This window comes from Sphaerodactylus townsendi, linkage group LG10, assembly GCF_021028975.2.
Source record: "Sphaerodactylus townsendi isolate TG3544 linkage group LG10, MPM_Stown_v2.3, whole genome shotgun sequence".
In the NCBI taxonomy this organism is placed as follows: Eukaryota; Metazoa; Chordata; class Lepidosauria; order Squamata; family Sphaerodactylidae; genus Sphaerodactylus; species Sphaerodactylus townsendi.
In genome coordinates, this window is record NC_059434.1 from 33,246,525 (window position 1) to 33,318,613 (window position 72,089).

A 72,089-nucleotide genomic window follows, 5' to 3' on the forward strand; every position below is an offset into this window, starting at 1 on the left:
CTTATGGCTGTCAACCTTCAGGCGGGGCTGGGCAATTTCCTAGAATTACAGCTGATCTACAGACTACAGATATCAGCTCCCCTGGAGAAAATGGCTATTTTGGAGGGTGGACTGTATGCTATTTTATCTCACTGGGATCCCTGCCCTCCCCAGGCTCACCCTCCCCCCAAATATCCAGGAATTTCTCAACCTGTAACTGCAACACCACCCATTGTAACTCCTTAGACACTCAGCAGATCAGCAAGTTGCAAAATACAAAAGAATAATTATTAATTTTATTATTTTATTATTTATTAAATTTGTAAACCGCCCTCCCCCTAGGGCTCAGGGCGGTGAACAACAGTTTTTAAAACATACATTAAAACACAGTATAAAACATTTCAACATACTCAATAAAACCAGAACCATAAAATTAAAGCAGATGGCGTCATGCTTCTTTCCCTCCCTACCCCTGCACCCATGGGAGGCCAGATGGAATGGTGGATGTGTCTAACCAGGCTGGCCGAATGCCTGGCGGAACAGGTCCATCTTGCAGGCCCTGCAGAAACTTTGCATGTCTCACAAGGCCCTGATCTCCTTGGGGAGCTTATTCCACCAGGTAGGGGCCAGGGCTGAGAAAGCCTGGCCCTTGTAGAGGCCAGCCTGATCACTTTTGGGCCAGGGATCACTAACAGGGCCTCCTCTGAGGAGCGGAGGGGCCTAACAGGGCATTATGGGGAGAGGCAGTCCCTCAGGTATACAGGTCCAGGGCAGCGAATGGCTTTAAAGGTCAAAACCAACACTTTAAACATGATCTGGAACTTCATTGGCAGCCAGTGCAGGTAGCATAGGACCGGCGTAATCTGATCCCTGCTTGAGATGTCAGTAAGGAGCCTGGCCACCGTATTCTGAACGCGTTTCAGTTTCCAGATCATGGCTAAAGGCAAGCCTGTGTATAGGGAGTTATAGTAGTCTAACCTGAGGGTGACCGTTGAATGAATCACAGCGGCCAGATCAGGATGGGAGAGGTTCGGGGCCAGTTGCTATGCCTGCCGCAGATGGTAGAAGGCCATCTGGGCTGACTGGGTGACCTGCAATGCTGGATCCAGAATCACTCCTAGGCTTTTGGTGGATGAGGCAAGCTGAAAAGCCTCACCATGCAGTGTAAGCAGGCCAAAGGACACCGGACAGTCTCCCCAACCTAGCCACAGGACCTCCATCTTTGTAGGATTTAACTTCACCTGACTCACTCTCAACCAACCAGCAACAGCATCTAAACAACACTGGAGAGCATCTGGGACCAAAGACGGGTAGCCCTTCATCATGAACACAAGCTGCGCGTCATCCACATACTGATGACACTGCAGCTCCAGACCACAGCTGGCTCAGGCAGCTAACAAGATAGATGCTTTTCCTCAATTTCAGACCATCCCATTCTGGTCTTTGTCACCAAAGATAAATACAAAAACCTGTCAAAGCCTGTCAAAATGACAAGTGTAGATGGGCAAAATCTACATGACAGATGTGTTCACCCCTAGACAAGTGCTGAGTGCAAAATCAGGGTCGTTTGCAATGGTAGTAACGTGTGTATCACTGATAAGACCTGTGCACCTGATTGGTACTGTTTATATATAGTTGGCACAGAGAACACAGAGGAGTGTGGCTGAAAACACCTGTTGTCTGGTGAAGCACTTGGGTAGTTGTAGCAATAAATAGAACTTCTGCACCGTTGACTGTGTGTCTGTCAGTTGTTACTGCATTGCATTCTACAAAGTGGTCTACTCCTGAGTATCTGGTGCTTTAACAAAACCACTCACTATATGTTAGGATTCATGGAGCCTTAGGTAACAGAGATAACAGGCCTAAGATACTGGATTGGGAGGGATCGTCCACCCGTGCTATCTGTGCTAGGAACCTGTAGGATTGCGTATGTTATGTGCTAAGTCACTTCCAAATTATGGTGACACTCTGTGAATTAATGATCTCCAAAATGTACTATCTTTGCTTTGTCCACATCTTACAAGCTGAGCTCCATGGCTTCCTTTATTGAGTCAATTCATCTCATCCTGGGTACTCCTCTTTTCCTGATGCCTTCTACTTTTTCCAGCATTGTTGTTTTTTCCAGTGAGTCTTGTCCTTTCATAATATGATGAAACAACAATAGGTTTAGTCATTTTTGCTTCTAATGAGAGTTCAGGCTTGATTTCATTTAGAACCCAATTTTTTTGTGGGCAGTTCATGGTATCCATAAAACTTTCTTCCAATACCACATTTCAAATGTCAGTTTTTTCACTGTCCAATTGCCATACCTATACATAGTAATGTGGAATGCTAGAGTATGAATTATCTTGACCATGATTACCAGCAACGTATCATTGTGTTTTGGATTTTTTTTTCCTGGTTCCTTCATATTCCTTCCCAGTCTCAATCTCCTTTTCATTGATGATGGAGCTGAGAAAAAGAAAATCCTGAATAATTTCAATTTCTTCACTGACAATTTAAAAGTTGTATAATTCCTTTTCATTATTCCTTATGTTCAGCTGTAATCCTGCTTTGGCACTTTCTGGAGTCATTAAAAATTTTCACTATTTTTTTGCCTTTAATATCATGTCATCTGTGTAACTCAAATTGTTTATGTACCTTCCACAGATTTTCACTGCACCTTTTCAGGCAGCTAAAGAGATAGATTTTTGCCTCAATTTCAGATCATCACATTCTGGCCTTTCCTTATGATATGTTCTGCATATAGCTTGACCAGTTAGGGAGATAAAATAAATCCTTGTTTGACACCTTTGCCAACTTGAAACCATTCTGTTTTCTCATATTCTGTCCTAACAGGAACTTCTTTCCAGAGTTTAACTTGCTTGTCAAAACAATCTGATGCTGTGGCATACCCATTTCTTTTTAAACCAATCGTAGCTTTTCGTGATCCACACAATCAAAAGCTTTGCTATGTATGAAACACAAACTGAACTCTTCATAATTTTTTGGCTGAAAATGGTCTAATCCACTCCAGTTTCATTCATTCACTCCCAGGATTGCAATGTTCTTGGATTACAATTTTGAATTCACCTTGATTCATACTTTGTCATGTTCCAGATGAATATTTTATGTCTTTAACAGTTCTGGACTTTTAAAAAATCTATTAATCTACAGCTTCAGTCCAGTTGCATCATTAAGAATAGGGTATTTGTACCTGTCCTCTGTTCTTCCCAAGTAGCTAATTGAGTGTCATGTTTTCTAGCTCTATATCTTCTTTCACTTTAGACTGGCTTATCATAAAGTTCCCAAAGTATGAGTGATCAGAAGTGATTTACCATGCTTTCTTCTGTGTAGTACTAACCAGGGTTAGCTAAAGCGTCACTGCCGTTGTTTATGACAGATGCTCTGTCAGTGTCACCTTCCACTGCTGCTGCTGCTCAGTATTTAAACTTTGTTTTGGGGAATGGAATTGGGAAAGCTTCTCATTTACTTTCAAAATTTCTTTAATTCTCAGGGCTTTAGAACAGTTTGAAAAGTGGAGCCTAGTGTTATATTATACTATTGTGTTAATTTTATTTTTATTTATTTTATTTCATTTATACCCCATACTCTGCCAGTCAAGCTGGACTCAGGGTGGCTTCTAACAATAACTTACAATACAATTGCAATATAATATCAAATTAAATTAAAAATCATTATTTCTAATTTAACCTAATAAGAATTCTACCAACAAAATAAAGAGAAGAATACTCAATGGTGAGAATGGTCTAAGATAGACTTGGAGACCAGTGGTGACTCCCACGTCCCCCCGAGGTTAGAAACAGTTGGAATAAAAGAACAAAGCAGTAGAGGAGAAAGGAACTAGGGATGGAAGGAAAGGAAGAAAGGAACAAGGAAGTGGAGAAAGGAAGGGAGGGGAGGGGAGGGAGGCCAGTTGATCTATTTCACCATCAATGCCCTCAACCATACGCCCCGCAGAACTGGGTTAAATCCTGGGTTTCACTCCACAGAGTGTTCTACCAGGCTGGGGCCAGAGCCAAAAAGGCGTTAGCTCTGGGTGAGGAAAGTTGGATGATTTGGGAGCCAGGTACAACCAACAGGCTGTTTCCTGCAGAATGTAATGTTCTTTGGGGAGATTATAGGATGAGGGATATTAGGTCTTGATTTTAGTTGATATCCTTTACAGTAATGATAAGTGAACTAATAAAGAGATTTGGACATGCATGTTGGGTAGAAGATCTAATTTTACAGTAAGCAAAAATCCCAATTAGGATATGAGAAACAACAAGAGAGCAAAGGGGCAAGGACAAGAGGTGGTCTACTGCATAGGGAGGACAAATTTATGACCAATGGGATGCTAGTGTGTTAACTTTTTAAAATCATAATTGCTTTGGCTACTCATGGGAATGGAAGAAGAGATTCAAACAGTGGGCAAAAGGAGAGCAGGACAAGTGATATATATGACTCAACAAAGCAGTAGCAAATAGCATTGTGGAAAAATAAGCAAGTGATTCAGATGAAGGCGAAAGTTCTCAATAGCTCTTCATGCGGCAGATTACAGCTGAGAGCTTATTTTCCCCAGGAAAATGTGCATGTTGGACTTTAGTCATACTGTAATAGCGTGTGTGTACAATGTGTAAATGCTTTGCGTGCGTGTCGCGATGCGTGCGTGTGAGAACATGTATAATGCGATGTGTGTTTGTGTGTGTGGCACAATTTTTTAGCCCCACAATTAACAACGTACTTAAAAAACAGGATGGTAAAAACCTCAATAAACACACACAGAAATTACAATGTCTTAATGTGATCATAAATTTTCACAGACAAATGAGGGTAAAGATTGAGTTTTCCAAAATCTGTTTGTCTTTAAGCAGACTGGAGTGTTTAAAAATTTAGTTTATTGACTCCAGACCAAACTTTTAGAAGTCATTTTAATTGTGTTTATAAAAGAGGAAAAGATCAGTTGATTGTTTATGGGCTAATGAAAGAATGTTATGAATATTCAGTAAGAGTGACTATTTATAATGAAAACTGAAGACTGCATTATGGTTCTTTGAGGGAAAAAAGCCTTTATTAATCAAAGAAGACTGAATCATGGCAATTCAGGTTTTCAGCAACAAAAAGATGCAGACATTACTACTTACATGGTGAAGAGTACTAAAACTTTAATGACATCTTGACAGAAAAGTTTATTTTATACATAACACAGATAGTGGTTTTTTTGGGGGGGTATGACATGATATGTGTACCATATTTTAGTTAACAAGATCTGTGAGTGGCTATCACATTAAAAAATGAGGAGTCTAATATTTTATTTGCGATGCATTTTCAGTCTCATCCAAACCTGGAGACAGTGGGCAGTGGTGCCAAGGGCTTTTTGGTGGTGTAGGGAGCAAGGAAAAGCCCTGGACCTCATGAAAAGTCCCATGGGGCTTGAATGGACATAAGCTGCCAAAAGGAAGGCATATGTCCAAGAGCCGGTGCACTGCGCAACTGGCCTTACACCCCAGATGGGAGTCAACCAACATTAGTTCCACCCCCACGAAAGTCCTGATCCAACATCCACTATGTTGATGTCTAAGCAGAATGCCAGTGCAGCCCTGCCACGGCCCGAACTTCCAGGTTTCATGGCGGCAGGGCTGCCGGATGTGTGGGCACCAGTGATGTCACCCTCGGAAAAGGTGAATGCCACAGGAGAGGCCATAACAATGGTACAAGGTGTCTCTGCTGTTGGTGGGAGGGCAGGAGCTTCTATGGATTTTCAGTTTGCGAACATCATCAGATAGATTTATCCACAAGTAAAATCAACTGGTAAAACAGAGTTCTAATATGAGAATGCTTGTAAACACTGTTCCTTATAAATTTCAGGCAATTAGACCCATCATCTGACATTTGGCATACAAATCTACACTGAAAGTGCTAAAATCTGCCCAAATTTGGGGTAATCGGTTGAAAATGCCTGAGTAACATAAGTGTTTCTTTTTTAAAAAAAATTGGCTTAAATCCAGACTAAATTTTTAAAAAGTGGAATGGATCTTTCCTGCATGGACGTAGGTAAGGGGGGAGTTTCTCAGGTTTGAACCCCCCCATTCATGTCCAAAGCTCCACCCACCCGTTTGTGGGTTTTTAAAACCTTTTAGTGCTTGCAGTTTTTTTTTTTTGCAGCTCGCCAAGAGCCTTACATTGTGTTTGGGCTAACAGCACTTTTCACTTCCAAGAGTTGTTTAGGGGACTCTCCTGGAAGTGATGACCAGCCCTGCCTGGGTTTGGTGAGAGAGGTTTGTTTAAGGGGGTCTGGAACTCTGGACTCCCAAAGAGGGTGCCCCCCATCCTCCATTGTTTCCACAATGGGGAGCTAATAATAGAAGATGGGGGCCCCAAACTTCTGCTGAGGGTGCATAACTTTGGTCCCCCTGAACCAAACCTCACTTGACCTGGGATGAATTATCAGGAGAGCCTCTTCTACCGCCCACAGGTTTTTTTTTGTAAAGTTTGGTCCAGAGAGTGAGAGGGAATTGGCCTGGACCAGAAGAGAGGAACCCTGAACCAAACTTCCCCAAACCTGGGTGGTATCATTAGGAGAGACTCCTAAAGATACCTTGAAAGTTTGGTGCTTCTAGCTTAACCATTACACCCCTGACAGCAGGCACCCCCCAAATTTCCCCAGATTCTCCTTTTAAATCCACACCCTTTGACATAGATTTAAAGGGAGAATCTGAGGTCCTCAGTTTAGAAGAAGAAGAAGAGTTTGGGTTTATATCCCCCCTTTCTCTCCTGTAGGAGACTCAAAGGGGCTTACAATCTCCTTGCCCTTGCTCCCTCACAACAAACACCCTGTGAGGTGGGTGGGGCTGAGAGAGCTCCAAAAAGCTGTGACTAGCCCAAGGTCACCCAGCTGGCGTGTGTGGGAGTGCACAGGCTAATCTGAATTCCCCAGATCAGCCTTCCCAACTCAAGTGGCAGAGCAGGGAATCAAACCCAGTTCCTCCAGATTAGAATGCACCTGCTCTTAACCACTACGCCACATTGAAAGTGATGCTGTTTCAGGTGGGGGATAATCCACCCCAAAACACCATCACTTTCAATGTTGTTTAACTAGGGACCCCAGATTCTCCCTTTAAGGTGGATTTAAAAGGAGAATTTGGGCTCTCTAGTTTAAACACCATTGAAAGTGATGCTGTTTGGGGGTGGATTCCAGCATCACAGGGGCTGTCCGAAGGGGGGGGCGCAAAACTCAGATTTTTCACCAGGCTCCATTTTCCCTCTATGCCTCAGCCCAGAGGGGAGGGGCAGGGCAGGGCAGGGCAGGGGAGTCTGCCATCCCCAACCTTGGAGAGCTGCTTTTATAAGTGCTAGGCCAGGTGCGGGACTTGGGGAGGCGTGGCCATGCCCTAGGGGTGGGTGGGGGTGTGGCCCCACCCCTGAACCCCTTCCATAAAAAATCTATACCTACGTCCCTGCTTTCCTGCCATACTGTTCATATCATCTTTCTCTGATTTAAATTGTGTCAAAAATTTATAAATATTCTAAAAAGCATGTCCTTTCATATCTCTAGAATGTCTACTCCAAATAAAAATATATAACTTAAACACTAGATATGATAGAATTAGAACTTTTTTGCAATAATTTAATGACAATACACAACTGGTTTGGACTGCCTAACTAACGTATTAGGGTCATAAAGTGTTTTTTTAAAAAAGACTAGTTATTTTACAATGAAATAAAAATGTGATATTTAAAGACTTTAAATAATGTACTTCTTGCAGCTAAAGGTTGGCACAGTTAGACGGAAAAACAATTACATTGTGACAGATCCCATGAAAAAATGGAATCATTATTTTAAAAAGCTTTACATTTGCAATTTTAGCACAGTGATTATTTCTTGTCTTTTCCAGAAAAAAGGGTTTTTTTCCCTGCTGCCATGCCTCTCTATCAAAGTTTGCAGAAACTCTTAAGATTAGCTGCACCACAATTATACAGAAGACATTTTAGGATAGTTTGGTTAAGGTAACAGCAAATATTCTGGCCTCATGAAGAGGCTGGGCTGAGCTGGGCACTGGCTTATATAGCCTGCCCGGCTCCCTCCCGGCTGCCCGGCTCCTGATCGCTCTCCAGCAGCAGGAAGGGAGGCGAGCAGCCGTTCGGTCCTCCCCTGTCGCAATGGCGCCCCAGGAGAGTCCGGGTGCGCTTTTTCAGTTGTAACTGGACTGCTTGGAATTTGGGCACAGACCAAGAAAATACGTAGTGATCACACGATTCTCTGTGTACGAAAGTATATTTTCATCCTAATGAGCCTGTTCATGTAGATATATGTGAAACATCTACATCTGAGTGATCACTAAGTGTTTTATTCATCCATCAGAATAGCAATGTGTTAGACTGAACTGGCAGTGAGAAGATTGTCTCCCAAGCAAGGACTTGGCTGTATGCAAAAATAAAGGTTATTTAGGAACCTCGTGAAATGCTTTGCAACATGGATTAATTTAACTGTCACTTTGAGAAAGAGGAATAGCTGTTGTTCATCTCCCTGAAGCAGCCACTGAAGAGATAAATGACATTCCCTATTTTCACTGTCTATTGTACATTATTGGATAAGTTACAGTCGTTAGGGGTAAGGTGATAATACAGCTGCCACAAAAATTTTAAGGGAAGGCAAAAAAGGTTTCAATAAAACTACATAAATTTCTCAGGGAAGCTTTTTTCCTTTGTGTTCATAATTCCAAGAAAACCATACCTTGGGATACATATAGAAGTTTTCAATTAAGAATGATCTAGTTCATGACATACATTTTTAGCAACTAAATGATATCAACTCTAGACAAGTCAAGTCTGTCTTTACTGCATCAGCAAATAAGCCACAGCCATATTGATTCAATTAAAATAAAACCAGAGAATTTTCAAACATTTTAACAGGAAAGATAAAAGTACATGATGGTCATTTAAATTATCTCAATATAAAACTACCATATAATCCAAATGGCTAATGACCCAGAGTATAGGAGCTGGTAGAGCCAACGTGGTATAGTGGTTAAGACCAGGTGCATCTCCTTACAGAAGGGAAAGGGGGGATATAAATCCAAACTCTTCTTCTAAACCATACTTGCATTGGCATGCCTTATTGTCATCTTTATTTTTATGTTCATGGCAACAAACCTTGCCATTCAGAAAGTACTAAATGTATCCCTATATGCCAGTAGCAATACTAACTTATCCTGATCTGACCTTCCTAGAAAGGAAGATACAGTGGTCCTCAGAAATCTTTTATACTCAGTCTCAAATCTCAGGCATTGAAATATGATTTGGGACAATGGACCTACTTTCACAGGGACAAACTAACTACATGGAATACCACTGAAACTGACTTTCTAAAACTGTGTGTGGTAGTATATCTGGGTGTGCCTTAATGAAAGTCTTTCTGTAGGCCTAATTTACTATGTCAGGGGAGAAGGAAGTAAAGGTGAATTGGTCTCAAAGTTTCTACTAATCCACCATCGATTTGAGAACTCTGGTCTAACAATCTTTGTTTTGCTAATTGTTAGACATCATGAAATCCAAGGTTCCCCAGGTATTCTTCAGAAAATCCAAGCTTAACCACTAGCAAGGGGGGGGGGGGTGCGCAAAACTCAGATTTTGCACCAGGATCCATCTTCCCTAGCTATGCCTCTGCCCAGAGGGAAGGGCAGAGGGGGCTTTTGGCTGCTGGCTGGCAGCCCAGCTGGTGGGGGGGAGGGTGGGGCAAGGGAGTCTGCCGTCCCTGGCCTTGGAGAGATGTTTTTATAAGTACTGAGGCCAGGGCGGGGCTTGGGGAGGCATGGCCATGCCTCCAGAGGTGGGGGGCGTGGTGCCACCCCCGAACCTCCGCTATAAAAAACCTATGTCCCTGATTCTGTGCACTTCCAGTAAGAACTGCTGTTAAGTACTCAAGGCTTTAGTTTAAACATATAAATATATATATGCTGCCACTTCAAGAAGTGGCAGGTAATGGATCCTGAGCTAGGGGTTCTTCTGCTGCTCTTGGGAACTTGGCAGCCCTACCTACGTACTCATTTTCAACTCATCCCTAGTCATTCCAAGGAAAGCAATTCTTCTACTATAGGGATGAAAACAGCCAAGAATGAGTCTCCACTTCTCTGTGTTTTTGGAGAAGAGGTGGCTTTGGAGAACAGGTAGTTTTCTTCCTTCATTGCAGACATACCATTAACGTCATTTGGAGAACAGGTGGTTTTCTTCCTTCATTGCAGACATAACACTAATGTCACCAAGAGCCTAACACATTTCTGACTTCAACAAGGTCAAAACAAGCATACTGAACTGTGCTGGGATGGCTGTTTTCAGCCAGTGCAGAGTGCTCTGAAATGTAATGTCATATGAGTTGTGCCTTCTGACAATAGTTCATGATGTTCTTTTTCTTTTGTATTCACAATATCTGGGGGTTTTTTTTAAGTACATTGAGCAAATTAGATTAAAACTTTGATGGCACATATTTTTAAACATTTTATACTCAGGCAGAGCCTTAAAATTTCCATCCTTCATTTGAAAAAGAATAATAGTATAATAAAAGTAAATCTATAACTTCTTCCTGCAGTATAGCATACTTGCTGCATCTTTCCCCTTATAACTGCAGAATTAGAGACTTTAGGTTTCAGTAATCAGTAATGATTGGTTTCGGTAATCTGTAATAATCAATTTCAGTTTTGGTATCAGTAATATCGGTAATAATTGGTTTCAGTAATTGGTAAAAATCGGTAAAATTGGTAATATTTGGTTTTGGTAATTGGTAATCATCGGTAATCATCGGTTTCAGCAATTTGTAATAATCGGTAACGATCGGTAATAATCGGTTCTGGTAACCGGTAATAATCGGTAATATCAGTTTCAGTAATCGGTAATAATCGGTTTCAGTAATCGGTAATAATCAGTAATCATTGGTAATCATCAAGGCCAAAGACTGATATGTGGGGGAGCTGCAAATGGGTATAGGGAACCTCTTGGTAGATTTGTACACACCATTGTCTCCTACAAGAAGAAAGCAAATCTTACGGAGTTCTAGTCATAAGTATGTATCACTTTATTCAGGGTGATTTACTCCCAGGAAGGTCTGCAGCCAAAACCACCTTCCCTCCAGTCAATCTATCTAGAACCCAGGAGGCATGGTGATCCTAATGAGCAAATTAGAACTTCCCAGAAAGCTCCTTGCAGTTAAGCACTCAGAAGCACAGGAAACTGAATGTGCAAAATACAGTAAATGTGTGAACCAGGGTTCCCCAACATGATGTCAAATCCAACAGTACATCCTCTTGGTGCTCGCCAAGATTTTCAGGAACTAAATGGGGCCATTCTAAAACAGGACTTGTTATTGGCTTTCCTCTTTCAAATATTTCCACTGGAGAGTTAAGAGGAATAGTAAGCCGCTGGGTTTTCCTTAGCAAGTTTGTGGTTTCAGTCTCCTTCACGTTTTCCTTCTTCTTAGAAAGTGTAAAGCGGGAAGCATTCCTGTCAGCTCTGCCTCTTGGGGCCACCATTTTGGGTTCAGCTCCACCATCTGTAGCAGCCATTTTGGAGCAGTATTCACCATCCTCATAAAATTCCAAAGGGAACCACATGCTCACAAAGGTTCCCCCCATTTTGTAGACAAAACCCTCCAGCAATTTCTCACATGCTGCTTCCTTTACGACCCCCCCCCCCAATACCAGCTAGTTTCACTTCCATCTCTATGGCGGCAGTCTGCCGGGTGGCCCAGCTAGAATCCTGAGCATCTGAATTCCACAGCTCATATAGACAGTAAAGACGAAGGAAACAAAGCACAGTTGAGAGCCGGGAATCTTGGTAATACAAGGAGATTGGATAATATAAGATGATCAGCTACTCTGATCATTTCACCTTCTTTAGTGGTGGTTTTTTGAGTGGTGGTGGGGTTAATAAATTATGTGGTAGTGGTATGTTAATACATTAGAGAACCCTTACTGTATGTGTGACCTTCAATGTCTGTCCAGGTTGTCACTGTTTTACTATTGGATATACTAGTTACTCAGCAGCAACTGAGTGTTTCCAATCACATGCATCTTTGAAAGACTGGATCCATCATGAACTGCAGCTTTCACTGAACACAACCACAATTGGCAATAAGGCCATAACACTGCAATTGTTTTTAGTGGAACACTTTTCTGAAATATTTTGTTTTATTTATGAAGAAGGGTATACATGTATATACATAGTCTGCCACCTTCATGTATAAATGTGATATAATGAATATTATTTACTACAATAACAGAATCCATAGTTGTGTTCAATCAGCATGATGTTATCAGATTAGCATCTTCAGTCTAGGGTTACTTTATTACTAAACTACTAATGATATAATTCTGACGATGTGTAGGTAACACAAAATATGTTTCAAAGAAATATGTTTGCAATTGTTTAGGTAATAGGTGCAAAGGTGGATAAATTATTTATTGGACCAGGTGTTCTTAGCCACAGTACAATTTCTTAAAAAATAATTTTCTACCCAAAGGCAAGTTCAGACATAGGAGCCTTCAAGTCATTCTTTGCTTGTATTGTAATTTTGAAATTCACAGCATTTAGTAACCAGTGTCTCAAAGGAAAAAAACAACTTTCATTTTTGTCTCCCACAGCTATTCTGCCAGGAAGAGGTCTGGTTTCTGAAAATGCAGCTCATTAAAATGAAGAATTTTCCAGACTTTGATATATACAGTTCACTAGGGACCAACTACCTGTGCACTGAGCTGTTAGGACTAGTAGGAGGTAGCTGCACAGCAGACTACATCTTGATTACATCTTACATTTATAAAGCATGGTAAGTTGCATGTGACACTCATACAGCACTTCCTAAAATAGAAATGCTCTTTTAAAATTAATCTGGCCATGCAACAATCTATCTGACATCCCTTTTATCTGTTCCATTAGTACCCTTTGTAGATTGTACCTTTGTTGAGCTGTGCATATGAACCATGAGGCACGCTAGCAGCTTTTGAAGATATTTTTGAGACCATCTTCCTAGTTTCCTCCTCCCACCATGCTTTGTGAAGCCCTCCCTGCTCTGCAGTGGTATTGTAACATTGTGTTCTGTTATAATGTCTTGATCTGTGACCAAGTTCTTTGAGACAGGTGCCTGGAGATAGCATTGCACAAATGTATCAGTGCTCAATTTGGAAAGAAGGACTCTTTATTAACTACCCCAGTACCAGTGCCCTGTTCACTTACTAGCTTGTACAGACAATAATGATCACTGACATTCAGTTCAGAGTTTCTTTTCCTCTCTCTGTTGTTGCTGCCATCATTAAGTAGGTTCCCTACCTTCCCTCTCCCCTTCTAATCAGCCTGCCCAGGCCTACCACGGACTGGACCTTGTCTCATCAACAGGGGGTGCCTACATGTAAGCAACTTTCTGCCACAGGGCAACATTTCTTGACAATTTGCTCACAGCAAAGCTGTTTTCCAAAAAAAAAAAACCCTCACAAATTTATATTTGTGGCCTGACAGTCCAACCTGAGAGGCTGGAGAGGCGTGAAGTGACTGCTATCAGCCCAAATGGGAGGAAAAACAATCAGTCTGAAAGTGCTTCTCTGTTGCTGATGAGGAGGTGGAGGTGGGCTGGCCAGCAGAACACTTTTAAAATTGACACAAGGAGCAGCTGGAGGCTAATAGGAGGGGGAGATCTGGTAGAAGGAAGGAGCAATGGATGATAGCAGTGGAGGCAACAAGGTGGAAAGAAAAGAGGCAGAAGCAGCTGGTAGGAAGGGACAGCACTAGATGTAAAAAGGGTTGGGATCGAATGGATTATAAAGAGAACTGGTGTTGCATTGAGGTAGCTGTTAGGATCTTGGTAGAGCACTCTGCTGATTCAGCAAGGGTTTCCCTTGTCTGAGGCCATCAAGAGCACCACAATATTTTAACTACATTTTAATTACTTTAAAAATACAGTTTTCAAATGTGATCAAAACGTGCCCAGGTATCGCCCTGGCGGCACCGTTGCGACAGAGGAAGTTAGGAGCGTCATGCCTCCCTCATAGGCCGGCGGAGACCTGACAGGGGCCAGGCAAGCCTTTAAAAGGCTGAGCCCGCCGGGGGACATCCTCTTCGCAAGGCTGGGACATGAAAGGACCCTCCCACCCTTCCAAGGTTAGGGTTTAGGTTAAGCTTATTTCCATGTTTTGCTATGTTTTGTCGCAGGCCCCCAAGGGAACAGGAACAGGAAGTTACTAGATGCCACTTGGTCGCAAACTCAAATTGTGACACCCCTTCCTGCCGGGTAGCGAGCTCTTGGCGCTGTCCCAAGGCTTGCCCTATCAAGCTCTACCACTACCTGGGACCTCCTAAGGAGGTCCCCCAATGCGGGAAAGTCCAGCATGCAAGCTATTGCCTTCCCCAATAGGATGTGCTCTAATGCCCCAGCGAACTGCGACAAAACATAGCAAAACATCAAAATAAGCTTAACCTAAACAGTGTTATCTTTCAGAAGGGCCTGAGGGGTCAGCTGGGGCTGCCCTATAACCAGGTTCAGCGTTGCTGCCTGGGGGCCAGGATGTGCTCGGTTATGCTCGCCAAGCTTCATGGTTGTTATATTGTTAAAATAAATTTGGGCTGCGGCAGATTTTATTTCCAACAATAAATGGTTGTCCGTGTTAATGCAGCGAGTATCCACACCTCCACATGCAAATAAAAATCTGACAGTGGAGCCATCAAACCACCATGAAAATGGGAGAAATTACCAGGATTTTTTTTGTTTTTGATAAAAATGGTAATTACAGCCATCAAAATAGTTATAAAGGACTTTTGTTTTGCAGACCCTACAGAGGATCATTTGGATGGGTTCCTCCATTACAGTCTATAAGCAAGCTGCTGCACTCAGATTCAGAGTGGTTAAAAACTGGTCACAAGATGGATTGTCTCCATCCTTTCAAAGTATTCTTATAGGTGAAGTGAGGATTCCAAACCTCACTAGTGATTTTGAATATGAAACAAGAGGGTAGCAGCTATTTCAGATAATTAGCCCAGATCAGAATCCAGATAACCATGCAACTAGAAACGGGATGAATGCATGATCAGCGCTGGTGAAGTGGGGAGTTTTGGAACTGGATTTGTCAAATAGCAACAACCCCCCCCCCCCCCACATACACACACAAACAGATGGCAAACTGCTTTTAAAACTCACAGGAGATTATGCAGTAGTTTGTACTATAGCATGAAAGTTTGATTTTAAAACAGTCTGACATGGTATGGTGAAACTTTCACGTGTTACTAAAAATAGTTTCTGGAGTTTCAGTACAAGGCAGAAGTGTGCATTTTTGTGTCTGTGCGATTAAATTTCCTGAATTAATAAATGCAATAACCATAACAATTTTTTATATTCAACCACTGCCTCGGTGTTTTTTATTTTAATAATGAAAATTTTAACTGGTTCTCACTATGAATATTCAAATATCTACATAAATATTAAATGTATCAGTTTTAACAGAATAGTACCCAATTAGTTACAGTTCTGAAATGTCTGTATTTGGTATTTTAAAATCTAATCTATAAAGAACGTGGATTTTTGTTTGGTATACATTTGTATACTAAAGAGGTTGAACATGTGCTTTTATGGGAAAATGGAATTCCATATTAGCTACACACTAGTTTGTACTTATTAAATTATCTAAACGTTCAGCTGCAAACCTGCAGTCCAACCCCATCTGCTGACATTTTAGAAAATTGCAGTCTAATTAAGAGATCACAGTTTTACAACACCAACGAACACCTTGCATTTCCTTCACACTCAGTATGTATAACTGTGTTTTTAGACATCATTATAATCCACAGGTGAGAACAGACAAATAAATAAAGCATACAGATGTTATATTTTAAAAAGGAAAATCTTCCTTTGCTAGGATACTGGTTGTGGTTACAAAGCAGAACTATGTCATGCATTTTGAAGGACAGTAAAATGTCCCTTCTTTGGCATTTCCTGTGTTCTATTATGCATTTACAAAATCTGCTCTGAAATAATTTAATAACTTTTCTGCCCATGAGTATGTAAGCAAGGCAATGAGGACTAAACAACAATATTTCTGGGGCAAGCTCAAGGGCCCCAGCATGGATTAGTAAAATGGGACCACCCACTGACAAGATAGGGGACTCCACTGGTATGAAAAAATCGAGAAGAACCCTGGGCATATTCCTTGCTCATGAGAATGTTAAAAGTAATTGGTTGTGTTTTTTGAAAAGTGAAATGAGAAGGAAGGGAGAATTGAATGCTCAAGCTCCATTTATAAAAGGAAGACAGTTTTTATTAAGAGGACTAATTATGGCTGAAGATAAGCACAGATGTTATTTCCCTATCTCTAATTCACCCCAAGTCCAAGATTTTTTTTAAAAGGATCAGATTCCTTTGAAACTAAAAATCTCCTGAGCAGGATGGTGGTGAAATTTATCAGCAGCTAAGGAAAAACATTTCCTCAGATTCTAATTAATCAGTCCCCAAGATCAGGGGTCTGCAAACGTGGCTATCCAGATGTTCATGGACTACAATTCCTATCAGCACTGCACATTGGCCATGTTGGCAAAGGCTGATGGGAACTGTAGTCCATTAACATCTGCAGAGCCAAGTTTGCAGACCCCTACCCAAGATGCTTTAACTGGTAAATATGGCAGAGCCAATAGAAGTCTGTAACATGGATATATAAATATAAAATACATATAAATCTAAAAAAATAAATAAATCTACATCTAAAAAGACTCTCCATATCATATGCATATAATGAAGTGACCTTGGAATCTAAAAAATGTATACTGGAATAACCTTGTTAGCCTTCAAGGTGCCACTGCACTCCTGTTTCATTTAGATTAAAAAGATAATAAATACCTTGTGGAATTATTAGCCTGACAGGAGAGAAGCATAAGTGTCAGGAGATATGTTATGGGCGACCAGCTCTTTTTAATTGGTGTGGTATGATTTTAGTGGATTTTACTATTTTTTCTTTTTAGTGTTCTTGGTTTTATTGTTCTTATATTATTATATTTTATTGCATATTGCATAAGTGGCCTTTTATATGGCTATTGCATGCGGCCTTGTATAAGGTTATAGAAATAAATACATTTATAGAAATGAATTTATAAAAATAAATCAATAATAAATAAAGGTGGCAACCAGTGATATTATGACTTTGAGGCAGTACACTGTTGTTACTTCTGGTGTGACTGTCACTAATTGACGTGTCACTAATAAATCGCGCCCCAGGCTTCAGCCTGGAGGCGCCATTGCAAGGGGGGAGGGACGATTGGAGGCTTTTCTTCCCGCCGGCCGAATGAGGCGGTCACGTGGCCGGGTGCCGGCACGTGACAGGGGCCTCGGGCGGCCTTAAAAGGCTGCGTCGGCGGGGGCCGGGCCTCTTTCAAGGCCTGATCATCGAAAGGGAGACGGTTTTGGAGCTTCCTTTGCGGCCTTGGGGAGAGGAGTATCGGCCTTGCCGAGACTCCAGGCGTCGTTGCGGTTTATCCAGGGCAATTTACCCCCACCCCTCCCCACTCACGGGGCGAGCGCCCGTCCAAGCGGCCAAGAGCCGGGTCGTCCGGTTAGCGACTGCTGCCGCGGTCTTCGGCGGGGGCGGCTGCTTGCGCGTTCGGCCGAGTTCTCTCAAAGGAGCCGAAGCTGACTCCTCGCTTCCCCTTGCTTTTAAACAGCACTGGTCGCGGCTGGCTGAACCAGCAGACCTCGGCCGGTCGCTTGTTTCCCAGGGAGGGCACCGGCCACGTCTGGCTGTTCCAGCAGACTTCGGCCGGTCGCTTTAGCGGGGCGTCTGGCGTCCGCGGTGGGGACGGGCGGCAACGAGGCGTTCCCTTCAAAGGCGGACATCGCCTTTTGACCACCTTTTGACCACCCAGTCGGGTAGTTGACTGCTGGGGCGTCCGTCTGGTGCAGCGGATGACCAGCGGGCCATCCGCTTGCTCCTGAGGCGTCCGGGGTGGGGCATCCAAGGTTGAGCGTCTTGGCTGAACCTAAAGGAGGCTTGGTTGTCAGGCCTTGTGGCGCGGCCTAACTCGCTGCGGGAGAAGGGAACGGCGGCCATTTTGGCCTCCATTTTGTTTTTTCATTTTGCATTCCCCCCCCTTCCCACAGGCGGCGGCCATTTTAAAGTTTCTTAAGGCTCCACAAAGCGGCGGCCATTTAGCAAAGGTGTGGCGGGGACTTTGAAAGTTGTCACAAACCCAATTTCAAGGAGTAGAGCAGGTGGGATTTTAGAGACCACTGTAACTCTGCAAGAACTCTTCAATTTTATATACACTCTGCAGGAACACTGCAATTGTATATATATAAATAAATAATAGAGTTATTTGATGCAATGGCGTCAAAGCCAAAAAGTACAAAAAAGAAGGCACGGAAAGGTGGCCCGACAGTGCCTCCCAGGGTTTTGGAGCAGGGGCAGGTGGGGCCCACTCCTGGACCCCTTCAGGAGTTCGGGTCAGACGTGGCACACCCTCTTGCTCCGACAGGTGCAACTGCCTCCTCCTCTGGCACAGGGGTGCCTGGGTCACCTGCAGCACCCGTGTTAGTCAGACCGGAGCCCGTCAGGTTAGGGCAAGGACCTAGCATTGAGGTGCTGGGGCAACCGGGGCTGGGGAATTCAGGCCCGCCTCGGTCTCCCTCTAGTAGGAGCCGGGTGAATAGCCCCTCAGTGCTCATGCCTCCTCATGGCCAAAGCGGCCTGCCCATATCCGGGAACTCTGTTTTTATGCCATATACTTATCCATATTCTCCGTATATGGGCATGAATGTTAACCCTGGTATGGGTTGGCCAGGCCAGTTCAACCCCTCCCCTAGTTTTGGGCAGTGGCCAGGAGGTTTCATGGGGAACCAGCCTCCTTGCTTGTGGCCTCCTCAAGTTCAAAGTGCTTACAGTGGTCAGTCTAGGGGGACACAGGTCCAGCAGAACTTGGGTTCCCCTGTCGCCACTCTTGGGGGGACTCAGCTCCATCAGGGCTTGGGTTACCAAGCACCTTCGGGGGCCTGGCCTCCTTCGGTAACTGCCTTACCAACGGTGCCAGGACCAGAGTCGGCAGCGGGGAGTAGTACTCTGCCCGGGCCAACGGGCAGTGTTGAAGCGACAGCAGGCTCTTCCAGCCAGACTGCTGTGGCCAGAGCCAGGAGCAGACAGAGGGGGGAAAAGGCCTCTCGTCGTACTAGATCTTCTCGGCGGTCCCCTAGCTCATCCTCGTCTGGTGAGTCTACAGATGAGGATTCCGCCCAGGCAGCGGGAGATTACTGGGAGAGAGGGGAAAAGGTGCCAGCTCTCCCCCGCTGGATTACTCAAAGGAGAAAAAGGGAGCTCGCCGTAGGGGACTGTGCCGGAGATTTAGGGGCTTCAGCCTTCTGCTCGGCATGGGACCCTGGGGACCCCCCAGGCTCCCATTTGCCGAGGAAGTTAAGAGAACGTGCCCTGGATGGGTACTATGTGGATATCTTCACGGTTCTGCGGCCGGAAGAGGATCCAGAAGAGACAGGTTCCCGGTCAGCTAAGAAGAGAACGCCCAGAAAGAGCTGAGCGTTCCTTCAACAACTGGCTGAAAGGGTTCGCGGAATATATGGCTCTGATAGGAGCTGCTTACCCACTAAGGGCTTGGCATCTGTCTGCTCACTGGGCCAATGTTTTGAGGGCACGATCCCTATCAGGGGATGCGGCTGCTATCAAGTACAATGAGGCATTCCGCAAGAGTGCCTCACATCGTCCGGGGCGCAGGTGGGATCTAATACACGATCAGACGTGGATGACAAATGTAATTAAAACTGCGTCATCTGGTGCTACTGCATCAACTGGGGCTGATGGGCCGAGGAAAAAAGGGGTTGGTCAGCGGGACCCGCCCCGCTTAGCTTGCTGGGCCTTTAACCAAGGCTCCTGTAAGAGGGATAAATGCAGGTTCGAGCACAGCTGTTTCCGTTGTTTTGGGGCCCACACCAGGGTACAATGCCCGCAACTGGCTCGGCCTCCCTTTCGGCGTGGCTGGAACCCTGGCTCCGGCAACTTTAAGAAGGACGGTGGCGGCCAGGGAGGATCATTCCCCGCCCAGAAGGCCTGAAGTCCCGGAGGTTCTGCAGAGTCTCGCCCCTTCCCCGGTGCGTGTGCAACCTTTATGCCAATGGCTGGACAGGTATCCGTGTCAGGAAGACGCATTGTACTTAAAGGAGGGATTTCAATTTGGTTTTCACATCCCATTTTTAGGGAGCAGGGTGGCAACCTCAGCTCCCAACTTGAAATCAGCCAGGGAATTGCCTGCGGTAGTGGCTGCCAAAATTGCAAAGGAATGCTTGGCAGGCAGAATCGCAGGCCCCTTCGCACAGCCTCCGTTACCCAACCTCCGGGTTTCCCCTATTGGGGTGGTCCCCAAAAAGGCCCCTGGGGAGTATAGGATGATACAACATTTGTCCTACCCCGCAGGGGGGTCGGTGAACGACTTCATCGACCCAGGCATCTGCTCTGTTTGGTATGCCACTGTGGATGAGGCAGTGAGTCTCATCCGGGAGGTGGGAACTGCCTCGATGTTGGCAAAATGTGATATACAGTCAGCCTTTCGGCTGCTGCCCATACACCCCAGGGACTTCGAACTATTAGGTTTTCAATTTGAAGGAAATTGGTATGTCGATAAATGCATGCCCATGGGTTGCTCTATAGCTTGTGCAGCCTTTGAAAAATTTAGCACCTTTTTAGAATGGGCAATCAAGGATCACATGCCATCTGCAAAAGTTACTCATTATCTGGATGATTTTTTATTTGTAGGTGCAGCTGGCTCTGACGAATGTGCGATGATGTTGTCAGCATTTCAGGTCTTGGCGGCGGAGCTAGGGGTTCCTTTGGCGGCCGACAAGACTGAAGGGCCCGTGTCTTGTTTAACCTACTTGGGAATTCAGTTGGACACTGTGGCAGGAACATCTTCCCTGCCCCTTGATAAGCTGACAACATTACGCGCACTGATCGCAGACACCTGTGCAAAAAAGAAATGCAGGTTGCGGGAAATACAGTCCCTGCTCGGGCACCTAAATTTTGCCTGCAGGGTTGTCTCCCCGGGAAGGGCTTTCTGTTCCCGCCTCGCAAGGTCTTTGGCGGGCTATTCAGTTCCCCATCATCACATCAGGGTTACTTCTGGTCTTCGCCAAGACCTAGGGGTATGGTTACATTTTCTGGAGCGTTATAACAGAGTTTCCTTTTGGCAAGTTCCTTGGGAGCTGCAGGATAGTTTTCAAGTTCACACCGATGCGGCTGGCTCGATAGGCTTTGGTATTTATTTCAGGGGCCAGTGGTGTGCAGGGGAGTGGCCACCAGCGGGGTCTCAGACCGGAATTTTGAGGGACATGACTTTCCTGGAGTTGTTCCCTCTGGTGGCGGCGGTTCACATCTGGAAGGATGTGTTTCGCGACCATGCAGTTAAGTTCTGGTGTGACAACCAGGCTGTGGTCAGGGTGGTAAATCGGCAGTCCAGCCGGTCAGAGCGGGTGATGCGGCTAGTAAGGGAATTTGTAATGGTTTGCCTGATTAATAACATCTCCTTTAAAGCTGTTTTCTTGCCAGGTATAACTAACGATATAGCTGACGCTTTGTCTCGTCGTCAGGTCAGCCGCTTTCGCTCACTAGCTCCCGATGCCAGCCAATTTCCGGAGAGGTGTCCCAACCATCTGTGGCGTCTTGGAGGCAGTCAATAGCCGAAGGTGTCTTGCAGTCACTGGCTCCAGCTACCCGTCGCGCGTATGAAGGGGCCCTGAGCACCTTCTTGGCTTTTGCGGCTTCCGTCGGCGAGCCTGTTCGACAAGGGTTTGCTAAGGATTTGGTGCTCCGGTATTTGGTTGATTTGAGGGACCGTCAAATGGCTGCCAGGACTATTAAGGTCCATTTAGCGGCCATTTCCTTTTTCAGCCAGGCCCTGGGGATCACTGACCACTCCCGCTGCTTTGAAGCTAGAAGAGCAGTGGCCGGGTGGCAGCGTGCTTCCCCCAGACCGCAAGATAGTAGGCGTCCCATCACCAAGGAGCTCCTGGGAACTTTACTCAACGCCACAGACTCAGTTTGTGACTCTACCTATGAGTCTACACTGTTCCAAGCCTTGTTTATTTTGGCTTTCTATGGGGCCTTTCGGTGTAGCGAGCTAGTGGCCCCATCCACCACATCATTGGCTCCTAAGGCTTTGCAAAGGGCCGATGTGTCCATGGCCGATGGGAACTTACTCATATGGTTGGCGGGGTCCAAGACTGACCAGCGGCGTTGAGGAACGAGAGTGACATTGGCCCCCTCCCCACCAGGGGCACCCTGTCCGGAACGGCTCGCGCTTAGCTGGGGGCTTCTTAGCTGTCCGGCCCTGAAGGGCAGGGTCCCCTGTTTATCCACAGTGATGGGAGCATCCAGTGTCCAGATTTCAATTCACCGCGGCTGTGTTACGGCAATGGTGCACAATTTTTAGGACTCCCAGCAGAGCAGTTCGGGTTCCCCACTCGCTTTCTCGGATTGGGGCAGCTACCACGGCCTCTCAAGAGGGACACTCTGCAACTGAAATTCAGGCTTTAGGCCGCTGGAGATCTTTGGCTTATCGTGTCTATGTCCGGCCTCACCTTTCGTTGTAACTTTGTTCTTTTATAGTTCCGGTGGCCCGTCGTTACCTAGTTTGGATGGTTGGCCACAGTATTGTTTACTGGGCTGGGCGCTACGCGAAGAAGTCGGGCTGGGGACAACACCTTGGACTGGACAGCTCCCTGGACATTCACTGGCTGGCAAGGCGAGGCATGCGGTGGTCTTCTCTGCTCTTCGAGTTGCGGAACTCGGTGCTTCAGTATGGCTTCCCAGACGCAATAGTTCTTCAACTGGGGGAAAATGACATTCCGGCTTTCAAGGGAGTAGCATTGCAGAACGCCATGAGGGATGACTTAAAGTTACTTCGTCACAAGATGCCAAAGACCAAGCTGCTCTGGTCGTGCTTGCTAGAGCGGAGGACTTGGAGGAACGCTGTGGCTCCGGCCAGAGTTAACAAAGTCAGGTCCAAGGTTTGTCGGTCCGCAGCCCGGCTGGTATTGAGCATGGGAGGGGATGTTATTCCCCATGTTGATTTGTCCCATGCGCTGCCAGCATTGTTTTTGCCCGACGGAGTCCACTTATCGGATTGGGGCCAGGACATCTGGTTGCATGATGTCCGCCATGCTCTGCTGCAGTGGCTTCGCGGCCCGCACTGAGCTGGCTGGAATCCGTTCGCTCTGATGCAGTGACTTTGCGGCACGCACTGAGCTGTGAGACTCTGGGCTGCTGAAGCTGGGGCGGGAGCTGTTGGTTGACAGCTCGGTGGCGGTAGGGCATAAGAGCACATCCTATTTGGGGAAGGCAGAAGCTTGCATGCCGGACCTTCCCACCTCGGGGGCCTCCATATGAGGTCCGTGGTGGCGATAGAGCTCTCGAAAAGCCAAGCCTGGGGGCTGCGCTGAGAGCTCGCTGCCCGGCAGGGAGGGGTGTCACAAATTGGGTTTTCGTCCATGTGGCACCTAGTAACTTCCTGTTCCGTTCCCTCGGGGGATGTGCCGGACAGGGGTTCTGTCCGAAGGGCCTAAGGGGTCAGCTTGGGCTGCCCTATAACCAGGTTCAGCGGTTTGCTACCTGGGGGTCAGGATGTGCTCTGGTATGCTCGCCCAGCTTCTAGGTTTCTTGTTTATGTGTTAAAATAAATTTTGGGCTGCGGCCGATTTCTATTCCAACAAGTTGTGTTAGTATTCTTTTTGACGAAATGAGTCTCCACACATCCCCATGCAATGCTCTAAAATCCATAAATGAATGCTACAGTATTGCCAATAACATGCATTATTTTGGTTGTGACAAAAGTGATGGCAGAATATTGGGCTACTCACAATTGTTCCTCCCAGTCCTACCCCACCCCCTTTTTCTCCTACTGTCCAGGAGCTGAGGAAGGCCTGCTGGTGGTGGGGAATTCCCCACCCCAGGGCAAATTTGTCAAGCCTACATATGTCTCCAAGCCAGCCTCCAGTCCCCTCACTCACCTACTTCCAGCAGCACAGGAAGGAAGGAATAAAATGCCTTTCCTCATAATGAAACATTCAGAGCTGGATAACAAGGTTCCTCTAAAGTCTCAACTATAGATTGTGCTACAGCATGAGACTTTTGATTCATGGCTAGGGGAACAGAAAGCTACACATTTCATCCTGAGCTCAGCAGTTTTGCTACTTTACAACAGAAGAGTGAAATTTCACAATTGATTATTGTCCACTACCATTCCCAACTTGTTATATCTGGCATACTTGATGTTAAATGACAATGGTCAAACTTCCCAGCACTACTTTCAATTTCCACTTGCTTTTTGTAACTTTTCTTGTGAATGCATAACCCCACCCCTCACATTAATTGTTTTTACAATATTTGAAGGAACAACTTTTTTAAAATGCTAGTGTGTACCTCAATTCTTCACAATCCCTCTTTGTCTTATCCTGCCCTACTTTATTATGTGGCTGTTTAAGAACAGTAGCTTCAGTCAATTTCCATATTCTTTCTCCCCTCCCCTCTACATGATGTCCACCTAGCAAAGTACAGCAGTCTCTAGTGCAAGGAGTCTCTAGCAGTCTCTAGTGCAAGGAGCCCTGAGAAACCTTATTCCTGAGATGCTGCTAATGGAATGGTTTCCTAGGTGCCTCAATAAGGAACTGTTGAAGAAACAGGGCTTTGCTATCACTAGACTAGAGGATTATGCACAGCATATTTATAATGTTGCTGTCATAGTAAATGAACCTGTTTTCCTTTTTTTCCATTTGCATATGTGCCATTCACACATTCAGGAAGCAAGTTGAGCCCATGAAAACAATATGGGTTGTTTTCATGCCTTTGCACTTCCCTGCAATGGCCAGGCGATAATGAATGTGTTGCCATAGATCTATGAGTGAAATGGCAGTCATACTCACTGCCATGGGGAGAAAATGTGCTTGGGGGACTTGTGAAATGTTGGGCACTTAAGGAATCAGTCTACCACATGCTAGATGAACTCCACAAAGTGAAAGGGTGGCAGGGAGAAAAATAAAACGTCTCCTGCCTTCTGTGTTCATGCGGGAGCACCTTGAACCAGGATTTTACAAAAAGATAGCTGACTTAGCAATTTTTGTGAAACCAGCGTTGGGAGAAATAAGATGTGCCTGAGTCACTTTGGGGAGAAGACCTGTGGAAAGTTCTTCCCTAAAATACTATAGATAATAGTTCCTGAATACGTTATATTTATGCCATGCGGAATCCACCACTCCTACTGTTGCTGCCCCATCAGGTATGTTTGAAAGAAAGGGGGAAAGGAAATTGGGGAAAGATTGGAGGTCTCACAGTGAGAAAGGGCTTGTGGGAGGGATTCAAGGTAAACCTTACTACAAGCATGCTCAGGCCCCAGTTCAAAGGGGGCCTCACACTGTGAACAACAGGAGAGTGGCACACTAAATTTAATCTTTGTCAGCATCAATAATTTTAAGAACAGATAAAAATAATGATCACTCATGTTCAAAAGCATTCTGATTTTTCAAGCCCACATCCTTTAATATCACCTGTGTTCTCTCATTTGGCAGTTCTTGCTCTTTGAATTCTTCTCCATTCAAAAGGTTTTTCCAAACATTCACTCAACACAGAAAACCAGATTCTGCCTATTGTCTGACATAGTTTTCAGTTAATCTTCTTTGAATGGATAGGTATTCAGATGTGTGAGATCCTTCCTATATCCTGAAGCATGAAGCAGAATATCCCCAAGATAGCTTTTATGCTGTAAATTGCTTTGAGCAGGTGTCTACAGAGACAGTATAGAATGGTTTTAAATAAATACATTTACCACCTGTATGAAAAGGAAGCCATAGCATTATGATGAAACAGAACTAGGGGAAGTAGTGGCTAGCAAGGATCTCAAAGGTTTTAATGAAACCCCAAACAGCCAGTTGATCCAGGTCATGAAAGCCTTCAAACTAAAAACACTATAATCTGGGGAAGAGTCAAGAAATAACAAAAGCTGTTCCTCACTTTGGAAAATGGAAATCAGTAGGGGAAGTTCCCAGTTCTTAATGAAATGCAATTGATACATGAGCCCTCTCTGTGGAGGCCCAGATCATGAATGAACCTAGCCAGGCATTTTTCATCTATGCCAAGCAAGGCATCTGGTACCTTGCCTGTCTCACCCTGATCTAGCCACAGTGATCCATGCAATGGACACCTCTAGGTTAAACTTTTGTAATTAGTTCTATGCAGGGTTACCCTTGGAACTGCTTTGGAAACTTCAGCTGGTGCAGCTACCAGGTCCTGACTGGGATGCCGTGGAGACCCCAAATCTGCCTGGTATTCTACCATCTGCATTGACTCTAAGTGGAGTACTGTGTCAGGTTCATGGTTTTGGTACTAACTTTCAAAGCCCTAAATGGTCTGAAAATATTGTATGCCTCCAAGTTGGTGGTTCATACTGAAGCACTGCAACTAATACATTAACATTTTCCGCATGGTCCAAATATCCCAGGGCAGTGAATTATCTTGGTTTGTGCAAGATTTTAGCACAGTTCCCGGTCCTAATACAGGGCTGCCCCACGGCATTTCCCTTATCCTTGGATTTTCAAAACCTGCCAAATTGGTAGTTCTTTTCAATATCCTGTGCTGATCCCGATACCATGCAAATACTGCAGGAGCTGGGCTGGTTTATTTTTTCCACCTCTGTCGTCTGCTCTTCCCACCCCTGCGCCCATCTCCTTGGTCTCCCCTTCTGACATCACAGTCTTTTCCCCATGCACCAGCATCTTTATGTAAATATCCACAGTCATATTCTTCAAAATACAAAGACTGTTTGCCTGCCCACAATCTTGGAGAGCTGTAGGGCTCGCTGGTCATCCAGGTTCTTGCTGCTGCCCCCTCCTCCTCCTCCTCCTCCTCCTTCTCCCCTATTCCTCTCCATCTTGGTGAACAGCGAGCTGGGCATCATCCTGCTGGAGAGGCAGAATAGCACCCTCCTCCTCCTCTCCCTCCTGCACTCAGATCAGTGGTGGCAGCAGGGTGGGGTGGGGAGACAAGCAGACACAAGGGAAGAAGCTGAGACAGATGGCCAGGCAGTGGTAGCAGCGAATAGAGCACCCTGCCAACCACTGTAAATATAAATAAACCAGGCTCATGCAAAAGTAACTGGAGTACTTCATCCCAGTTTTAACTTGATTCCTGGAAAGCCATGCGAAGGGAGAAACTGGGATAAAATCGACCTAGTATGTATGATCCCGGGTCTACCCGAGTGTAATTATGCCATATGGAAAATGCCACTGTGGGGTTTAAAAAAGTTTCAGCAAGAGTAACGACATTGGCTGTTTGGGGTTTTCTGGAAGGTGCAGTCGTAATTTGGTAGTTTTTGTCCCTAACATTTTCACCTGCAGAAGCATGTCACAGTAAAATGTGTCTTACAATAACATGTGTCTTACCATGACATGCTTCTGAAAATGTCAACCATAGATGTGGTGAAATGTTAGAAGCAAAAACTACCAGACTAAGGCCACACAGATAAAAAAACCCCCAAACAGCCAGTTGATTCTGGCCATGAAAGCCTTCAACAATAACAAGTTTCCTCAGGGAGGTATATGAAGAAACTAGGATGCCTAATCCCAAATGCAGGCAAGGAGGGGTATTTATAGAAGATAATCTGCAAGCAGGAACATAAGAACATAAGAACTAGCCTGCTGGATCAGACCAGAGTCCATCTAGTCCAGCATTCTGCTACTCGCAGTGGCCCACCAGGTGCCTTTGGGAGCTCACATGCAGGATGTGAAAGCAATGGCCTTCTGCTGCTGCTGCTGCTCCTGAGCACCTGGTCTGCTAAGGCATTTGCAATCTGAGATCAAGGAGGATCAAGATTGGTAGCCATAGATTGACTTCTCCTCCATAAATCTGTCCAAGCCCTTTTTAAAGCTATTCAGGTTAGTGGCCATCACCACCTCCTGTGGCAGCATATTCCAAACACCAATCACACGTTGCGTGAAGAAGTGTTTCCTCTTATTAGTCCTAATTCTTCCCCCCAGCATTTTCAATGAATGCCCCCTGGTTCTAGTATTGTGAGAAAGAGAGAAAAATTTCTCTCTGTCAACATTTTCTACCCCATGCATAATCTTATAGACTTCAATCATATCCCCCCTCAGACGTCTCCTCTCCAAACTAAAGAGTCCCAAACGCTGCAGCCTCTCCTCATAAGGAAGGTGCTCCAATCCTTCAAATCATCCTTGTTGCCCTTCTCTGCACTTTTCTATCTCTTCGATATCCTTTTTTGGAGATGTGGCGACCAGAACTGAACACAGTACTCCAAGTGCGGTCGCACCACTGCTTTATATAAGGGCATGACAATCCTTGCAGTTTTATTATCAACTCCTTTCCTAATTATCCCCAGCATAGAGTTTGCTTTTTTTACAGCTGCCATGCATTGAGTTGACATTCCCATGGAACTATCAACTAAGACGCCCAAATCCCTTTCCTGGTTTGTGACTGATAGCACTGACCCCTGTAGCGTGTATGTGAAGTTTGGATTTTTTGCCCCTATGTGCATCACTTTACATTTAGCTACATTGAACTGCATTTGCCATTTCTTAGCCCACTTGGTATACAATGGTATACAATGGTATACAAAACTTTCACTACCCCTGATGTTACCCTGCAAGATTTTATTTATTTAGAAAATATATATGCGGACTCCTCAAGTGATCTGCTATCTGGGCTATTTCAACTGATTCTGCCCAACATCCAAGTTCCAGGTCAAAGTACAATAGAAGGAGAAAGATTTGGAAGACCCTTAAAAGGGAGGCACAGTAAAGATTAGACACTCCTTCCAACTCATCAGTTCCTACCTACAACTGAAATTTCCACTCATTTCTGTATGTTAGATGCTTGAAAAGTTAAAAGCAGTGGAAGTGTTAACATTTTCCACCACCTTCAGTAGTCAGGATAAAAGACTAAAAGCAAAATGAGAATTACTCTCTTCATTTGAAATATAGTATTTTTGTTATATTTTTATCGTTGAGGGCTGATCAAATGGGAAGCCACATAAATCTATTTATAGAAACATTTATAAAATCTGGGAAATATATAACTAATTAATAGCAATAGTGGAACTGAGGTGAATACTTCTTGGTCCCTGTTGGTGCCTCACAGACTAGTAGAGGAAAATGGCAAGGGGAACATGCTGGTGTTGTGCAGGAATGTGATGCAATTTCTGATAAAAATGGGAAGTGATATCATGACATCAGAGGGACACTCTTGGATAGAGTTTTCAGCTAATCCTAGAGCATTGCTCCTGGTGTTATGAGATCACTATCATTTTTATGCTGCAAGTGACATTGTGTATGGGCACAATGCCTATATACCCTGCCCCTGCCCCAAATTATTCTGTAGTTGTCACTTTAGGCCCTTCTGCACATGCAGAATAATGCACTTTCAATCCACTTTCACAATTGTTTGCAAGTGGATTTTGCTATTCTGCACCGTATAATCCAGCTGCAAAGTGCATTGAAAGTGGATTGAAAGTGCATTATTCTGCATGTGCGAAGGGACCTTTGAAGCCTTATCTGTGAGAATAAGAAACTCCAAGATACCAGGACAATAATATTCTTGGGGCATAACACCACATTGCAGTGGCACGTCCCACCCTGAATTTTTCGGAGGGGTAGAATTCAAATGAGATAGATGTGCACTTTACTCTGCCATTGTGGAATATCACAGATCAGCAGATACAACTATATTGCTTTAAAGGTTCATTTTATGTTGAAGCTATCTCAAAATCCTTAGGCTGAAAAGCAAGCCATAAGTAAAAAATAAACCTTGGTGACATGATCCTTCGCATGGTATCTCTCAACCACAAAATTATTTCTATCTTAGAAAGTTAAGCAGTTAGTTGTTTATTATTATTATTATTATTATTATTATTATTATTATTATTATTATTATTATTATTATTATTATTATTATTATTATTATTATTATTGATTTGATATACTGCCCTATCCCTGAAGGGCTCAGGGCGGTGTACAACATAAAAGCATCATATATAAAATCATCATAATACAATTATCATAAATACAGTTAAAACAGCAGTTATTTCCTAACATAGGCGTCCCACGAAACCCTTACTTGAACCCTCCCAAGAAAATGAGGGAGGGAGACAGTGGGTCCCGATGATGTTAGGGACCCATATGGAGCAGAGGGGCGGGTTGATAGTTGGGGGTGTTCCCTTCCCTCCGCCACACCTGTCTTCTCTTCCAAAAAAAAATTAATAATAATAGGTTAAATAAATTACAACGTTAAATAGCTTAGTTATAAAACCATGGTATAAAACCCATGCCGGGGGGGGGCGGGAGGGCGGGGTTGGGGGACTTTGCATGGATCCCACTCCTATCACACGATTCCGCCCCGCATTTCCCCCAACCCACGTTTTTCAAGTATTTCACTATTAGCGATTCTTCAGTGTTAACATGGATTGAAGCCGCTTGCGATTGAATGGTTGCCCCAGGAAGCAATTGCTTCCCGGTTTTTAAAGGTCCTTCCTGTGCAGCTACACAGCAAGGGAGATGATTTTTTTTAAAAAAAAAAGACGGACCTCCGTGCAAAGGTGCAACAGCAGCCTGAATTGCTTCTGTGGGCTCTGTTTACTGCCTGCATAGAGACATGCGAATGTGACAGGAGGAGAGCAGGTTATTTTATTCTGCCTGCCACCCACTCTCCTGTTGCTGTGCAGAAGGGGCAATAGATAAGCAATTTTGTTTCCTGTGTTTTTATTCTGGAAATATATGATCACAGTTTGTAATTGTTTTTTGTTACATAAATACTGTTTCTGTAGAATGTATTGTCGAAGGCTTTCACGGCGGGATTCAACTGGTTGTGGTGGGTTTTCTGGGCTGTGTGGCCATGGTCTGTGGATCTTGTTCCTAATGTTTCGCCTGCATCTGTGGCTGGCATCTTTAGAGGTTATCACAGAGGGAAGTCTGCATCTGTGGCTGGCATCTTTAGAGGTTATCACAGAGGGAAGTCTGTTACACACTGTGCAAGATTTACCAGACCACGGCCACACATCCCAGAAAACCGACAACAACCAGTTGAATTCGGCTGTGAAAGCCTTTGACAATACATTTCATTAATGTTTATATAAGTTAAAAACTTATGTAAACAGTCAAAAGAACAGTCAAAATGAGCAATGGACACACTGGCTGAGTAATAGCCAAATCATATTTTATTTTATTATATTATGTTTAAATGCTGCATATACATTATGTGATGCACAAGAGATTACTTCTTGTTCCACACTCATGTGGAGAGAAAAGATAGAAGGAACTGAGTTACAAAGAGATAAGTGTAATATCCACTTGTCCCTGAAGTGAGTGCTAATGACATACACAAAGGATATGTCAGCATCTCCTCATTTCTCAATAGTTATATAGCTGTCTTTTTAGATGGCAGCTAGTACAGAGAAGGAAAATTGGATATGAGACACAGGGCAGACCTAAGGAACTAAAGATGAAAAACTAATAAAGTTCAAGCATGGCATAAGCGTCCATGTTACTGGAAGGTCGTTCAAAACAAGACCTTCAGACTATCTGGAAGGCTTTGCTTTGTAACTTGAGTTGTGCTGGCTGGTCGTTCTAACAATGAATCCTTGTGTGACAGTGTTTTATTTGCAAATTCATTGAAAATAGAAGCTCTATGGTTCACCCAGTCTCTTTATATTCTTTTTGTAGTTTATTTCCTTTGAAATTGTTTTACATAAGCAAAAAAGAAAAAAATGGTTATAAAGAAGCAATCGTCCAGATATTCTCCACTGCACAATATAACATTTATTTTTGCTGTCACAGCAGCACATTTTATGATAATAAGATGGTAATTCAAAGGGTAAAACACAATGCAGCAATCAAAATAAGTACAAATAATTAGAGCCACCTCCATCATGTGGAAAATAACCCACTTGGGTACTACTGAGTTTTTCAAGTCCATTCACATTTCAATGTATTCTTCCCACAGTCTGATCTCTTAATCAGTCAAATCACCACTGCTGTGAAAGACACCAAATGAGGAAAAGTTAATATATCTTTTATGAATCTATGGTGCCATCCTACCCAAATAATTTAAAACAAATACCCATAAAAGTCACAAGGAAAAGTAAGATTTGCAAAAAATATCAAGAGTTCAGTTTTGTCCAAAAAGTACATTTCATAAGGTGAAGGAAAGCAAAACCCAGGCATTGATCACTCATGTGAGTTTAGAAAGCCAATATTGCCTTTCCAGACATTAAAAAAAACCCACTAGACATAATATTTTCGGATAAAATAGTAGGATTCTTGAAAGCCAGGAAAGGAGAAAAAAGAGAGACACATAGGTCTTGTCCTAAATCATTGAGATTGTTAGGTTCTAAAAAAAAGTTTTAACCAAAAGATGATAAAAGACGGAACAGGACAAAGGATAATCAGGAGTCATAATGAAAGTTCTGCTTTACATGCATAAGTTTCCCCCCTCTCCTTCACTCTAGATGGCAACAGATTTTGTGTAAGGAAAGATACAAGACTATTTGGAGGACAACAAAATATCCATTGCGAGAGGGTGCATTGATGCTAACATTTTAGTAGTAGTAATATGTCCTGTGCAGGACGTATTATAGGAATGATAGTGAAAGATAATGTTCCCCTGTATTATAGGAATGATAGTGAAAGATAATGTTCCCCTGCTCAATCAGCTGGCCGTTTATGGACCAAGATAAATGACATGATTAGGCACTTTTGCAGAAAACCACAATTTTGGAATTTTTGTAACTGATATCCAAGGACTTGTTCAAACAGCAATATGCAAAAACATTCAGCAATCTCCCTAGCATAATTCAATATTGAGATGCCAGAACAGAATCATCTGCATGGAAATTTGAGAAAGACCTAGTGGATAGGCATGGAGAGTAGAAAGATTCGCTGGAAACAATGCTGTTGATGTCATTTAAATAGAGATTTAAAAAGGAGCCAAGAAACAAGCTTGATGCACACCTCTATTTTGATTACTTTGGTCAACTGAACATTTTTTTTCCATATCTCACTTGTGCAGTGTTATTTTGATACAATTTGTAAATTAACCAGAGAAGCTGGTAGTCCATAAAGGTTATGGATATTTTCTTCCCATAGCCTAGCATGAGTAAGGTGACCAGATTTTCACGTTTTAAACGCGGGACGTGCGCACTTGCGGCCGCAGGAGCGCACTGCCTTTTGGGGCGCTCCCCTGTTTCCCGCCCTGTGACAGGGCAGGAAAAGGGGAGCGCCCCAAAAGGTAGTGCGCTCCTGCAGCCGCGTGTGTGGGAGGCTGCCGCACTGCCTTCTGAGGCGCTCCTCTGTTTCCCACCCTGTGACAGTTTTATACCAGATGTTTAGGTATGTAGTGGTCAGTGGTAGAAGTCCCCCTTTAAAAACCGGTCTGGGATAGCATAAATTCTCTGTCAGCCAAGCTCATAGTTTAATGAGTAAATGGGAAGTAAGTAGTTTGCTTAAGCTGAAAAGCAAACTAATCAGCTTATAAATTTTTATTTCTTTTTTAAAAATTGAATATTATTGAATATTAAATAGTGCAGAAATTACACAGAACAAAACCTGTAGTAACTAACAATACAGACTAGACACAGTAGTATAGCCCACAATTCCCGTCCCTTTCCAGTATTTTTCAGGTTTGTTTTTAATAGTCCTGGAAATTTTTGAAAAATTCCCCAAAAGTCAAATCTCATACCTGATTTTTTTCAGGAATTTGACATTTTTTCTGGTCTATTAAATCTAAACCTTAAAAAAATTCTAGCTGCCTCTGAATTCTATGTGGAGTACGAAGGCAGCCGTGACACAAGGCAAGTTAAGCTTTGCCGAATAAGCATTCAGCAAAGCCAAACAAAGAAAAATACCTTCTAGGTATTGCAGGGCGGGGTGGAAATGTGGTGGACGTTATTCCCTCCAAAATGGTGGTGATTACAGGGATCCAAAAAGAGGATCCCAAATAAAGCCTAATTTGCCTGGGCCAGAGATCCTCTTTTTGGATCCCTGTTTGGCTTTGCCAAATGTTCATCCCTCATCCCTTTAGCAAAGCATCTTTCTGAAACATTCCATCCAATATAGTCCAGTTTCCTGTGTAAAAAAGACCTGGGCATTGTGTATCTAAGGGCCCCAGAAGCCTACTAATTCCAAATTCTATCATATATTCAAGTTCACAATCATATATTGTATGTCACAGGAATCCTGTATGTCACAGGAATTGCTGGACAATCCCAACATTAGAAAGTTCTCTTCCCCCCCCCCCCCCCAATGAGATACATATGTATTTGTTCACTTTAATGCCTATTAATACTAGTGGCATTACTACCCATTAAAAAAGGTAACTGTATCATACAAATATGTCTATTAGATTCAGTGGTATTAGAATGCAACTGGTAAGACTACAATGAAAAATAGTATGCAGAGCCTACAGACATCTTTTTAATGTTCTCTTGAAGCCGTGCTCTCAGCTGTAATTGACCCTGTTGTATGATCAGTCATAACTGGCACATAAATTCAGACCTACATAAAAAAGCAAATGAGAAGAAACTCTTTTTCATCAAGAAAAGACAGTGGGAACATTCTGTCTTATAAACCAAGCCAAGTAATTATAAGAGGGCTTTAAAAATGTACACAAACACAATGTTCAATGACTTAAGTCAAGATTATAAATGGACACTAGAGGAATTTTGAATGAATTCTTGATTCTAACATGAACAAATTAGGAAGTATAGAAAGATTGTTTTCCTATGGTGTCACAGATGATGTACATTAGGGACTCCCAAAGTGGGCTTTACTGCCTCACTAGGAAAGTAAAAACATTAAGGGGAGTGGTGAGGAATTTTGAGACAGTAGCAGGGTGGCAGAGAATTTTGGGATGGTGAGGAGGCAGGGATTCCTGGGCCAGGTGGCAGGGGAAAGGACTCATCCTTCCATCTTGACTTGTGGTGACTGGTGAGTTTTAAAAGAAAAGCAGCAACACTCTCCTCACTGTGTAGCCTGTGTTTGTGTATGTGGCTGAGGAAGACAGTTGCCAAGCCAAAGTCAGCTGAAGAGTTAAGGTGGCCTTGCTGATTGGCTGCTTTGCAAGGCATGATGTATTTTATCAAGGAAAAGCCAAAGCCCTCTCCTTGCTGCATAGTGGGCTGTGGGGGTGGGGGGAGGGTCAAGGCAAAAAGTCCTGTAACTACTGCTTTGCAAGGCCATTTTAAAAAAAGAAAAGCGGAACCATTCTCCTCACTGTGTAGCTGGGGGCAGGGAGAGCCAAGGCAAGAGTCCCATTATCTTTCCTTTGCAAGGCAAGATTTTTTAAAGAGGTAAAGAACTCTACTCGCTGTTGTTTTGAATTTTCAATAGACCTAATATAAGAAAGAAGTGTGTGTTCACGTGTGTTTGTGTGAGAGGGGAAGCACTATGGATGTGGCCTGGAAGTCAAGTATGTGGGCATCAGCCCAAAAAGGTTTGGGAACCACTGAGGTACATGAAAGGCAGGCCCAACTGTGCACTTTAATACAGGGAAGTCAGGAGGCCTATTCAAATTGATGTGATTATTGGAACATCATCTGGACTAATGGGAAAGTGGTATCCATAATTATTTGAAAGAGCAATGTCTAATATTTACAGCAAACATCAGAAAAACTGGTTAGGTATATAAGCAGGATAGGCTAGAGGTTCACCAAAATAAAGTTGAAAATATCTAGGAATATGGGGTGAAGAACAGAGGTGCTATGAGCAGAAGAGCCAGAACAATGCTGTTCCAAATGTGATATGCTCAAAAAAGCAGTAATTCAGATCCACATAACATTGCAAGTTAAAATAAAATACCAAAAGAAAATCTGGAACTGAAAGTTATATTTAAAATTATTTCTACCGATTGAAAATGATGGATGAGGTAATTAAAAAAATTAAGTGATCTTTATCACCTTAGGGTTCACCTGAATTTGAATTAGTTCATATTTGACCAAATTGCTACTGTGTTGAATGAGAGTCATCGTGGACTTCTTTTTACTTTGAAGACTGTCATAACCCTAGTGAGCCTACAATTTACAGAATTATTCACAGTTTTAATGTAAATGCAGGAACTGAACTATCTGATTGCAGATTATAGCCTCATGAGCTATAAAATTATAGATATAACAAAAAGATCTTGTTGAACATTGAAGTCTGCCACATCTATTCTTTGGCTGTTTAAATTTAACCTTTTAGAAAGCACCAAGAATTAATTTATCTCTTCCATACCTCTGCCAGAATGCATAATCCTGTGCACATTAACTTAGAAATAAGTATTTGGATTCAACAGAGCTTACTTCTGGGTAAGTGACTATAGCATTATTTTGTGAGAAACACTATTGAATTAAATGTCATTTACTTCCTCAAAAACACACAGGAGAATACTGAAAGTCACTTTGGCTCCTCATTGGGGAGAAAGACAGGGTACAAAACAATCAACCAACCAATAAAGTAAGGGAGAGGAGTTCAATGTTTGGAATCTGATGCTTTCAGATAAATAGAGAGCAACCCAACCCCCAGCCTCTTTTTCATGTTTTGCTTTCTTAATTTCTACGTTAGAGAAAAAAGTAAATAGTGTGGCAGGGTTGGGACTCTAGCTCTGTCCAGATGAGGCCAGATCTTTCCCTTTCTCTATGAGGTAGGTTATGCAGAGAACATGTGACTGGGCCAGCATCAGCCAGCAAGTTTCCATGGTACAAATAGTAATTTGAAGCTGGGTTTCCCAGATACTAGTCCAACACTCTTAAATGCTATTGTTTTAGAATTGAAGGATTTCTTTCCCCTCCCCTCAGATACTGTATTTAATTTCACTGGCAAATTTCTCCTTTTGGGAAATGCATCTGTTTCTTTAAAAAAAATCATCTTATCTTTCATTCCGATCATCACCTCAGACCTGTAGATCCAATCCAGAGTCCAAAACATATTTTGTCTCTTTCAGTGGCTTGTGTTAGAAAACGAATGAAGCTGACATGTTAAGCTCGTGAGATTTTTGGAGCTCATCAAAGAGATCATAAGAGAAGAACATAATTCTGTTCCTAAACCTGGGCTACCACAATGATCACAAACCTCATCCAGCTAAATGACAACTTTAAAAAGCTAAGGTAACAAGTTTGCGACTCATGAATTGACAGAGAAGAGTTACTTTAAAAAAATTGAAATGGGCTGTTAGTAGCATGTTTAATAGCTAATAAGTACTTCTCCTCCTGGATAAGCACCAAGGAGAACCCTATAGTCTCCATTCTGCATTGGCTCTTTCTTTGAAGAAGAGGTGGGCGTGGAAGGCTTTCTCGGTATTTAGAAACAATGGGTCAAGGATACTGATGTTTCTTCCCTGTGAACTTTGAAGTGTTAAAGAGCCAACATGGTGTAGAGGTTAAGAGTAGGTGCACTCTAATCTGGAGAACCGGGTTTGATTCTCCGCTCTGCCACTGTGGAGGCTTATCTGGTGAACCAGATTAGCTTGTGCACTCCAACACATGCTAGCTGGGTGACCTTGGGCTAGTCACAGTTCTTCCGAGCTCTCTCAGCTCCACCCACCACACAGAGTGTTTGGGGTGGGGGGTGGGAAAGGAGATTGTAAACCCCTTTGAGTCTCCTTACAGGAGATCATAATGTTAAAGTGTCTATGATTTAATCTATGATTAATCTATGATTTAATCTATGATTAAAAATGAAAGTGGAATGAGGAAAACAGGAACATCCAACCAAGAGGAACAGATGGGCTTATACGAGGTTTGATGGCCAAGTGTTCCAGTCATCTCCCAGACTTTTTGGAATCTGTTCCCATCATGCCATGGGGGATGTGTTTAAAGAATTTTGTTTGTACAAAGTGTCCAATTGCCATTCTTAAGTATCAGCCCTAACCTCTGGAAGTAAAATCTCTGAGTGAGCAGGTGACTTCATGCTTGATTTTGTGTGAACACATGTACAAATACCTTGTTATGCACAGCCTGCAAATTCCACATATTGTATCATTGATAAGAATTTTCCATGTAGGAAGATTTCTTTCATTACACATTGCCATCTATCAGACAAAAGCTTCACAAATGAAAGCTATGAAGAAACTCTGTAAGGCTTTAGTTCAGAGCTAGAAATAATATGAATAAATAATACACAAATAAAGAGAATGCATTGGGCCTTTTAAGTGTACTGCTTTTAATTCCCCTGTGTTTCATTGAAAGCTGCTTCTGGAACTCATGCATGTGTTTAAGCAGCTGCTAACGTGGATTTGGGGAGATGTTATGCAAAACTTAGATTAAAGGCTGTTTTTCATACACATAGGAATGCAGTGGTGTAGTAGCTAAAGTTTCAGACTAGGAATTGGGAAACCCAAGTTTGCCTCCACATTGTGCCATGGAAACTTGCTTGGCTGATCTTGGTTCAGTCACACAGTCTAATTATTACAGTTCTTGTAAGGCTAGAATGGAGGAGAGGAGAACCAAATACATAAAATAAACATGTAACAACTCTTGCTACCATGTATCCATCAATGTCTAACCTCCCTCCCCTCAAAAAAGTTGAGAGGGGACTCAATTTAAATTAATCGCTAATCTTTTGCATCAGTCAATGAGTCTGATTTTCTTATTTTTTTTTAAGTAAAATTAGGTGGAGTGAGCTGTAGACATAAATAGCGTAAGATATTGCCATTCATGGAAGGGAGAGAGGGAAGGAGTTCCCTGTGGAAGAAATATAGTTAGCATTGAATCTAGCAATCATATTAAGTTAATGTTCTCAGGTTTCATATAACAACAAATATACAGGGATAATCATGGTTTTCTTAAATTTATGGGTCTGCAGGCATGGATAAAAATGTAAGTATTTCTTAAAAGAAATATGAAGGAAATCCTTGAATATAAATTGCATTTAGCATTCAATTTCCATGTTTCCAAGCACAGAGAAGGCATAAAAAGCATATAAAACATTAATGATTTTGGCCCTGACATTTAAATTCTATACATTTTAATGTCTCTTTCCAGGCCTTCGATTTCTTTTGGGACCTTTTGCTGTGTATGTAGCGTTAACGTTTCTATATATGTTTGGTTCACCTCACAGGAAATATACCAGTAATGGTAAACATTGAAAGGGTCTGAAGAAAGTATAACCCATTTTTAAATGACTTAACTTGAACAACTTGTGCCTCCCGCTTCCGCCATAATACCATTTGAAATATCATCCATACATAAAATTCAGCCCTCTGGCAACCAATGCTGCTCCTTCAAATTCCTAAGCAGACATGAGGTATTACAACTATTTCTTCTAATACAGAAAATGAAATACAACCTATTGGATTACTTGACTCTTGAAACTGCCTTATACTGAATCAGACCATTGCTCCATTAATGTCAGTATTCAGAGAGAGAATGGCTCTCCAGGGTCTCTGGTACTGATATTTCACATCACTTACTGCCCATTCTTTTTTTTTTCCAGCTGGAGTTGACAGGGATTGACCCTGGAAACTTCTGCATGAGAAGCACATGCTTTACAAGTGAGCCACATCCTCTCCAGTGTCATATGCAGCCTTCTGCAGCTTAAGAACTGGGGGGTGGGGGGTGGGGGGTGGGGCAATTAGGAGCCTCTTGACTCCAGAATATTTTTTAAAAAAATTGTGCCAGGGTGCCACTAGAGCCAGCTGGATGAAAAGAATATTGTCTTCCCTTTTTCAAATTTGTAAAAATCCAAAATCCAAATCATTTACTTACGGTCAACGACCAGAACAAATTTGTGCAACACATTAGAATTTGTAAACCTGCACTTTTATGAATATTGAAGAATGCTCCTGAACAATGGCTGTTTCCACACATTAAAATATTTTAAGGCAGGAAAATAAAACATTTCCTGCAGGAGTTCCGTACAGGTTTGTCCCCCAAAATGTTTTGAAAACATTTTATTTTCACCTCACAACATTTTATTTGGCTCTGTTAAATTGGTGATCTATCCCCACAAAAAACATTTCCAGAATGTTTTCTGCTTGATGTGTGGAAATCAGGTTTATTTCTCCTTTCCGATTTTGAAGCTCTCAATTCGTTTGCCTGCTGACTGCCATTTTCTGTTGTTTCAGTGATCCTCTGTGCTGTTCTACAGACATTTTGTCATCTGATATTGAAGCTGCCTGCCATTTTTATCATTGCTGTGCTCTAATAAACCCATTTTTGCCTGTCAATTATGCAATTTTTTTCTTTTAATTTTTTTGTGTGCAAGGTAGATTGCACCCAGCCAGTGACTCCCCCTGATGTCACTGCCCAAATAAGGAGTTCCCTCTGCCTCTCTGCTGGCTGGGGTTTGAGGAAGCCCAGCCGGGAGGCAGAAGGAGCTCCTGATTTGGGCAGTGACACCCCCTGATGTTACTGCTCCCTCTGCCTCTCTGCTGGCTGGGGTTTGAGGAAGTCCAGCCGGGAGGCAGAAGGAGCTCCTTATTTGAGCAGTGATACCCCCTGATGTCACTGCCCAAATAAGGAGCTCCTCTGCCTCCCCGCTGGGGTTTGAGGAAGCCGATTAATCCCTTCGAGGCACTTTTTGGAGTGCCTCGAATGGATTAATTGGATTTACATTGATTCCTGTGGGAAATGGTGCCTCGGTTTTCATCGATTTCAGTTTTCGTCGATTCCTTTCGGATGAATTATTGACAAAAACCGAGGTACCACTGTATATGGTATGTATAAAATTAGTGTTTTAGCAAACAAGGGATTTTGAGAATAGATTCTTTTCAGAATCCAGCTGCTCTGATTTTTAAACCTGTTTTGTTAATAATGTTTTGTCAATATTAAAATGAAACATCCACAACTTTTTGAAAGGATGATGATGAAGGCCACATGCCAGAAAGCAACTGGGGTTGCCAACCATACTTTTCTCTGTGCTCCGTATGACTCGACAGTCTTTGTGCAGAAGCAGGCAGCAGTGCTTTATCTGAAGGAGCTTTTGAAATGTCTCTTTAGTTTCAAAGTAGTTCCACATGAGGCATAGTTGCACATGAGAGGGCCTGTGGCTTGACAAATAGAAGTCAAAGCTGACTATGGGGAGCTAATCCATGTTTCCATCATGATACATTTTATCGAAATCGCAAAAATCCACTGACTTTTTATATGTCTGCATAGAAAAGAACTGTATTTCTGTTCTGCATTTTCCCTGCTGGGGGCAATATCACTCCACTTGTCTCCAGAAAATAACCAGGAATTACGAAGAGATCTTACAGTACATATTTAAAACTACAAGTGAAAGCAAACCAAAATAGGGGCATTAAGCACTGAATCCAACTTAATGGAACATTTCAGCCATTTTTCTAAATGCATGAGTTGATTTTGGTTTTTGGTTTTGCAGGTTATATTTATTTCACAAAGCTTAACATAAAGAGTAGCACAGTAAAGCGAAGAGTAGGATCTGGGTACTATAAAGAACACTGAGAGAAAATAACAGATGTTATCACTTGTCTAACTTTTTCAAATTATTTACACATTAAAGAGACGAACAGGACATTCATTGGCATTAGACTTTTTAAGTATATCACCTCTATTTAGTCTCTCTGCTGTGACAGTAAGTATAATTGGACTGAATAGCAAAATCAAATTATTTGTACTGATAAACAACTATGCTAAACCATTATATTCTGTACCACTTGGACATGGAGAAGTGGGCTTTACCAAAATGAAGGAATTCTTAGAAAACACTGCAAGAGAGGCACCTGCTCTTAACCGCTATACCACACTGGTTCTTTTAAATAGGAGAAATAACTGCGGAGACAGAGTAGTGGATATCGATAGTGTGTGTATACGGGAATAGTCCAGGTGAAAACTCTTAAATAATGAGGCTGTTGTAAAAAAAAAGTTTTAAAAATAAAATTCAAATAATATACGCCTGCCTGCCTGCCTGCCTGCCTGCCTGCCTGCCTGCCTGCCTGCCTGCCTGCCTGCCTGCCTGCCTGCCTGCCTGCCTGCCTGCCTGCCTGCCTGCCTGCCTGCCTGCCTGCCTGCCTGCCTGCCTGCCTGCCTGGATGGATGGATGGATGGGTGGGTGGGTGGGTGGGTGGGTGGATGGATTCCATATATACTCGTGTATAAGTCAACCCGCATATAAGTCGAGGCACCTAATTTTACCACAAAAAACTGGGAAAACTTATTGACTCGCGTATAAGTGGAGGGTGGGAAATGCAGCAGCTACTGGTAAATTTCAAAAATATAGATACCAATAAAATTGCATTAATTGAGGCATCAGTAGATTAAATGTTTTTGAATATTTCTTTCAAAGAAAAACAGTAAAAGCTAGCTCTGTAAGTGGAAAAGAGGGTCAACAAAAACAATATGGTCTCAACAATAACTTTAAAAGTACAAAAACCTTAACTCAACCAGCAACCAAGCTAAAACATAAGAGTTAAAATCCTTCAAAACTGGATTTTTGGTCAGGGGAGGAGTGTTTGTGTTAGCAGTACCAACATTTCAGGGTATCTTTAGGAGCCCCTCCTGATGATACCAGCCAGGTTTGGTGAAGTTTGGTTCAGGGGGTCCAAAGTTATGGACCCTCAAAGGTCTACTCTTTACATCTACTATTACAATGGTTCTCAACCTTCCTAATGCCACGACCGTTTAATACAGTTCCTCATGCTGTGGCGACCCCCAACCATAAAATTGGTATATATAAAATATAAAAAGGACTGGTTTCCAATGGTCTTAGGCAACCCCTGTGAAAGGGTCATTCGACCCCCAAAGGGGTCGCGATCCCCAGGTTGAGAACCACTGTACTATTAGCTTCCATTGGAATGGGAGCACCAACTTTGGGGATCCCATGGCACGTTTGGACCCCACTAGACAAACATCACTGGAATTCCCTGAAACTTGTAAGGTATCAGCAGGGTTATCCTGATGATACCATCCAGGTTTAGTGAAGTTTGGTTAAAGGAGTCCAAAGTTGTGGACCCTCAAAATGTAGCCCCATCTACTATTAGCTCCCATTGGATACAATGGGGAAGGGGGGCACCCCTTTTGGGGGTCCATAACTTTAGACCCCCTGAACCAAACTTTACCAAACCTGGCTGGTGTCATTAGGAGTGTCACCTGATGATAGCCTGAAATTTTGGTGCTGCTAGACTAAAAACCCTAAAATATTTTTTTTAAAAAAATACACCTCACTCATGTATAAGTCAAGGGGGGCTTTTTCAGCACAAAAAATGTGCTGAAAAATTCGACTCATATGCGAGTAAATATGGTAGATATTCATATACAAGACACTGTGATGTCATCATCATGTGATGTCATCATCATGTGATGTGATGTCACCCCATGGATCAGTAATGACCTTTATCTGTAGTAGTAGAGGAAAAGCAGTGCAGAAGAGAGACACCTTTAGTAGAGGAAAAGGAGTGCTGAAAGAGATAAAAAAAGGAAAAGGCCCATACGCAAGTGGAGGTGTATGTACAAATCAAAACACACTCACAATGTAAGACCAAAAGACAAATATTTATACCCCAGAATGAGTTTTAAGGCAGTATAAATTAAGCTGGCAGATAAGCCAGAGGTCAAGAGTTGATTGCTTATTCAGGGGACTGAACACAAGAGACGAAAGGTATGATGGGCCATCAAGATGCAAGAGAATGCTGTGAATTATTTCTGGAATGTAGATTAATGGCTGTGATAAATGCATAATGCAGATCAGAGCTAAGATGGTTGTGATGAATGCAGAAAAGTGCTGAGATGTCTTTAAATTAAAATAAACAAAGGTCAGGTGGAGCAGTGATTTTCTCACCTTAGGGCAGTGGTGGTGAACCTTTGGCACTCCAGATGTTATGGACTACAATTCCCATCAGCCCCTGCCAGCATATTGGTGGCCACGATGAGCAGTGATTTTTTTCTCACCTTAGGGCGGTAATTAACCTTTGGCATCCAGATGTTATGGACTACAAGTATAAGAGTTCTCCTCTGATATGAAGGCCTGCCAGCATGGCCAATTAGCCCACGATGGCAGGGAGCTGATCTTCTAGTGGGAGGGCTATAACTAGGAGTATTAAACTCGAAATGGAGATCTGCAACACCTTTGTTTAGTTGGGCATATCTTTAGGGTAGTGGAAAAGTAGTTTCCCACTTATGTTTTGACCATGGAATGAGGCAAACTGCCCCCAGGGCATGACCTGCCCCCATGCGCCCCCGCCCATGCCCTGTCCATGCCTTATCCTGATCCACCCCCATGTTAGCATGGCCTTCATCCCCTGCCTTATGAATTATTGGATTTTCATATTATTCCTTACACTGTGTGCTGCAAAATGCCAATTTCCATGTTTGTATGGGTGGATAGCAGAGTGTCCAGGCAATACTATCTGGATGTCTCATAATAAGGACATGAATCTTTGATTATCTCACCCTGCCAGAGTACTCCTTTAACATAATGGAATCTGTAGAACACCTGAGCACCACACCTTGCTAAGCTGCTTTTTGGAAACTCCCTGATACTGTGCTTTTGAGAAAACATTTCTCCAAACAATGGCAGTCTCCCTGCATTTCCCTCACCTCTCAGATACGATCTCCCTAACAACAAGTTTCCTTCCTGATTCACTTAAGCCTAAGCTAAATTTGAATACTTAAAGTCGAGACTTTAGGAAGTACCTTTACATAAATCATTCAAGGTTTTACTGATACAATCTAGGACCAATTGACCCCATTGTCCTGGGGAGTAGAGACGATAGATAGAGCTGCTAATTAGCTCAGCCCCACTAGTCCAGCAAGGAAACCCCAAGCAGTTACAAAAGAAATGAAACCTAAGCTTGAATTTCCCGCCTTACCTGCGCAAAGGGGTATAAAAGTCCTGCTCACTTAAGCTCATTGCTCATTTCTAACCTGAACCTCCCTTGATCAAGTTGGTGTGAGACATGATATATCGTCCTTTGCTTGGGTCCCTATGCTCACTTAAGCTCATTGCTCATTTCTAACCTGAACCTCCCTTGGTCAAGTTGGTGTGAGACATGATATATCGTCCTTCGCTTGGGTCCCTATGCTGGCATAGAGATCCTTGCTTTCTTCTGGAACTTCTCTGCAGATCGTTGGTAACGCATAAGTCCCCTGCTTTCCCAACTCCCATTCTATCATCCAACCTATCTTTTCCTCCCTATCTATATACTTAGGAACTGTGTGTATGTGCCTTAATGTCTCACTGTGTGATCGTTTGCAACCAAAACTTATATAAACATATTTAAACTCCGATTTGGTCTCTTTTGTGAATTCTCTGCGGATATGTTTCAGGCCGTTTCTGGTATACATAGTCTAAAGATCCCCTCCCAGCCTACTTCTTGCATTGCCAAGCCGAGTAATTCCCCATTGTTCTATAAAAATAAGTTTGTACACTGTTAAGCCAGGTAACACCCGTCTCACCCCGACCCTGGGCACGATTTTCCACCACCACATGATGCCAATGGAGCATCATCAGTGGTGGGATTCAAAAATTTTAGTAACAGGTTCCGATGGTGGTGGGATTCAAACAGTAGCGTAGAGCCAATGGGGCTGGGCAGGGCATGACGGGGGCATGGCCAGGCATGACGGGGGTGGGGAATTCCTGGGCTGGGCTGTGGCAAAGACACAGGGCATGCCCCAGGTGCAGTTCCCCTTCGCCCTGCCTCTAGATTCAAATAATGACTGTTTAAAGTATTAAAAAAGCAATATACTGAAAGGTAGTGTATTATTTCTTTTTATATGATTATATTGATTGATTTTAAATAATAACATAAGTAAGGAGAGAAACCAAAAACTGTTTACAATTGTTAACATATTACAAACATATCTAATTGTCTATCTCTCTCAACCCCTCAACTGAAACATACTATATTGCCTCCCCATATTTCCCTCCCTCCCTACTTCCCCTTCAGATTCCTATAACTACTTTATCTATTCCACTTGAAAGAAAACTAACAGAGGGAGAGATCCAAAATCCTTAATCTAAAAGAGTAGTTTAAACTCCTCTCTTTCCAATATAAATTTCAAGGAAATAAAAGAAAGTGAAAAATCTTTACCTATCATACTTTCCCAACCTTCATACCAATGAACAAAAAAATAGAATTACTATATATTGTATTATTTCATACAGTTCATAGACACATGGGGGTGCCATGGGGTGCAGGGGGAACACAGGGGGCCCTAGGGGGCGATTTTGCATCTCCCACTTGACAAGATTTGTTGTACCCAGGGACAGAGATTACCCCCTTGTCCCTAGTGGAGTTAATCATTAATAACCAGTTCTCTGAACTGAAATTTTTTTTAGTAACCGGTTCTACCAAATAGGTGCGAATAGGCTGCATCCCACCTCTGAGCATTATGTGGTGCCACAAAATGCAAATAATTCCTAATAATTAGCTGACACCAGTGAGATAGTTAAGCTTTCTGCTAATGGTATGAACCATGATGTCCCCACCAACCCTTTGCCTTTCACATCCATACTTTCAGCTACAAATTAATCAATGGCTATTAGAGATATAGATACTATTATCCCAATCTCATCTACTATGCAAACATTTGCACATTACTTTATTGAATGAGACAGCTATTTCCCCAGCCTACATGAAATGGCCATGAGAGCCTTAAATTGGCTTTCCCATGCAAACATTTGCTGCTGACCCACCCACCAATCCTAAAAGCAACATGGGACAAGCAGGTTGTGACAGAATGTTGTGCTTTCCTCCAGTTAACATTTTTGGGGACACTGCAGTCTCAGTAGGGCAGGGATAAATAGGTTTGGTATTGTGACTGTTTCGGCCATAACGAAGCTTTGGCAGGAATGAGGCAGGTTGCTCATCATAGATAGAGAGAATTGGTGAGCATTGTTTTAATGGACAACCATTCTTGTATTATTTGTTCCATGGTTAGAAAGGTTTCTGAGTGAACATCTTGGTGCTGAGCATATCAATCATAGTTCTAGGCTCTAGGGCAGGCCTCTTGTGCTTGCCTAGCAATAATATAGGAACAACTTCTGCAAATCACCAAATAAATGTTGGTTCAGAATATGGGGAAGGATCTCAACATTTAGCTCTCCTTTCTAAGTTCAATCCAATTTCCTTGTGTCTCTCTCCATCTGGGATCAGCTATCTAGGTCCAGTCAGGTATGGCTGTGTACTCGTTTTCCTCACCCTTAAGGATTTTGTAGTAAGGGCTTGAAGGGAACATGCCCAGCTTAGGGGGCCAGGGCAGTCAGGGTACCCTCACTCTCAAGTAGCAGAATCCCATAGGCAGCAAAAGGAACAAGAGTGTGCTAACATATATAAAGTTTAGAATGTGTTCTAGGTATATACCAGTTTATTTTGAAATAACAAGGTAATTTAAAGTAGGGAAAATCACATTATAATTTCAAAAATGTAGTCATAATGGCTGCAAACAAAAAGAAAGGAACATTACAGTAGGACCTCCTTTCCTATCATCCTGGACACTGAAACAACAGGAGTATGTAACCTTTTCTGGTTTCCAAGGCTCCCCTTTCTCCATGCAAATAAATGGAATGTATTTAATGCATCTGACTTCCAAGAGGTGCTATCAGGAAAAGAAACACACTTATCACCTGAATCCTTGGGTAAAACCAATGATATGTGTCCATTGATTTGTGTTCAAAGGTGAGCCACATTTAGGTTACTATCCATGTTCTGTGAACTTTGGATTTAAAGAACTAAACTGAAGAATTTGACATACATACTGTAGGTGACTAAAGGTTTTGCTGTGATTCTGACATTGTTAATTCTTTTTTAAAAACTCAGTGTATTAACTGTTTACCATACTGAATAGCATCATGCCTATTTTATGAATGCATCATTCTTACTAACAAACAGCAGTCACTGTGTATTTTTTCAAGCAGAACCTATTCACATATTCAGGTGAACAGTTGTTTTTTTTGTTTATTTAATCAGATGAACTGCAGTGAAAATACTTGGGTATGGAAGAGTACGTTCAGAAAATATATGGCTTTAAAAATGAGTATTGAGCTGCATAGAGATAATTTAAAAGTAAGATATTATTGTAAGTGTTCAAACAGTTAGAAAATAAACAAAATTAAAGTCAAAGTTATTTGTCATTTGTTATTTGACTGCAGCACAGCAAGAAATTGATATAAAACTTCACAACTACAGGACATTAGGCTTCAGTTCAGAATGACTATGATTGTGCCATGTTGTTTTTAAAGCAATTCAGTTTGAATCCATATGGTAATTATTTTATTGGTACTTATACATTGTGGGTGAACAGCAGGACCTGTTTTATGTAGACCTGTCTGTAAATACTCTGAATGTTTGTGCTTAAAGATTCAGATCCAGCAATTTTCTTATAGATATTTTTGGAACAGTTTTGGCCAAACCGCTTCCTTTCAATTTCTTTGCGTTGTGTGTGTGTTTTTTAAAGACTCCGCTTTGTAGTACAATGAAGGCATCTTTTGTGAACTTGTTTTTATGGAGATGTTGCTTTAATCATGCAGACTTTCCCTCCTGAATGACAAACTAATTTCTTCAGCTGAAGGCTGCAATGTGCTTTTGCTGTACATACACAGGGATAGAATTATTCTGAAAATGGGAAGGGAAGTTAGGGCTGACACTCACTATGTTTTGATGGAGGGCAACTTTAGCTGACAGATTCTGTTAAAAGCTTGTGGGTCTTGCTGGATCCTGAACTCCTGTTGGAGAAACATGTGCCCATAATAGCAATATACAGGAAGCTAAATTTCAATTTGCAAACAAAAAACAAAGCAAAAAGAAGTAACTGCCTAAAAGCTTCACATACATTTGTAGTTAGAATCCTATTCCTTTAATTAAATTGCCATAGGGATCTTCTCCATTTTACACATTCTAGAGCAGGGGTAGGGAACCTTTAACACTCAAAGAGCCATTTGGACCCGTTTTCCACGGGAAAAGAAAACACTTGGAGCCGCAAATAATTTTTGACATTTAAAATAAAGATAACACTACCCCTGTTCTAGAGACTGTTAGAAGTGTGGGGCCTTGAGATCTCCCAGAATTGCTACTCATTTCTGCACTATGGAGATCAGTTCTCCAGAAAAAAAAGACTGATTTGAAAGGTAAACTCTATGGCGTTAGATCCTGCTGAGATGCCCTCATTCTCAAAACTTTGCCCTTTCCAGGCCTTAGCTTCGAATCTCCAGGAATTTCTGAATTTTGACTGGGCAGTTCAGCCTGGTGTAGTGGTTAAGACCTGTAAACTGTAATCTGGAGAACTGGATTTGATTCCCCACTTCTCCACATCAGTGGCAAACTCTAATCTGGTGAATCAGGTTTGTTTCCCCACTCCTACACATGAAGCCTGCTGGGGGATCTTGCGCTATTCACAGTTCCCTCAGAACTCTCTCAGTCCTACCTACCTCACAAAATGTCTGTTGTGGGGAGAAGAAGGGAAGTAGTTTGTAAACCACTTTGAGACTCCTTAGGTTTGTGAAAAGCATGGTTTAAATCCAAATTCCTCTTGTTAGTTTTGCCAGGCAGGATATTTTACCAGATGAGAGCAGCAATAGAGAATGCAGAGACAGACAGCAGCTGATTTTATGTACTTCCTGGATAGCACTTTCAAAAAACTGCTATGATAGTAGACCATATCAGGTGGTCCTGCAGGTACTTACGTCATAAAGAACATCTTCAATGAAACCTGGAAACTAATTGGTAACTAATGCAGCAATTGAGAACTATGTAAGCTGCTTTGGGTTTCCATTGGGTATAAATGAAGTAAAACTAACAGCAAATTAGCATGAATAATCCACATAGCTTTACCTAACTGTGACTTTCTAAAGTTTCTGAGATATCTTCAAAAGTAGACTTATGTACCACAATACATATGGGATATAATAGTCTAGCCTTGATGTTACTGTGAAGTGGATCTATGTGGCCAGATCAAGTCAGGGAGCCATCTTTTAGGCTAAATAAAGATGGAAGAAAGTATTTTATATAGTGCAATTAATTCATTTCTCTAACAGTAATCATGAGTAAGTATAACCCATAGCTTTTTAACTCAGTGAGAATCAGCTGAACTTCAAGAAATGTGGCAAGCACCATGCCATCCGAGAGCTAGGTTCTACCAGCCAGCATCATCACAGTCTTATCAGGATTTAGTTTTAGTTAAAAACCACCAATGCCATCTCTGTCTGGTCTGAAATCTGACTGAAAAGGTCAAGAGTATATATATTGCCTAAGAAAAACGGAAGTTGCTCTATCAATTATCTTGCCCCAGATTAAAAGGGCAGATTAGAAGCTGGACAAAAATTGGTCACATTACTCTTCTCCAGTGTTCTGCCCCTTCCCCTTTTAATCTTTTCTTTAAGACATGAATGAACAACTGCTTCCTTTTGGGGCTGAGGAAAAATGTAGAGTCCATGAGAGATTTATAATGAATGTCAGAGACTCATTAACCTGTTCCTTACAATATTTCAATAACTAGGGTATACAAGCATCATGAATAAAAGTGGTGGTCTTCACAGTCCATCTACTTCCACCCTCAAAATGAATAAACCAGACAGAACGACAGACATTTGTACTCAGATGTGAGAGATTCTTTACATTCCTGTAAGCCTTACTGCTGCTTGCCGGGCTAAAAAGAGTCAGATTCCTGTCTCTCCTAGTACCACTGCCACAGGAAAAAGGAGATCATGCCAGAATCCCTTGTAACATGGTAGGGGCATTTCCTGTGAAACTCATACTTGAGGAAGCAGAGCAACATGGCTTTTTCAGCCCTGTCAGGTCTGAGGAGGCTTAAAGGAATTCAAGGAGTTCACATTGTTTTTCCCTTGAGAAAGGCTGTGTGTATGCACATCTGTATGCAGTAAGAAATGGCTTGGTTGGGAAGCCACTAGGAGATACCTTGCCTGGGGCCATCCAAAACCCTGAATTGGCCCTATCAGAGCATAAGCCCCATTGTATTCAAATGCTTTGAATCATGTGGCACGTCTCTGAAAACACAGGGAAAAGTTACTGACCTTTGAAACTTGATTCATTGAATGCTCAGCATTATGTGATACAAGCTGGCAATTGGAAAAGAAAAGGGTCTAAATTATGCTTCTGATTCAGTGTATAGTTGCTAAATATGTTTTTCTATAATGAGCTGAAACATGGGGAGGAGAAAAAGTTCATTATTATTTCAGTTAAAGACAGACAGCTGGAAGTTATTTGAATTGCTAGTCATTTACTTTCTGCCATAGACTAAATTCACAGGCATTATTAAAATGGCAGCAAAAACTGATATGCATAACTGAGAACCCAGTTTTGCATACATATAAAAAATCTATCAAAGCACCAGTCAAATACAAAGCACAAGACAAATCCAAATAGAAGCTTCTCTTTTAGAAATAACTCAAGGAAAACTAGGAATGCTAGGTATGTTTAGAACCTTTGTTTAAATTGTAGAAATTTATGCAAACAAAAAAGCCCCTTATGCACTGAAAGACAATAGGTGAGAGGTTGGACAACTAATTTAAATATCTTCCTATTCCCCCCCCCCCATTTTGCTGACTACCAGCGAAGTCAGAAACTGTGACTGCATACAATCCACTAAAGAGAGGAACATCCCCTTAATCCAGTGGTGGTATCCAAAAATTTTAATAACAGGTTCCAATGGTGGTGGGATTCAAACAGTGGCGCCGCCGTACACACGCACCTCCAGTCCCTATTGGGCAGGGAGGTTGCTTTAGTAACCCCTTCTCGGCACTCAGAAAAAAATTAGTAACCACTTCTAGAGAAGTGGTGAGAACTGGTTTGATCCCACCTCTGACTTAATCCCAGGAAGGTTTTTTTTCTACTAGTCTCACCAGAGATACCCAGAGAAATACCTGGAGCTGATTAGTCAGATGTCCAGACAGATACTTGAAACAGTATAGCCTCAGTCATCAGGGTTGGGGTGAGGAAAAGTCAACATCTTTGTTCCCTTTCTTTTCCTGCTAGGGACAATGCTGAAATGGTCAGCAGTGGTGCTATGTGTGATGTGCATCTGGAATAGAAGCACCACTTTGGAAATTCTGACTCTCATGCAGGCAACTGTGGCATATTAGCTTACCACAGATGGTTAGTCACTGCTGTACATCACCTTACAGGAAAGAATAAAGGAAGAACTGCTAAGTATTGCCATCTTGGGAAGCAGCAACAATACTTTTTTTCTTGTATTTTTGTAATTACTTGTAATGTTTGATTTGTGTGTCACCTTCTAGAACTTTTATTTGAAAGCCAATAAACAAAATCACACCTCTTCTTAGAATTCCCTTCTGCACACCTGTTTTTTGTGAACCTTTTGGATTATCCCCTTAATCCTGATTCCCACTATAACCTAGTTCAAGTACATCTGATTGTATTTTATGATGTTAATTCCCTGCTGCCTTCTCTCTGCCTCTCCCCCTCTCTTTAGAAAGTGTGTTAGGTAAGATGCCAGGAATTCTTACTGTTGAATTGTATAGATATGTACACACACATTTTCAATATTTTGCATTTCTTGACAAAAACAAGCTATGTAGGACCATTATATTTTCATATAAGGAGAATCTTTGTCAGTGCAGATAAATGTAGACATCTGTACATCCACATTGGTCTCATTGATTACAGCAAATTATTTTTCACATAACTGCAGTTGAGGAATGTAAAGCATTTTTTTTAAAAAAAAATATTTGCTGGTTCAACTAATGCTTCGATGGTTCCAGTAGACACTTTTAAACTGTGGAATGAAGTTGTGGCCATGGATTTCAATTTGCACATGAACTTTCAATAGAAAGAATAGAAATTGAAAAATAAAAATTCACTGGACATAGTGTGTAACACACTTTTCACTGTGATACACCTCTGAAGATGCCAGCCACAGATGCAGGTGAATCGTTAGGAACAAGATCTACCAGACCACGGCCACACAGCCCAGAAAGCCTACAACAGCCAGTTGAATCTGGCCATGATAGCCTTCGACAATACACAGAAAAAATAGACTTCATTATTGAAACCTGATGTTCTGGGATTTTGGAATATGTGCCTTTTAAAGTAGTTGGCAAATCATGCTTTTGTTATGTTGCTGATTCAGAATGCTTCCTGAATGACTGCAAATGATCCCCTAATATCTTGTCAACAAATTACAAGTTGAAGGCTATAGGGATTCAACAGTTTATATTTGGTTAGAGGAAAACAGTTTCAGATTTTCTACCCTCTATGCAATTAGGGGTATTTTTAAAATTATTTTTATTAATATTACAATAAAAAAAACAGTTAATGTTTAGCATCTATGTATAGAACTTACCAATTAAATTTATAACAATTCACTTTTTACTAAATTGCTTTGCATTGCCTTCCTATAACATCTTCGTCTTAGGCTCATTCCGCACATGCAGAATAATGCACTTTCAAACTGCTTTCAGTGCTCTTTGAAGCTGTGCGGAATGGCAAAATCCACTTGCAAACAGTTGTGAAAGTGGTTTGAAAACGCATTATTTTGCGTGTGCGGAAGGGGCCTAATTTTCCTCTACATTTGCTTTACAGAAAAGTTTTACAATACATTTCTTACTTAAGTATTTAAAGATTTAAATCTTTGCAAATTTTGGTGGATTCTACACAGTATAAGAATAGTGTTATTTTTGTATCTGGGTCTATTTTATTCCATTTTTGTCCTTTGCATGGGTGCCGGTTTTCTGTGAAGGAAACAATCCGGTTTCTTTCTGCCCTTTTGCACGAACCCGCTATTTCTTTTACAATGCAAGTGCACAGGCACAAACACCACATTTTTCTTGTGTTCTGATTGACAGTTTCATCACCACAGTCCCCCTTCTGCCTTTCCCACTCTCTGCTAAGGGCATGCTTCTGACTGTTGGATAATCTACAGCAATCTACCCTGGGAGCCTGAGCAGGACCTTTTCCGCCCATTTCTACACTGTAGAAAAAAAGTTTAGGGCTTTGAAACCATGACACATGTAAACATGAAGCAAGCAACCCCTGCCTTAATATTGTGATATACAAAATAATAAAATCTGTGCAAAAAGAGAGAAAAGCAATATGTCCCGTTGACATCCAAAGGTGAGAATCTGCCTAGCTGTGTGCTCTGAGCACCGCCCCCCCCCCCAAAAGGAAACTTTGTTGTGAATCCATTACTGTACCCATTTGGGTGAAATGGCATTCACAGTCACTGCCAAGGGGAGAAAACATGCTTCAGGGACGTTTTTGAAATGGCAAGCAATCACACCAGATCAGCAGAAACAAAACTGACATGACATAAGGCAGGAGAACAGGCAGCAGGGTAGAAAAATAAAGCTATTGGTTGCCCTTGCCATTCCCTCTGTAGTAGTTTCAATCTGGGATTTTTAAAAACAATGCAATTTTGGCGTTTTTTGACCTAGGTTGAGGGAAATATAACAGGTCAATCCCACTTTGGGGAAGGGCCCCATGCAAAGTTCTTCCCCAAATTGGGATATTTCCCGTTGTCAACGCATTATATTTCTACCATGCAAAATCCACCTTTGTTAACTTGCTGCTCTCATCCAGTCTTGTCTCAGAATTGCTAAATTTTCTGAGATACCTCATAAATATTGGTTTCAGTAGAAACGGTCCTTTGTATTGTCAGTAAGAATCAGGATTTTGCCCCTGGCTGCAAATGAGATAAGAGCTTCAAATTAAATAGCATAGTTTGAATTAAATCAAAAGCATTTTGTAATTAGTTTTGTATTTGTCCTCCCCCCCCAATTGATCCTTAATTATGCAACACCTGTGTTTACATACCAAGGGGCATCACAATTAATGCCATTTTTTTAAAAAAGACATAAAATGGGTATAAAACAATAACAGAAGCATTAAATAGAGGTCTAAAATTTGGTGGAAGTAAGGGAAGAATTATGTATGCCAATAAAAGTATCTATCTATCTGGAAGAATGAAACAGAACTCCTGGAATACTGAAGAACCTGAAAGAACTAAAAACTGACAGGCTTATGCTTTTCTACTGAAATCTATCAGTGGTCAGATTCCTTATTAAGTAATGAACTAGTTCTTTGTTCCTTAAATAAATATCTCAAAATCAGATCGTTGATAAAAAACCTGGCACTTAATTTTGTTGAACAGTGACATTTCTACGGTCTTTCCATCATTATCTGCATATAGTTCCACCATTCTTCAAATAATCAACTTTGTTTTGTAAAAAAAAGATTTTAATTAAAACCTATTATCATACCCAACCATACTTATATTCTCTGTGATATATAATTAAATAAGGATTAAGAAATAATCACTGGATTATTCTTCATTGCCCCAGTTAATACCTTTCTGTTTGCTTAACTGATATCCTTATTTTGTCTATTGATGCTATTAAACAAGAACAGAAAGGTGGAAATTGCCAACAAAAATCTATTATGATACTTCAGATTTCAAACATAATCAGGTCCTTTTCCATGGTTTACAGTATTTTTTCCCTTTATATGTAAAGGAAACAATACTTACGCATTAATTTGAAAATTTTCTTATCTTCCAAAAAATCCAAGCCCAGTTTTAAGTTTTAATTTAATTTTGGGGAAGCATTTTCAGTATATCAAAACATAACAAGATTATCCATTAAAGAAAGCCAATACAGTTCTCATCAGCTCCTGAAATATTGGATTCTTAGGTCAGCAATCCTACTCTCTACTTACATAGGTATTTTATATCTCTGTAAGTGGAACAATGCCATCTCTCTACACACACACACACAATATCATGGGATGGCATTATGAACTCATCAGCCTCCTTCAGAAAATTGCTGCACCCCTAATTTTTCTGGAGACCTAAGCACTTGGTCTACAAACTGCCTTAAAGATTAGTTTCAGATAAAGTGAAATGAGGGGAACAAGGTTGCAGATTAGCATTCTCTTTTCAAATTAACCTACCCAAAGCAAGGTAGAACCTACAGTTCCAATTGCTGTCCAAGGGTGGATCTCTTTTGTGTGAGGCCCTTTATCAATAATATACACTACTCCATTGCTGGGGTAATAAATTGGCCATAGCCATTTTATTGAGCAAAAGCATGAGGCTAAGCATGGGTCTGGATATGGTCATATGGGTAGTTCAAATTCTCATAACTCAGTCTTAAGCATTTTTACTCAGATGCAAATCCTTTACATTCAATGGCACATTGCATTCAATGGCACATTAAAGTGGGCTTAAGTCTGTCAGTCTAGAAAATCTGGATCTAAAACGTTCTGTATATTATTTCCATCTAATTTTACACTTATCTGAATTTTAGATTTATCTAAGTGTTTGGAATAAAGAGTTGTATGATATGAATAGTCATGTAGCACATTTCAGGGGCCACATCCAACATACTCAACCCCTTACCAAAATTCGTTTATCTTGAAAATGTCACAAAACTCTTATTTAAGAAGTAAGAGAAGAATAAAGAAACCATCTGAAATTTGCTACAGTGTTTGTAATCATTCTGTTCTGACTTCACTGAAAGTCCTTCCACAATGAGAATAAGCTGACCAAGTTATCCATATTCCTTTGATTCAGTTGCTTCTCTTCACTAGATAGTTACTAATCCAAAAGAACAGACCTAATTCCATCCTTTTTTTAGGAGACTCAAAATATAGTTTGGTGATCCTCTGTGTGCTCCCCCTACTTCCAAAAATGTACAGGAGTCTGTATTACCTCCTGCTTTGTTAAACACAGTAAATAGCAAGGTCTCCTTTTTAGGATGAATGCAACAGATGTCCTCTATCAGCAGGGAATCCCCTGCAAGTATAAAAACTAAAGTCACGAGAGATATAATAAATCCTATGTTACAAAACATTGATATTGAAGACTCTGAATGTTGTGTTGAAGAGGAAAAGAGAGCAAATACATATGAATCTGTCAGCGTGTGAGCAGACAACGGTATAGCATTTGCCTTAACCTGCTGATGTGGTGGAAATACTGTTACAAAAATGTTGCTGGCAAGTTACTAGAATTAATAGGAAGGAAAGTCTCGTTTCTCTCTGTGTGTGCTGCTGTTGCAGCAGATGTCTCCTTTTCTGATACCTGATGGCTGCCTCTTGTGCTAGACAAGATAGTAAACTTATTGTTGACCCACTACTGTTCAGTACCTTTGCATCTACTATAGAAATCTGTTTCATGATTACATACTAACAGGATAGAAAAAGGATAGAAAAAGAGCTTTTGCAAAGCGTGCTCTATACATCACAGTACCCTATGCCAGGAGCTACCAATATTTCTGAGCCTGTAGGCACTTTGGTGATTGCAACACGGGGTAGTGGGTACAATCACAAAATAGTTGCAATAATAAGCAGGGTCAATCACAAAGTGGGTGCCAGAAGAGGCAGAGTCAACCATGAAGCCACACACTTTTATTTAACGTTTTATTTCAAAAATTTACATCTTCTCTCTATAGCAAAGCAAATTACAAACATGGAACAATTTAAATATGGCAAATATACACAATCAAATAGGGCTGTTAAGACAGTGTACCAAGCCAGAGGGTCGCTTCTTTTTTAATATATATATAATAAGCAAGAGGACTGATTTGTAGCAAGCTGACACTTTTTGGGGGGAAACAATTGTAAACTAAGGGCGGGGGTAGAAGAGAACATATTCAGATTGAGGCTTTCTGTTCTTTCTGGCTCACAGAAATCAATATTATTAGGAGACTCAATGTATAAAACACAATTCAACAAACTAGTGTGAGGTTTGGCACTGCATATCATCTGCAGCGGGGCTATAAGATGTCGGGCAGTTCTCAGGCACTTATTCAAATGGTCATCTGTTAACCACATTCTGTTTTTAGATTTGATGTGTTTCATTGCTGAAAAGAGCGACTGCAATGTAAGTAAATCCAAAATACCATTTAACCTTTGTTGGCCAACAAAGGGTATGTTTGGGGATCCACTAGGTTTCAAAAATCCTTATCATTTAAGTTAGTTATTGTGTATTGGTCATGAGGCATGCTGGCTCAATTTCTTGACACATTTTCCTGATTTGCATTGCAACAGCAGTTGTATCAGCAAGATTGGATGGCTTTCTTGTCATACTGACCCATTATGGATGGTGGTGGGGATTCTGTTTTAAGACAATGATGTCTCTACCCATTCTGCAAACCTTTGGGGTGCCTAGCAGTGCAATTGTCAAAATGGGGAGTGCATTCTTTGCATTGGCTTAGTGTACCCACAAGGACACAGTAAAAACTTGTCTGTATTTGCCCTCACCCACACTTGTCTTACAAAGTATTTATTTCACACCCTTCCTGAAGGGATTAAGAGAACACAATACCCCTGCCCTGGAGAGCATTCCCATTTTTAGCCCTGGATTATACACCCTATAAAGACAATACCCCTGCCCTGGAGAGCATTCCCATTTTTAGCCTTGGACTATACACCCTATAAAGACATCTCTCACAAAACACCTCCACTGGAATCCACCACCAAACAGCATCACTTTCAATGATGTTTAAATTAGGGAGCTCAGATTTTTCTTTTAAATCCACCTTAAAGGGAGAATCTGGGGCCCCCAGTTAAAACAACATTGAAAGTGATGCTGTTTTGGGTGGATCCTCCCCCACCCTGAAACAACATCACTTTCGATGTTTAAACTGGGGACCTCACATTCTTCCTTTAAGTCCATGCCAAAGGGAGTGGATTTAAAAGGAGAATCTGGGGAAATTTGGAGGGTGCCTGCTGTCAGGGGTGCAATTGTTAAACTAGCAGCACCAAAATTTCAAGGTATCTTTAAGATACTCTCCTGATGATGCCAACAAGGTTTGGTGAAGTTTGGTTAAGGGGGTCCAAAGTTATGGACCCTCAAAGGTGTAGCCCCCATCTTGTATTAGCTCCCATTGAAAAGAATGGGGGACCCCCTGATCCAAACCTCACCAAACCTGGGTGGTATCATTAGGAGTGTCTCCTGAAAAATCCCTGAAATTTTGGTGCTGCTAGTCTAAAAACTGCACCCCCTGCAGGCCACAAACTGAAAAAACACTAATACAAAACACACACAAATGAACCTGAAATTTTTGTGCCCTCCACTAGAGGGGCGCCTGGGGACAAGGGATACCCCCTATCCCTAGGCAAATATGCCACTGCTACTGATTCAGATTCACTAAATTGCTTGAAACAGAAATTGAATTGTTCTTCCAGGGTAGTAAGATGGCCCACACACTGTTGTCAAATCTGCCACCCCCAACCATCTACTTCATTGAAGGCAAATAAACAAGTGAACCCTTCTAAAAGTATGACTTCCATATTTTGAATTTGTATTTGAAAGTGATCACCCATGTTATCTTCTGAAAAATGGTTTTGTCCTGTTCAGTTTGTGGATAAAGTCTGTAAGAAAAGTAAAGTCTAACAACCGTATAGCTGATCAACATGCTTATCTTTAGATTCTTTTTTAAAAGTCTTAATTTCTTCAATCATGCTTAGAAATCTTGCAATTAGCATTTGGGAAGAAGGTGAAAGTGTGAGTGCCATCAACTGCAGGAATAACAAAGTCACAAAAAGGGAACCATAGAAACTGTAGCAGATTAAAGATGTTACTTGAGCCACGTCAGCAGGTCAGGTCCTTTCCATGTGCTAAAACAAACACAAATAAAAATCTGCAAGCCAGAGCAATCACTAAGTCAGTCGGTTTCAGTTTTATTATTACGGCCATTCGGCCAGCAAAAAAGAGTAGAGAAGAACAAGAAAAAGGAGGAACAATAAACAAAAGAAAAATCGAATTTGTACAGAAATCCACGATACAGAAATCCACACAAAAAATATCATCAGCTTGTAGCATTATTACAGTCACCCTCATGTGGTCTGGCTCTTGGTCCCAACATGATTCTTCTCTTACTATATGCCAGCATAAAAAATTTAGCTACCTGCTGAAATATAAGAGAAACTCGGTCTTCCAGCAAAATTCTCACAAGAACTGAATCGGAATTAACTCTAGTTAAATTTCCGTACTGGATAAACAATGGATGAATTAAAGCCTCCCTTTCCCCTTTATGGAGTTCACAATGCAATAAAATATGTAATACAGAGTCCACTTCCCCTGAGTTACAACACATAGTCTCCTATGTCGTGGGATTTTTTTAAATCTGCCCATTAGATTGGCTGATGGAAAAGCGTCAAAACGGGCCCTAGAAAAGGCCCAGCGGCATTTCATAGATGTTATATTGGACAGCTAAGGGGCAGCCGAGATACCTGTCCAAGATTTTAATGGTTTATATAACACTGGTAACAGGGAGAAATCTGTTTGCATTTCAATATCATTGAGCCGTTGATAGACCAAGGCTGTTGCTCTGCAATGATCCAGTTCCAATAGTTGTACAGGATCCAAGCCACACTGTGTAAGTTTAAGTGTTATTTTTTCTAGCCAGCTTGGATATGGTGTTGCTGCCAGTAGCAAAGGCAATAAGCCCATGGGGTGGGAAAGGACTTTAAGCCAGTATTTGACAATAAGCCTCCAAAAGGTTGTCTTGACTTTAACCAACCCTGCTTCTTGCAATCACTAAGTCAAACCTGCCACATTTCCAGTGAGTGTCTCAAGAAAAAGGATCAAGGGCGCAATATGCCATATCATTCATTTTGACATGAGATATCAATACTGAAACTATTTAAACCATGAAACTACCACAAACTATGATGTGCTTTAATAAATTTATGTCAATAGCTGGGATTATGAATTGAATCTTGAACTGGTTGGATTATTTGTACACCTAGAGATATCACCATCAAAAATGGCCCATTCTGCACACGACATCTAAAACATCTTGTAAATGTTTTAAAAAGAACCATTTTGATTTTTTTTGTCTGCATAGCATGAGGAAAGAGTCCATTCATTCAATTTCATAGCATCTATTGACATCACAGTTCTTTTGTTTGCCTCCCCTCACTCCTAGCTCTCACTTCCATTTTCTGAGTAGCTTACACCCACCATGTTCTGCCATTTCAGGATTCTTTGTGCTACCTGCCATTTGCAAAATATTCCCAAGGTCGTTTCCTCTGCTTGGCAGCTTATTAGCCCACCATTTCAGTTTGTAAAGTACATGAATAAAATTCGTTTTGACTGCTGATTCCAAGCATGTGTTGTTTTCCCCTTTTTTGTTTTCAATGAGGTATCTTTGAAGTTACCAAGACATATGAGAATTACAGGTAGTGAGAGATTCTCAGTGGCTTCAACCACTCAACTCTAGAGAGACACAGTTGTGAAAAGAAGTGAAGAAAGTGCATTTTGCAAAAATGTGTCTGCCTCTAACAGGGCCCATCTAACCATGAGGTACATTGGTTGCGTAAAGAAAATAATGTTAAGCAGTGTTTTAAGAGGAAAGACTTAACACTGGCTTTTAAGATTCTAAAAGCACCTTCAAATCTACCTCCCACTAGGGTCAGGTTCCTCTTTAGTGACATTTGGGAGATTTTTTTTTCTTAAGCTGAAATCATGGCATCGATGCTGTCCACCTGACTTGCCTATCAGTGGACACTGTTGACAATTAAGAAAGTTCTCTAGTGAAATCATTCTGAATGGACAAGATCAGCAGTGTGTTGCTATAGCCCACTCAATCTATTCTATATCTATTTTACTACAGTTGGTCTCATCAAGGACTTACAATTTTGTGTCTGTAATACTATGTTACTTTCAGGGCAATGAACATTCTTCAGTGAACCTCACTGAACATTGTGAAGTGTATGAATTAAGATGTATCTCTAAATGAGATTCTCTGCCCCTTTCCAAAGTGATTTGAATGTCCAACTGTGCATCTTCCCATCTATAGTATCTATTCAGCTACACACAGTGGGATTGGGGCCAGAGAACATTGACCCTGTTGCCTTAGTAACTGAGTAGTGTTCTACCCCCAACTGCTGAGCCCCTTGCTTTGCATCAGTAATAATTTTAAGCAGTGTTTCTTCTAAAGTTTTTCATGTTTAGAAACACATCAATACAACCAGGTAACAAGCTGAAAACAAAGAACAACAACAACAACAACCTTTATTAGGCATATAAAATAGGGTCTAGTCTAGAGCGTTACCAGACATTTGTGAAGTACAAAAAAAAATACATTCAAAACACAGACAGAGAAACTGTATCTAGCATTGGACATTACTTAGAAAGTTCTGTCACTTGTAAAAGAAATGTTGCTACTTTTTCCAAGAGCACAACATCCATATTGTCAGAGCCTCTGTCAGGTTTTCTAGGGCCAGCCAAGGAGTGAAATTCCTAATACCCACATATCTCAGACAATCGAGTATAATGTGAGCAACAGTCTCCACTTGGTTTTTACAGTGTAGACAAACCCGATCCTGGAGAAGGATAGATAAGTAGTGACCCTTTGTAACGGCAGATGGAAAAGTATTGCATCTGCCCTTGTAATAATCCATCTTTGTTGGGGTTCAGTTAATAGTTCAAGATGTTTGTCTATTTGCCCCTGTTTCGGTACTATTCTGACAGAAAGGCATGAGCATGATTTATTTGCTTGCCCCAACAAGATATGGTATTCCTGTTCTAAAAGTCTGCTTTTTAAGGTTCAGAGAATTTCTCTGGGTGACAGCATACAGAGATCTTCAAGTAATAAACCTAGTGAGTACATTTTTTATTTAAGAAGTTGATACCATTCAGAGGCAAATAGGTCTGGGCACGCAGCATATGTTAAACTGCGCACATCAGAGTTAAAACATAATTTAATCCAATTCTTGAATGTATTCAGCCATGCTCTTGTTTCAAGTAGGTTCTGAACATTTGGGTGCTGTGTGGTTTCCGGGCTGTATGGCCGTGTTCTAGCAGCATTCTCTCCTGACGTTTCGCCTGCATCTGTGGCTGTCATCTTCAGAGGATCCTCTGAAGATGCCAGCCACAGATGCAGGCGAAACGTCAGGAGAGAATGCTGCTAGAACACGGCCATACAGCCCGGAAACCACACAGCACCCAAGTGATTCCGGCCGTGAAAGCCTTCGACAATACAGGTTCTGACCAATTTCTAAGCATAGTACAGCATATGGTACAGAGTGTGGTAAGCCCAGTATTTTATAGAGGAAACCAGATTGTATTCTTTCAACAGAGCTGTTCCATGCAGTTATCTATAAAGGAACTCCATAGAGAAGTTGCTGATTGAAGACTACTTTGGAGTTGAAAACTTTTAGAACTGCTGGGACACATCCCCTTCCCCTGGTATGAAAAAACTTACCACCGCTGAAGCAGTGTGATAGCTTCATTTTATAGCAATGTCTCTGTGTCTGGCCCAAGTGGCTTTATGATGAAAGGCTACGCCTAAATGTTTAAAGGAGTTGGAGTGTTCAATCTTAATCCCGTTAATAAGCCATCTGGAAAACTTAAATACATTGGAAAAAATGACAATTTTTTTTTATTTTTCTGGGTTTAAGGATAGGAAGTTAGATGTTCAGTACTCCATAGTTTTTCTGAAAAGCCTTTTAAGACCCACTTGAGACCTAGAGATCAGTATCATGTCATCAGCATAAAGTAGGAGTGGTATGGGTTTGTTTGAAAGAACTGGGCTGTGTGAGTTAACATCTGAAAATACGTGTACCAGATCATCAATAAGTAAGTTAAACAAGACTGGAGCCACTACAGAACTACAGAAAAGCATTCTACCATTCAAATTATTGAATTGTTTGTTTTAGTCAAGGACTATAGTGACTAAAAAGATAATTTTATGTAACTAAATTGGGACTGTGGGGACGGGCCAGAATGTATAAAATTTGTATTTAATCAAGAAATATGGAAATCCAAATGAACCAATGATCCTAAGAATCAAAATGGGTGCTTCTCTATAAGTGACTAGAAGCCTGCATGTTTGCAGCAGGTCAAAAGGAATGTTACCAGCTTGCTAGTGACTATGCAGGCAAGCAAAGATAACATCTTTGAGATCTTGTCACTGAGGGCCAACGTGACATCAGAAATATGCATTTTATGACTTTGTTTTGTTAGAACTAGCTATAGAATGTGATTAGTTAAATTAAAAAGTGTTTTTCTATATAGTTAAATGAACACAGAAATGATAATGAGAGATTCACATTTATTTGTATATCACTATAATTCTATTGTGTTAGAATCAGTGTATGTAAAATCTTTTAAAATGTTTTAACATTTCAAACTGGGGAATCGAAGGAATAATTGTTAGAATCTTGTTGGGAGAAGGAAGTTTTATGATCCTAAGGAATGCTGCATAGCCTAAGGGCATATCTCTCTCTGGGAGAAAACAGGTTTTTCTTGGAGGCAGAAGCTAGTTTTATGGCTGCCCTTTGCATATGGTAGCCCTAGCAGAGGGAGCCCTAGCATGAGTTAACGGCATGCACAGAAGGAATGTAACACGAAGAATAAGAGGCTGTCTTACTGTGACAAGGAGACAGTTCTATCCAATGGGATTTGAAAGTACATGCTTGTAGCACGTGAAACGTAAGGGGATGAACTGTGTGACATCTGTATTCTGTTTCTATAAATACTAAGGTTCTTCCTATGCTGGGTGTGTCTCTCACTCGAGAAGCACCCAGAAGGGGGGGTGTCTCTCACTTGAGAGCACCAAGGTGTGCCTCTCCCTCGGGAGAGTTCACCTTTCTGTAACTTTCTAAATTCTGTGTCTATAAAATTGGGTCCTTTTTGTATGAAGAGGGTGTGCCTCTTACCCTTAAGGGGACACCCTGGTCAGATACTTATGCTGTCCAGTAAACTTATCTTCTGTTTCAAAATTGCTTCTTGGGTGTTTTCTAACTTTAAGTTTTTCTTAAACTAATTCAGCTGTGTAGGACCAGAAACGCGGTCCTGGCCCCACAGGACCAATTGCAACATCCCTTTAAAAATAAATCTTTAAGCTTAACATACATTTCAGCTGTGTATAAAATAATAAGATGAGATTATGCCATTTTTCGTGGACCTTTGTATTTATGTGTTTCCATTTTATGAAGTTGTAACAGACTATTATTTTACTTTTCCATAGTATGGTTTTTGTAGTACTGTAAAAGATAAATTTAAACTGTGCACTCCTTTCTTTTCTCATAAGAATCAACTGTCAGAATCTGATTTTTTAATGCATAATATGTTAGAATTTTATACAGTGCACTCCTGACATTATCACATTTTTTTCTTTAATAGGAAGATATCGGGCCAGCCACACCTCCTCTTTGAACTTTGGCCTTATTCTAGCAAGAAACGGATTGAAGACATAAAGTAAGTCAGCCTCAAACATTCAGACATTTAAAGTAGGCCATTGTATTTTACTGAATGAGCAGAATTCAGTGTTGATAGAGCTTCATGGTCAGCAAAATGATTCTGATAGAAATGTAAATATTTCTATCCATAAACACCAAAAACTTATTTCCGGGAAAATAGTTGTGGGAACGGAAATAGCAAAATTGTTGGCTGGTTCAATACAGTGCTAAAATATATTTATTTATTTTATTTATTTATTATTTCGATTTTTATACCGCCCTGTCCCCGAGGGGCTCCATTAACTTACATGAATGAAAAATTTACAGTGTGATGACTTGCATTTTTCTTCAATATTTAAAAATATGTAATTATGTCTGTGCGAATGTATGGATTTACCTGTGCACGCATTGAACAGGTGTACATGTTAAATTTCTTATTATATATGTACAATTTACATGATGTGCATGTTCTAGTAATACCACAGTTTCCCACCTACCAGATCTCAATATTTTATGCTACAGGATCCACTAAGTAACATAAGTTACTAATTTCAGTGATTGTTTCATAGAATATGCTTGCTCAAGTGGTCGATGCCCCCTAGTGGACATTTGTATGACGTAATAGCAACAAGCAACACAACAGCTTCTCCCACCGAGTGCCAATAATATTCTATGTATTTATTTTTAAAATTGTAAAAATTTCTGTTTTAAGTTTCTTGTGAGTTGTGCACTCCTCAATATATAAGTACAGAAATACTCCTGTAGTATTTTTTCTAAGGAGCTAACATTAGCAATTAGTAAAGGTATTGTAACAAATACCCAACTTATTTAATTTATTTAGTTTGTTTTAGTTAGTTTGTTTAAAAAAAATCTTTGGTTTGCACTCCCATTCTTCTGAATAGAAACACTCACACCATCTATGAGATTTTCTTTAAACAAGGAAGAAAGTATATTACTTTCTCTGGAGCAAGTCAATATTGTTGGTAATATTGGTAATATTGTTGGTAACATTTGTAATATCAGTAGGGCAGGTTCATTTGGATTTCCAACCTCCAGGTGGGGCCTGGAGATCTCTTGGAATTACAACTGATCTCCATACAACAGAAATAAATTCCCCTGGAGAAAATGGCAGCTTTGGAGGATTGACTCTATGGCGTCACATACCTACTGAGCTCCATCCCCAAGTTCTACCCCTACACCTCCAGGAATTTTCAAACCCAGAGATAGCAAAATGAGTAACCTAGCTGAGTCACCACCAAGTCACCACAGTTTTAGAGAGCAGTACTAAGGAGGACTACTCAGAATCTGGTTCAGATCTATTCAGTGGTTTATACCCAAGAAAGCGTTCTTAGGTTTGCAGTGTCTCACATGCATCTTTCTACGCTCTAATATCATTAGGATTAATAATTTAAAAATGAAGTTTTGAAATGTCCCAAGAAGTCTTAAACAGTCACTAAATACACTTTGGTACTACATTGATTGAAAATGTGAACTGATGAAAAGCATGGAAAGTGCACGTGCAAGCAGACCTTCCATGCCTTTTACTTCATGCAGCAGCTGAGGTTTGGAGCACTCTCATAAACAAAATTTACCATGGCACAGAGGCCTGCTATGAGGAGAAAGGATTGACAAATTGCCTCTTCTCACTCTTATACTAGCAGAACAAGCATTCTGTTCATGAAAGTTTGGATCCGGTGTACTGAACTTGTATGATCCCTAAACATTCAGTGCTGTGGGATTCTGCTATAGATTTGTGGCAATTAAAATTTACCTCATGTAAACATTAACTGTTTGTCATCTTTGTTTTCAATACGTTGCCACATCCTTGATTTGCGTAAAGGATAACAGTGTTAAAACAAGATAATTTCTGTTAAAATTTCAGTACTGTTTAAACATTTCGCATTTTATTAGACTCTTTACATTTATAGTTAATTTTATTGTGCTTATCTTATAACTGGCAATTAACATGCTAACCAATTACCAAATTTAATTATGATAACCAGGAGAATGCCAGAACAATAGAAGTGTTAACAAGTGAACTTAATACAATAGTTAAAATTTTATTACGCACACAATAAAATTATAATTACTAATATTATTACAATTTAATTAATGTATTCATAAAAATTATGTTACCCATATAAATTGCAAATTTCTAAGCCTCTAATAATGCTGGCCTGAAAAATACATTTTAAAATAAGTGCATATAAAACAGTAAAGTACAAACAAATACTTTTTGTTTTATTTTTGTTTCATTTCACATTTGATCAACAATTTCAGATGCTTACAATAATCAATATCATATCATCCTTTCATGATACACACTGATTATTCCAGTGTAACACAATTTGTTGTGCTTAGAGTCATCAGTCAAATATACTGAAGGTTCCTTATGTCTTTGAGTATCGTAACTCTCTTGGGACTGATTCAATTGTTTCAGGAGGATATATTTGGCAAATTCTGAATACATAGTTCTATAGATAGCCAGTGTGGCACAGTAGTTTGAGTATCATACTAAGATCTGGAAGACTCAGGTTCTAATCCCTGCTCTTCTACTCTCTACTCCGCGATGAAGATACCCAAGAAGAAAAGAAAACTATGGGCCTTTCCCCACTTACCTTAATCCCCCCTATGCCGAGCGCTGCTCTCAGCATGCGGCATCCATGGCGCGCACCCGGGCATCCCCACAACCCTGCGCTCTGTCGCCGCCCCTGTCGTGGGGAGTGCCAGGGGACCCCACGCTACTTTCGGAGAGTAGCGCGGGGCTTAAGGTAAGTGGGGAAAGGCCCTATGTACGCCATTTTGGAAGAAAAGCCAAGGCACAAATGAAGTAAATAAAAATAAATACTGAAGGAAGACTGTTGGTATGCAGTTACTAATTCCACATTCAAGCAAAACAGTACATTCCTGTACATGTTGCAGGTAAATCATTATGGTCTTGATTTACATAAATTGGCACCTTTTAGAAGGTTTTGTTAAAATCCTGGTAGTGATAATTGCCAGAGGAATTATTCTTTGGGGTCCAGTCCTTCCCTAGAATTGCTGATCTGCTTTCTCACAATGACTAAGGACAGCGGCCTGATATTTAAGCACTGTAAGTTTGGCTCAATGGCCAAACTTAGTTGACTTAGTTGGTCTTATGTAACTACCCACATGAAATATCAGCCTAGGAGGTCATGTTTACTTGTATGAGCCTTTTCCTAAGATTTGTCTCATGGGATATCCTGATGTTATCATTAGGCCAAAGGCATTGATAGACTTCAGGCTGGGAATATGGGGTCTTGTATGTCTGCTGTCATGTGCCTCAAACCCATTTGTGAGAGCATATGCTGGCCTAGCATGAAACTTGATCACAGACTTTGAAACACTGCTGGTCCTTCACTTCGGCAATACCAGAACTGGTACTTCATTATCACTGCTACGTGACTTGAATTTTTACTAGGAAACACTGTACATGGAATTTGAATCAACTGTAATTGCTAGTGTTACAACTGACAAGAAGTTTGGCCTTGTGTGACAACTGCCATGTGACTTAATCCTCATTAGGCTACCTTATTAGGATGTCTGACACCTAGGGTTACCAACATCTACGTGGGGCTTGGAGTTCTCCAGGAATTAAAATTGGTCTCTAGACTATAGAGATCAATTCCCGTTGGAGAAAATTGCAGCTTTAGAGGGTGGCCTGCATGTCCTCACATTCCTGCTAATCTCTCTCCCCTCCCCAGCATTTCATAAGGTCAACCACAAACTTTTAACCCACCACTTCAGGGGTTTGGGGAAAAGCCTTGAACTGTCTGAGCTCATTTCTCCAGAACTAGGAATAGTGGGTGACATTTGGGGGAAGGCTGGCACTGTGTTGATTGTGGGGTGCTGCAGGGGACAATTCTTTTCTCCCATATCATTTAACATCACTTTGGTCCTTTCCTCAAAGCAGAAATAAAACATCCTGCAGATGTTTTAAAAAGATGTTTTTGTTTTCTGTATTCCCACAGCATGGAGAACACAAGTGTTGCCAGCCAAAGCGTTGCCAGTTCTTTTTTCCTGCCTGCTGGCCAAGGGAGCTTCGGTCAGTTTCAGAGTTGCACCTGCTATTTTGTTTGCTGCTGCAGAGATGCTCCTGGCTCAGCCATTTGGTGAAGCTTTTTCAAGGAAGTTTCACCTGTTTGCAGCTCGTTCACATGCAATTTCCATGTAAAAAGTAGATGAATAAAGTTTGTTTTGCCTACCAATCCCATGCATGTATTCTTTTTCTTTTTTGGTTTTTAGGGGGATATCTACAAAGCTACAATGACACTAGTATGCACTATTGTAACTTCTCTAATCATGGTGTTTTAGCCACAACTGACTATTTTAGCCACACTCTATAGGATTGCACAGCTCTGTTGTACTGACCATGCTTCTTGACAAGGCAGCCCTGTAGAATTAACTTTGCCTCGTAATTACCACAACACATAGGATCTTTCAGCACAGTAAAAATAAAACGTCCTACAGACATTTTTTAAAAGAAATATGGTGTGGCTTAAATAGTCAGTTGCCAGCAGGTTACAAACACTGAAGGGACATTAAAAAAGGTAACTTTGGAAGCAGATGGTAACATTTGAACACACATTTAAACAACTCCACAGAGAATCGCTGCTGCAGCACACAAAATGGCACAAATGGTGAAATGAAAGTAAAAGGTTTGGGCGAGAGATATAAAGTGTTTCCTGCCTGGTTTTCTTCACTTTAACAGGCAGGAAACGTCTTCAACCTGGGTTGAGGAGAAATAATTGATAGTTTAGCTATTTTTGAAAAACCCAGGTTGAGAGAAATAAAACACTTTGAAGGTGTTTGCAGGGAGAGAGCTGTGAGAACTTCTTCCCTAAAACAGTTTTTAAAATATCCTCAAGACATTATATTTCTGCTGTGTGGAAATCACCAATGTCAGCTTTTCCCCAAAAAAACAATGGATATATCTTGATAACATACCCAGGCCCATACAGTTTAGAACAAGGAAAAAAAATGTCAGAGGAATTAATATGGCTTGTCACAAAGGTAAAGACCACTCATTTTTATTGTCTGTATACTGTTGTGCAGCTTCAACAATCTGGCAGAAATAAAATTACAGTAATTTAAGACTGGGTAAACATTTTCCAAATGATTCTGCATTAATGTGAGCACAAAAAATGGAAACAAAACTGTAGGAAGCCATATCATATTTGATAGTCAAAGACCATGATAAAAGGAAGTAAGCAAATTAATTCCAAACTGGATACATGTTTAAAAGAAGAGTAGGAGCATAAACCTTTGATTGGAATTTTACAAAGTACTAAATTACAGCACTGAAAACTTTTAAATTATTAAAATAAAGTACTTTATCATGTAGTATATTAAAATCTAATTGAAAAGAAAAGGCATTAGTGAGATTCTTACTAATAACATTCATCAACACTTACCAAGCTCAATAGAACTGAATGGCTAACCTATGTTTTAATTTTCTAGAGATTATACAACTGTTGAATAACATTTTCAGTGACATTATTAGTTTTTACTTCACATTTGCTGAGGAATTCCATGTTTGCTGAAACATTCAAAGATCATGAATGTGATGAGAACAGAGTGATGGGAACTCCCAGGTAATCCAGATTTTTTTTTAAACTTCTGTTTGAGCAGAGAGGGTGGAATAGAGATGGAACTGCAATTGCACAGATGCACTGTCCCTTAGAAGGTAGCTGTGCCATGAAAAAAGCCAGACTGGGAAAAATGGACAGCAGCGCAGAAGTGCTGGCGTGGAGGAAGTAGGGCAGATACTGCAGCTGACAGATTGTTTGACAGCCAGTGGGGAGGGAGAGTGGAGGAATGGGGGAAGGAGCAAGATGCCAAAGACAGACCAGGAATGGAAAGGGGGCAAGATTAGGGAAAAGAGGGCTGAGAGTTGAGTCAGCCCCAAGCATTATCAAATTGTGCAGCAGAGGCACTCCAAGGGCAGCAGTGGCACCTTGAAGCATTGGGGGGCAGCTGTGGAGGCATGGGGACAGAAGCAGGGTGTCAACAGTAACCCTGGTGGCCTAACTAGCAGCCATGCTGGTGAACTCTCTGAATAGGGCAAGGTAGCCCTGCTGATGGACAGGTAGGTATAGCACTGCAGGTTCCTACAGAGAGCAGAACAGGCCATCTAAGACCACCTCCATCTGCACCTGTTCCTCGATGACACCCTGCACCACAGTGAGCAGAGCTTCATGGTGACCAGAGGCCCTTGACACAGCAGCTGACAGTCCAGAAGTCTGCTTGTAAGTTGGACTCCAGCCAGTCACAGTGTTTCTCCAGATTCTCCAGCTCAGTAGTTGCCCACATCAATGACAGTGATGGAGGGCTCAGCTGGGCAAGGACCCATGCTTATGGCTCAGGGAAGGAATCAATGCTATCATTCGTGGCAGGAGGGGCAAGGCCAAGCAGCACCATCACAGTGCTTTGAACAGCCCTCACAGGCACCTGTTCCCCACCAGATGCTGAGCCAGGAGCAGGGCTGCCATTTGAGAATGCAGATCACCTCCCCCAACAGACTCAGATAGCCCAGTGATGATGAATAACCACAGGACCAACTGTTTTGCTCTGTTCAGCTGGGGCAAACTTCTGCAGGTTATCAATGATAGTAAGGTCAGACACAAGGGAAATAGGAACTGCAGAAGGCAGACCATCCCAATGTATCCCCACCAAGACCCAGCCCCACCAACACCCCCCTTTCCTATGCTAGCACCTACCTACCAGGAGGCTAGAAGCTGCAGCCAACACCTCCATTGGCTCCAGGCTGGGAGAGGACAGCAGAGATGGCTCCAGGGCCAGACCTGCATTCTCACAGGAGCACGTATGCAAAAGGAAGAGGTCTGAGGTTAGATTCGGGGTCTCCATTGCCTGGTTGTGGGAGCTGACTGAAGAGACCTGTTGATGTCTACAAGCAGGCAACACTCTTCTGCAAAGAATGGTACATGAGGGTGCTTTGCCACACTGCTTTGCCACGCTGCACCCTGATGTTGGCGTTAATGCCCTTGTACCAGC